Here is a 71,142-nt window from a genome sequence, read left to right as displayed (position 1 = left end):
CGACAGTTAGCAACTAGAACCAGTCTGCCAGGGGTAGTCCCTCTTCCCAGCCTGGCAGTGGAAGAAGCCACCTTTGGGAAAGGGAGGGGATAGAAATGGGAATTGCGGCAAAGTGTGTTCCCCCCTTACAAAGGAAGTAAGGACAGGGGTCAGGCTCCTATAAATACCAATGGGGAGGGGTGGAGCCAATGGGTGGGTTTCTTCTGATCTCTGGGTAAATAACTGAGAAGTTGGGAATGGTAGAAAGTCAGCAACATATTATGCTGCCCTTTGTCCTGTCCCAACCCAATTAAAATCTGGTAGCATGTGCAATGGGCCTGAGCAAGCACGGTGTAAATGTTAGTTTAAGGTACTAAAGGACTGAACCTCAGAGCTTTGTATCGGCTAGGCAAGTGCTCTACCACTTGCCACATCTCTAACTCCTTTTTTATTTTTAGGCTGAAACAGGGTCTCTCTAAGTTGCACAAGCTAGCCTCAAATTTGTGATCCTCCTACCTCAGCCTTCCGAGCAGCTGGAATTAAAGGCACATGCCATCATAACTGGCTATTAATACTAGTAAGAATGGTTATGGCTGCTGGAGAGATGGCTCAGCAGCTAAGAGCACTTGCTGCTCTTACAGAAGATAAGTCTGGTTCCCAGCGAATACATGGCAGCTCACAACTGTCTGTAACTCTACTTCCAGGGATTCAGCGCCCTCTTCTGGCCTCTTTGGGTACCAGGCACACACATGGTGCACATACATACATGCAAGCAAAATACTCATACACAAAAACTAAATCTTAAAAAAAAAAAAAAAGATTGGGTCTGGGCATTTATGGGGGCCTGAAGAAAAACATAGACTTGTTCCTTGAGAAGCACACACAGGCACATATGTACTAGGTCTGCAGGATCATTCAGAGGAATTGTAAGGAATTTGTGAACCCCAGTTAGAAGCCATGAATGTCAGAGAGAGACACTCAGGTGTTCAGGACCAGCTGTATAATCTTCAAGGCCAAGTGAAAATGAAAACACAGGGACCCTTGTTCAAAAATTAAGAGAGATTGGAACTGGGCCAGGTGGAGCATGAAGGGGGGGCATGGTGGTGTACACCTTCAATCCCAGCACTAGGAAGGCAAATGCAGGCAAATCTCTGTGAATTCCAGGCTAGCCTGGTCTACATAGCAAGTTCCAGGCCACAGCTGGGGCTACAGTGAGACCATGTGTTGTTGTTGTTTTTTTAAAGAGAGGTAGAAGGAAAGAAAAGAAAGTGAGAAAGCAAGATATTGGGGATATCGATCAAGGGTTAAGCAGCTGCCTTGCATGACAAATGTACAAAGCTCTGAATTTTCTACTTCAGTCCACAGAAAAAGATTATGGATTTTAATACAGGGGCAGAGCATCAAAGTGACTTGGCAAGTTTAGATAAACTGTGCCATTGCTTTGAGTAAGCACAATTGCCAAAGATCAGAATTTAATAAATTTGAAATAATCTCCCCCCGGGACTCTTTTTTTCCCACACTAACTTCAAATAAATGAGTACCTACCGTGGGCAAGATTGTAGGGACTAAAATACTTGAGCATACCAGGCAAGATGGCCCACTCCTGTAATCCTAGCACCTGGGAGGTAAGGGCAGGAGGATCACTACAAGTTCTAGGCCAAACTGATCTACAGTGTGAGTTCTAGGTCAGTCAGAGATACATAGTGAGACCCTGTCTTCAAAACAAACAAAAAAACTCCCACAAAACACAGCTGGGCATGGTGGTGCACTCCTTTAATCCTAGCACTTGCAAGGCAGAGGCAGGTGGATCTCTGTGAGATCAAGTCCAGCCTGGTCTACATAGTGACTTCCAGGCCAACTGGGGCTACCAGGAGATCCTGTCCCCAAAAGACAGAAAACAAACAATAACAAAACAGCAAAACAAACAAAGGACAGGTGTATTGACAGAGATAAGCACAGTTTGCTATGTGAACCCAGAGAGGCCACAGTGCCTACAGGGCCAGAGCCTGGGATCTGCACAGCTAGGCTGAGAGGGGGGAAGTGTTTGTGGAGAAAGAGCAGAACCTGCACTCTGTGGGCACACACAGAGTAACACTGGAGACTGCATCCTGATAGTCTTTCAGAGATGCCTGTAAAATACTTGAAATACTGCTGGTGCTGCACTGGGGCCCTTCTGGAGCAACTCACTGCCTAGGCAACTGGGGAAAAGCTGGGTGCCCCTTAATTTGTCTGAGGTCCTGGAAAAATAATAAAAGGTAAAAAGAACTACTTTATAGAGTCCCATAGTTAGCCTCCAAGGCTAGTGTTTGGCAATTCTAACAGGTCTAGGAGGAATGTGAGAAGTGGGACATCTGGGCTACAGGAAATTCATTCTGAAATTAGCTAAGACCCTGCCCATCCCTGGTTGAGTTTCCAAATGGTCTCTTTCCTCATTTTCAGGGATTTATTGGCTTCTCCTCCGCCCCCCTCTATGGTTTTGGAGCTATAACCCAGGGCCTAATGCATGTTATACAAGTGCCCGAGTTCTACTGTGGAGCCATGACACCTGGTCCTATTGGTTTATTGTATTTTTTGAGACAGAGTCTTGCTTTGTAGCCTAAGCTGGAACTCAAGACCCTCCTGTCTCAGCTTCCTCAAGTAGCTGGGATTACAGGTATGTGCTGCCATGCTCAGCAGTGGAAGGTATTACAAAAGTCTATGTAAGGGCAGTCTTTCTGAACCTGGGAGAGCTGTAAGCCCCCACAGCTGAGCATGCCCCACCACAGGTGAGCGAGGGAAGGAATCTTACCCTGGAAAAATGTCAAGATTCAGTGGCAGCCCTGGACCCTAATATTACAGTCTCCTGGGTTTAGATTTAATTTTAAATCACGTGAATGTGTGCATCTGTGTATAGGAATGGACACATAAGTGCAGGTGTCCCCAGATGCCAGGAGAGGGCATCTGATCCCCTGGTGCTGGAGTTATAGGTAGTTGTGAGCTGCCTGACATGGGTGCTAAGGACTGAACTCAGGTCCTCGGCAAGAGCAGCACATGTCTTAACCACTGAACCATCTCTCAGTCTCCTATCCTGGGTTTAAATACCATTTCTACCACTGCTGCACCCTTGGCCCAAGCATCTGCACGTGGAACTGCTGTGTGTGAGTTATTGCCAGCCAAAGGACAAGTAACAGAAAACAACGGCAACCACGAGGAAAAAAAAAAAAAAAAACAACAGCTCTACTTTTAGCCCTTAGGTCTCAGAAATGGAAGGAGGCATGGGCGTGGGATGAGCTGAGAAAGGGCTGTTTGGAAATCTTGTATTTGTTCTTGGTCCTTGTGGTTTAAAAGTCCTCCAGGGTTTTGTGTATTGAAACTAAACTTGATCTCTATTGGAAGGTGTTAAGATACTGGAATTTAATCCATGGTGTTTAGATACCTTTGGGGAGTGAGCAGGATGAAATCATTAGGATGGAGCCTCCTTGACTGAGTCTTGGGGATTTTATAGAGAGGGTGTATCTTATCTCCTGCCATATGATGATGCCCTGTGATCCCTCTGGACTGTGCCACCAAGAAAATCATCACCAGATGTGGCTCCTACACCTTACACCTCCTGAAGTGTAAGCCAAAATAAACCCCTTTTCTTTCTAAAATAGCCTGCCTTAGGTATTTCATTATAGTCACCAAAAGAGACTCATATACCTGACAAAGAGGCAGCAAAACCTTGGAAATAAGAGTTCAATGCATGATTGAGCTGTTTCTCCAGCTACAGCTAAGGAGTGTAGAACACTTACTTCATAGGATAATGTATATAAAATTGCTTGGTAAGATGGAGGTAAGGGTGTTGACAGCTACTCAAGCCCTTTAGATGGCTTTCACATATTCCTTCCTTGGCCTGCCTCTTGAGTACATGAGTTTGAAGGCCTCTAGACAGTTCCTCTTCTCTTGCACACACAATTATAAATACCAATGACATCAGTCACCTGCTGGGCCCTCCCTCCCATTCCCATCTCCAGCCCAGACCTTCTAACCCTCCAGACCTGTGCCACAAGCCCCCACTGGTCTCCCCCATCAGTACCTCAGAAATCTGCAAACATGAATGGTCCACCAGGGCACTCTACTGGGCCAAGGCTACTGGGTCGCCTGCACTCTAAATCTCAGTTGGAAAGTTCCACCATCTACCCTACCAGGAACCTGGATGCAGTTCTTAACTCCTCCCTCTCCTTTCCACTCCTACCCTGCATCCAACCAATCACTTAAGTTTTTATTTGTAGGTTCTGTAACTATAACCCCAATACTGTTCCTTCTTGAGCTTCTGTCAGGACATTTGACTCTCCCAAGCTCTGCAACAACTTCTGCCCCAGTCAGCCTGGACTCCTCAACCCCTTCTGTGGGTCAAGCACTAAAGATCAGTTTTTCCTTCAAAAGCCTTTCTACCACCATTAGTTTAGTATTTTTAGTACCCTCACTTAGTAATATACATTTCCCTATGCACTGTACCTGTGCGTGGGAGGGGGGAGCACTTTTAGAAAATTTTTCTTATTTTTAATTATGTGTTTCGCTGTGTGTCTATGGCCACATGTGTTTGTGGGTGCCTGCTGAGGCCAGAAAAGGGTGTCAGATTCCCTGGAGCTAGAGTTACAGGCAGTTGTGACCTGCCTGGTACAGGGGAACCAAACTCAGGTCCCCTGGAAGAGAGGAAGTGCTCTTAACCACTAAGCTATCTCTTCACCCTAACCAGAGTCTTAAGCTTGCTAGGCAAGTTCTGTACCACTGAGCTACACCTCCAGCCCTATAAAATCCTTATCATTTGTTTTCCTTGATGCACAGTCAGGGGCTGTGTCTTGCTTGCCCGTTTCAAGCAGGCAATCAGAACTGCACAATCTGAGCTGAAATACCTGCTGAAAACACTGGGCTTGGAGAAACAGTCCTGCTCATGTCATACTTCCTCAAACAGTGGCTTACTTTCACAAAACGTCTGCTCTGCTCAGTTCATTTTAGAGTGGCAACCCATGGTAAAGGCACTTGGAAAACATGCCAAAAATTCTGACAGTAGTCTAAACAGAATCTTTAGATCCCAGAGGCTGGTGAGGGGCAGGCAGGTGGAGTATTAGCTGAGCTTCTGGACCATTCCTATTTTGGAGTCAGTCTAAGAGATGGGGATAGAGTTTGGATGAGGCACAGCTCACTTCATAAAAATGAGTTTTCAATGGCAGAGGTGACCCAGCCTAATAAAGGACTTGCTGGGAACAGCTGGCATGGAAAAGCAGTGGGGCTTTCTCTAACACATATAGGACCCCAGCACATTCACAACCTCACATGTCCACTTTAGGTGTGGGCACAATCAATATCAATGCTCCCTTCTCACAGGCCCACAGTGTCACTGTGCACACCTATACAAAAGGGAGATGGAGGTCTTAAACCCTGGACAGTGTGCCCTGTTCTGCCAATGCCAATAGTTCATAATTTCTCTGATTCTCATTGACTTAGAATAGCTTCAGTGTTTTAATAAATCTGACTTCACTTCCTTTGATTATGAATACTTAGGAGGAAAAGGACGTGTTTACATGGTTTGAAGGAAGTACTAACATTTTCTGTCAACTCACAAGAAACACAACCCAGTCCCCAACCAGAAAAGTAATACACTTTGTAACAATTTGAAAAATACACAAAACTGAGAAAAGTAATCCTAACACTTCAAACTGTCTTTCACCAGGCATTTTTCTGTGTATAGACATTTAAAATCCTAAGGTTTTTCTCTTAGTATTTATTCTATTATCTTTTGTTAGTACGGTAATTTTGTTTTTTACTAAATTATCACATTTTGTTTTGTTGAGATAGTGTCTTGCTATATATATGGGCTGGAGTTCCCTGTGCAGCCTAGGCTGGTCTCAAATTCCAGACCTGTCTCCATAGTGCCAAGATTACAGACACACATCACACTTGCCTTTATTTTTTAAGACTTTTATTTGTGCGTGCGTGTGTGTGCATGTGTGTGTACCACACATGTGCAGGTGCCCAGAGCAGCCAGAAGAGGGCAGCATCAGATCCCCCAGAGCTGGAGTTACAGTGGTGAGATACCTGATGTGGTGCTGGGAACCCAACTCAGATCCTCTGCAGGAACAGCACTCTTAACCACTAAGCCATCTCTCTAGGCCCTCATAATTGCCTTTTAACCTCTAAGATTTTTGTTGGAGAATATGCTAAAAGAGTAAAAAGAAAATTTAAATCATTTGAAATTACTACTCAAAGGTGATGAAGCTCTCTTTTCAATCTCTTTTCTAGGGATATAGTTTTATCAAAAAGGATTGTCATTTGGATCAGCAGCATGGCTGACAGCTCATTTATTGCCTCCCTGAGTCAGTGTGTACCACCAGGTCTACCTGATAAGCCTCACATTAGACAGCAATACTGTTTCCAACTGTTCCACAATAAATATCCTTTATATGGTGGTATTTTGTGTTGCATCTTCTTTTTTTAAAAAATGTGGTTTTTCTACAAGTTCATCCAATTAACTAGAAAGCTGCAGAAAGGATGCAGAGTGAAAAATAATGTGTGCCCACCACTTGTCTCCATTTTCATTCTAAATACATCTGTTCTCCAAACACGGGTCTGAGGTACGGTTATTCTAAAATGCCTAGATAAAACACAGCACTGACTCCTTTAAGGCTTTTTTTTTTGTTTGTTTGTTTAAGATTTTATGTGTATGAGTGTTTGCCTGCATGTATGTATGTGCACTATGTGTGCCTGGTGCACATGCAGGCCAGAAGAGGGCAGAAAATCCCCTGAACTGGAGTTACAGATGGTTGGATGCTGGGAGTGGAACACACAGGTCCTCTCTAAAAGCAGCAAGTGCTCTTAATCACTGAGCCATCTTTCTAGCCATGGACTCTAACTCTGGGATGATGAAATCCAAAGGCTTTTCAATTACTCTGAGCAACAACTCATAATTTCAAAAGTCAGGTGTGGTTGCCATGTCTGAAATCAAGCATTCAGGAAGGTAAGACAGGAGGACTCCCTCAAGTTTGAGGACATAGACACACACATACAGAGAAATATAATTTCTAAATTCTAAATTTGCTTTATCACAGCCAAATACTTTCCACTGCTAAGAAGCTAGATACATGAACAAAGGTGTATGCCAATCCAAGAAACAAAAGCACATAAAATATCAAATTGGGCCAGTGAGCAAAGCTATGGACATCCTTCCATGTTTAAAGAAAACACAGAAAAGATTAGGGGTGTAGTTGGGTGGGAACACTTGTCTGGCATGCACAAGGCCCTGGTTCTATCCTCAGCAACCTATCCTCTGGCAGGATCTTCCAAAGCAGGCCAGAAATACTTCAGTGCTGGTGTGAGAACTGACAGAACCTCCCAGGCAGGAAGGGTGGGGCACAACCTCTGAGCTATGATTATTTCCCAGCTCCGAGCGCAGCCTGGCACAGGTGTTTTGTATTGATTTTTCTGTAACCCTAGAAATAAAATAACTAATCAGAAGGGAAGTCTATGTAGGAAATCAATTTGCTGTCCCTCTGAGACCTGCTTTAATAGAAAAGAAGTGTGGCATGCCCGAGGATTTGCGTATTTACTTGGAAAATATCCCTTGTGTGTTGTTATGATTTACAAATCACATCATCACTCTCTCATTTGGTAATACTTTTATGTTATTGAAAAGGCAGGTATGAGGTGCATGTATTGGCTCACACCTGTAATCCCAGCTGTCAGGATGCTGAAGCAGGACGACACTGAGTTCAAGACCAGCTTGGGCTACACAAGGAGACTCTGTCTCAAAACAAAACAAAAAAAAGGGAGGGGGGCAAGGTTGAGCAGAGTGTATCCCCAGCACCATTAAACAAACAGACAAAATTTAAATTTCATAAATGAGGAAACTGACACCCAAGAATAAACTGACTTTGGGGCTGGAGAGATGGTTCAGCAGTTAAGAGCATTGGCTGCTCTTGTAGAGGACCAGGGTTCAGTAACAAGAACCCATGTGGTGGCTAACAACTCCAGTTCCAGGGGATCCAAAGCCCTCTTCTGTCCTCCACTGGCACTGCACGTACATGGTACATTTACATACATATAGGCAAAACACTCCTATACATAAAATACAAATAAAATTAACTTTTAAAAAAGTAAATTTTAAAAGGATAAACTGACTTCTTGGGCAAATAGAACTTACCAAGCTTCCCTTCAAAATTGGAATTGATTTTCCATTCATTATCCCTTCATTTCCATAGTTAACACAGCTAAGCCATGACACAATGACAGTGCCTGGTCTTTCTGAGACACTTCCGATCTCCAGTTTGGTCAAAAGGAATCTCTGACACAGACATCCTGGTCTCCTGCTTTACACTGAAGCCATGAGGCCTCATGGAGATCAAGCAGGTCTGAGACAAAGGTAGGTCTAAGCCTGGGCTGCTGCCTCATCCCAGCTTTTTACTTCCCGAAATGGCTCCGCAGCACGATGGTCACTACTGCAGAAACATTCAAACCTGGCTGGCACAGTCCAGCCCCAGCACTTGTCATCCTTGCCGTTATCAGCACAAGCCAACACTCCTGCCACCGTCCTTGCTGGTGACTGCAAGAAACTATCCCAACGAATGACAGAGGAGATCAAGAGCAAATAAGCAACATAAGCAGGTCCCTTCCCGATCTGTGACTCACCTAGAGCAAGGAAGACATGTACAGGTGGATCTTACAAAGCATCAGAACAAGACAGCACTCAGAGACTTGGATCGGTCAGTGTTGAAAGCTATATACCTTCAACTGTGCTGCCATTAAACCATGGTCATCAATGATAAGAGTCCCCAAAGCTGTCCTCCACCACTGCCTCGAGGCATGGCACAGCTAAGGTTCTATACCTAGCCAAGTGGAGCTACCCAGACAGCAAATGTGATGCTCATTTGAAAGACACAGCCTCAGAGACACTAAAGCCAACATAGCAGAGGCTAGCCTTGGTGGCGCATGGAGACCCTGTCTCTAAAAGCCATCAAGGAAGCAGAAGCTGCCATCTGCTGGAAAGAGCGTATGTTGGGAGCTGGGAAGGTAAACTGATCCCCAGTGATAATAGGCTTCAAGGCCTCACAGTGAATCTGTGGACGTGGCTACATCAGAGTCACACTGCTCCAAGTGGTTAAAGCTCAAAGCCAGTGGCGGCCTTCTGTGGCCTGCAGTAACCGCCAGCACTGCTTAGATGACAAGTACAGATCAAAGGTCACATAAGTCGCTCCAGAGGAAGAAAGCAAGGTTATCTGCATCAGCAGAATTCCTCCCATGTACCAGAGACCAGGAGCTGGCTGATGGCCAATCTGAATGAGGCAGGGTAGGCAGGAATGAAGTGCCCTTGGGTAAACATTAGAAAGCCTAGATCCTGCTCTCCAGTCTGCCTCTGACCAGCTGCATTACACTGGGTGAGCAAGCCTCCCAGTCCGAACTCAAGATTCTTTCCTAAACAGTGGGGTACATCTACACCCCCATGGTACCTTCGACTTCAATCTCAGTATTTTATAGATTCCATGAAATTAACTAAAGAGAGCTGACAATTAACTTGGGAGCTGGCAAGATGGCTCAGTAGATAAAGGTGCTTGCTGCCAAGGCCGAGGGCACGAGTTCCATTCCTGGGACTGACATGGTAGAGCTGTCCTCTTACCACCACTCAAACACTGTGGCATGTGTGTCCCCTTCCGAAAATAAATCAATGTAGTAGAAAATATTTTCTAAAATAAAAAAACAAACGAGGCTCTTTGGTTGGAAATTTAAAGTATGGAGTAGCCTAACTCTATTAAAAAAAAAAAATCTAGGGCTGGAAAGATGGCTCAGCAGTTAAGAGCACTGGCTGCTCTTGTGGAGGACCCGAGTTCAAATCCCAGCACCCACATGGCAGCTAACAACTGTCATGACTCCAGTTCCAGGGGATCCAATGCCCTCTCTGGCCTCTGTGGGCACTGCACAACATGGGTGCACTTACATACATGCAGATATAACATTCATACATATAATTTCTTTTTAATTTAAATCCTATTGGGGGGAGGGGCCGAGAGGGAGGGCTGAGTATGGAGCCTAGGGCCTTGCACATGCTAGGCAAGCATTCTTCCCTAAGCTTCATCCCCAGCTCAACTTTCAGAAATACTTTCAGTTCAAAATGAAAGTAAAGGACTAGAAATATAGCTCAGAGGTAGATACCTCACCTACCAAATGTGATGTGAGGCCCTAGGTTCACTCCCCAGGATCGGGGGTAGGGGGTATTTGGACACATATTACGAAAACAAAAAAAGGAACGCAGAAATCTGGTAATTCCAAAACTCGGGAGGGAGAGGCGGGAGGATCATTAAGTTCAAGGCCAGCCTGGGCAACTTTGACCTTGTGTCAAAATAAAAAAGAAAGCAGGAGAGACACTTCAACTTGAAACTGTCTTTGGTCTTAAGAATAGCCAAGTAATGAGTTCAGAGAGTTCGGGAGGAATAGAAAAGTACAAACTGCAAAACAGGAAATCATTTTTGGCTGGCTGTCAAAAAGCTGTGGGCTGGTAAAAAAAAAAAACCTATTTTAAGTTTCTTAAAATTAACAGGGTATATGTAAGACCCTGGGTTCAACCCAGTACCACAAAACTAATACAGCTCCTACATTAGTGAATTATTCAGATGCTATTAAAACATAAAGCTACTGCCCCCTGGCCCAAGCTTTTAACCAGTAGACCTCTTTTGTCTTATTTCTGAGAGTGTTTGACTGGGGAGCCATGTTTGCTGTTTTGTCTTGGACCTTACCCTCAACTTGCTCATCACTGTAATCTTTTTTGTATTTTTCAAAAAGAGATGGGGTCTCACTGTGATGCCTGGGCTATCAACTCCCAAGCTCAAGTGACCCTCCTTCCTCAGCCCCAAGGGGAGCAGGACTAGCTATATGTACCCATGCCTCATCAGCATAACAAACAAAGGTCAGACATGGCCTTGCATAGTCCTATGCATACCGACTACCTCTCTCCAAACAACCCATGAGCTCTTGAACGTGCAGGGACCCCAGTTTCACATCTTTTGATTCCTCCAGTGCTTTGCCTTCAGTAGGCACTCAGATGCTTACTGAATGATCAAGAAAAGTACTTACCAGACTCTTCAGATGTCTCAAACCACAGGGCACGGTTTATACATCCAACCTAAGTTTAGACAACAACCTCACTTTTAAAAGGCATTATCTAGAGACAGAAGAGCTTAGAAAATTGAGCTTTTTTAAACACTGGAGCCAGATTTCCATAGAAAGCAGAAAAATAATTTATTCCAAAAGGTGGTAGAGGTAAGAATTTCATTCTGAAAATACAGTTTGGTGTAAATCTGAGCTAGCTCTTCTCTCTGAGTGTGCTTTCTTCCCTGTCCTGTCGAGTGTTATCTTGCAGCAATTTTAAAGCACATCGCTGACTCTCGTGTTGTGAGCTGACAAGAACAATCTTCAAAGCCTCAGGTTCCAAGGCAAGAGTAACAGAGTTCTCAGAACAGCACCTTTTCTCTCAGAAGAGTGTAGACATGTTTTAGAGTCAGCTAAGTAGGCACGTCATTCATCAAAGTGTAAAAAAGGTGAAGGAAAAAAATCCTGGTACCGCAGCATTAAGATCTTCAAGTGTAAGGCAGTTCATGCCCAAAGTAGGCTGTCGAAGAAGGTGGTCTGAGTGTGGAGGTGGCTTTGTATCTAGAAGGCATTTTCTTTGTGACCTGCAAAACAAAACAGTTTTGGTAACTCAAGGTCCTCTAACTTCTAAGTCCTCATCCCTTCTAGAAAGAGAACAGAAAGTAGCCTGGTGACACAGGTGGGAAACCCCAGCTGCTCAGGAGGCTGAGGCATGAGGATCACAGGTCTAAGGCCCTAGCCAGGTGTGGTGACACAAGCCTTTAATCCCAGCACTCAGGAAACAAAGGCAGGTAGATCTCCATGAGTTTGAGGGCAGCTTGGTCTACTATAGTGAGTTCCAGGCCAAGCAGAGCTACATAGTGAGACCTTGTCTCAAAACAAAAACAAAACTAGCAAACAAAAACAAATTGAAGGCCTGGCTATAGATAAGACAAGCCTGGGAAAATTAGATTCTGCCTTAAAATAAAGTATAAAAAAGAAGTAGGGATATAGTTAGTGTCAAGAAAGTTAATCAAAAGCCAGGTATAGTGTCTGGCACATGCCTGCAATCTTAGTACCTAGGAGACTGAGGCAGGAGGATGGAGAGTGTAGGGCCAACCTGGGCAACGCAGTGAAATCTGCCTCATCCCCACATGAAAGAAAGTTAACCAGGCCAGTATTTTAAAACAAGGAGGTGTTCAATAAATGCTCAGATGAAGAATGGACTCACTACAGACAGGTTTGGGCAGATTTTACAGTAAGTCAAATGACCAAGGACCTTACTGCACAAATGGCAATGTGACTGTGTTACAAAAAGCAGGAAGAAGGAAGCTGACTAACATGATGGAGCTGGAATTTATAAGTTCCTATGCTCCTTACTTCCCCTCTCACAGCAAGGCAGCTGGTCACCAATACGGCCACCCTCTGCTCTTCCCTTGCAGGCTCCTGGCCTTGTTCAGGACTCCTGGCAGCCTTTCAGGCGGCTCCCCGTTCGAACTACAAGTATAGGTACCAATTAGCAACTTCTTTTTTCAGGAGCTTAACCTTACAACGTGACACCACATGGAAATGGCAAATATTTAAAGCAGGCATCTCCACACACTGAGTTGTTCACAGTACTGGTATAAGGGTCTTTACGTAAAGCTTATGCTGTACTGGGGTTGCAGCTCAGTGGTAGAGAGCTTGCCTAGCATGTGCCTAGTCATGCATTCTATTCACAACTCAGCCAAAGAAAAGTGAACTGTTACAGTGTCTACATGTTACTTCTGAAATTTAAAAAAGGAATATAAAATGAAAATTAAGTATTCTAGGCAATTTGCACACAGGCTTGAGCAAAGGACAACATACAACTTGTCCAAGTGTGAAAACTGCCAGGGGTTAAATGTAGAGAGCGTAGGAGGTGTCTGTGCTTGGGGGCCTCGTATTTGCTAAATTCAGACAAAACATGGATTGTGGCATGCAGGTATAACAAAGCTGGTGGTCAAACACATGCAGGGAGATCTGGCTCTGCAAGGGCTTTCCAAATCAGTGGGCACAGAGGGGAGAATATGAGCTCAGTGTGGCGAAACTACACCATAGGTTTCCCAGACCTGTGGTCTAAGAGGACCCAGAAGAGGACAAGGGCCTGCTGCTAGGTCTTACTGGCTTAAAGGAGGGAGCAGCCCAACCACCTTCATGGAAAGCAGCTATTTTTTTGATTTGTGGTTTTGTTTGTTTGTTTGTTTTTTGTCTTTTTGAAACAGGGTCTCTGTAGCCCCTGCTGGTCTGGAACTCACTATGTAGACCGGGCTGGCCTTGAATTCACAGAGATCCGCCGGCCTCGGATGCACCACCACACCCAGCCAGAAAGCAGCTATTAATGGTGGAGTCCCACTGCAGGATACTACAAACACACACATTCAACCCAAGATGGAAATAGAGGCAGACCTGGGACTGCAGCTCAATGATGGAGTACATGCTTAGCATGTTCAGGGTCCTGGGTTCAATCCCAAGCACCACAAACACGCAAAAAGAAAGTGGAATAATTCAAGGACTGTTTTACAATGCACTAGGAAAATAACATCAGGCCAAGGGTGGCAATTACCAGAGCCAAGCCTCATAAAACCTTGGGAACATTTGATGTTCCCAGCTCACACTGACACAACAGCTGTTCTGCAGACCTCTGCCCCACCTGAATGAGAATGTGAATGTTTCTGTGTGAATCTTTTATGAAGGGCATACTGATAAGCTTCCTTACTCTTTGGGCTGTTTTAAAAAAATACTTTATTTTTAATTATGTCTGTGTGTGGGTACATACATGTGTTAGTATAGGTGCCCTGGGGCCCCAGAAGAGGGCATCAGATTCCCTGGAGCTGGAGTTGCAGGCAGTTGTGAGCTGCCCAATGTAGGTGCTAAGAACAAACTCAGGTCCTGTGCAAGAGCAGTATGCACTCCTGACCATTGGGCCATCTTTCTAGCCCTTCTTTTGGTCTTTTTTGACAAAGAATCGCAAAGGGGGAAAAACAGTCTTCACTTTTGAAAGCACACACACAAATAGGGGATGATTTTCACTCAACCGTCATGGTAACAGTTTAACTGCAGTTAAGTGTTGTGCGACAAGGCTTGGCCCAGTGGCTTGATTGGAGTCCATTGGAAGTACATAATTCCTCAGATTGGAAATAGCTGGCTAAGGGCAGAACTGGAGAAGTCAATCACACATCCACATTCTCATTTTGTAAACAAAGGAATCACTAAGGTTACCAACAATAAACTGAGAATGGCAATGGGCTGAGGGACCAGAGAGTGAAGAAAACGTAAAAATACTAAGCTGGAGTCTGGCCTGATGGCACATGCCTTTCAACCTAGCACTGGGGAGGCAAAGGCAGGCAGATCTCTGTGAGATTGAGGCCAGCCTGGACTACATAGTAAGTTCCAGCTGGGGCTACAGGGAGATCCTGTCACAACAAAATAAAACAAACGAAAAGAAAGGAAGGGGGGGATGTGAAGCTCTCATTCTCTCTCTAATTTTAATTTTTATCTTTTTTTATTGTTTCAGATAAATATTCCAACTAATTCTTTCTTCCTATAACCTGGAAATATATGTCTTATAGATTAACTAACTACAAAGGGTAAGCCAAGTAAAGGTATACATATTTAACAATTTAGGGCAATGTCCTAAATGAATGGTAAGAACTGAAGAACTAAATGTCTTTAAAGACTAAAGAAAAAAGTTGCTTTGAAACAGAGTGGCCAAAAAGAAAGCAGAAGGATTTGAGCCCTGAAAGAGAAACATCGGACACATTAAGAGAAGGCCAGTGCTGAGGCAGCTCGTCCCACGCACAGCAGTGTTTGCTGGTCTGCTGAGTTATACAGTAGTAGTGAGAGGCAGGAAGGACTAAGGGAGATAATTAGGCCAGACCATGAAAATGGCAGGCCTGGACCCAGCAGCTCAGGAGCAGAGGAGTGGGAGGAAAAGATGAAAAGGAGGCTCCTGGGCAGACCAGGACAGCCTTAGGGCTGAGGTGGAGAGCTGGACATACTGAGATTGAATGTTCTTGTTCCTAACTTTCCTGGTTCTGTGTCTCAAGGGACCTTGGATGGCCCTGACAAAAGCTGTGTACTTACATTTTACACTGCATTTCAAGGAGCATTTTGCCATTAAAATCAGAGATCTCAGGTTAAGAAAACAACCAAGTAGAGCCCACTACAGCCTGAAACTACTCAAGAGTTGCGAAGCAAGCGGCAGTCTGTCTCAAGAAGAGCCCCATGGTATTCTGCAGAGAACCCATGGCAGAAATGTGGAGACCAGGGGAGGAGCCACTGCCATGACATATGGAGTTGGTGCCTGCAGAGTGAGAAACATCAAATCACTAAGGGGATGCAAAGGAAGGGGGGGGCTGTCCAGGCATGGCAGGAGCAGCTGAGTTTAAACAAGAGAAAACTATGACACTGGAACCCCAAATAAGGACATGGCTGAGTCAAAACAGTAGCAGAAAGGTCTATAAAAAGGAAAGACTTTCAACCACACAATACCTTGTAGTGTCTACCTTTCCCCAGGTATGACTGAACTGTGCCTTCCCAACAGATCGCAAACCTCTTCAGAGCCGCAGCCTCTTGGAAATCCATCCTTCATACCATACAGAGCATGCAAATATTTTTGGAATGCATAGATATCACCAGAAAAATAAAACAAAATGTTTATGATGCATAACATGGTACTGTAGCTGGGTGTGGTGTTACATAATTGTAATCCCAGCATCACGAGGCTGAAGTAGGGGGATCAGAAGTTCAAGGACAGCCTGGGCTACACTAGACTTGGCTCTAACTCAAAACAAGAACAAAAAGGGATTGCAGCTCAGGGGTGGAGCACTTGCCTAGTACGTGTGAGGTAAAATCCTGAGTCCAATCCTCAGAGTAACAACAAAAAAACAGAACTAAAGTGGCTTTGTCAATAACAGCAAAAGATGGGGGATAACCTATGGTAATTATTTGTTTTCTTCCATGGTTTTGTCTCAAAACTCCCTTCCCAAGGTGGGTCACAGAAAACTCTAATCTTGTCTTTCCACCTTGGAATTGGCCATAAAGAAATTCTCTGAGGACCCTGCATGATAATAAATCCCAACACTTCATGCTACAGGTGGTTTTGCCCCAAATCCAGCAGGGAGGAATACTGTGGAGAGATCCCAACCCCCAAGACAAACCTTGCTGGGATTTCCCATGCAGACTATTAGCATTACAAATACAATGAAATCTTCATAAAACCCCAGAGGAAAAGGTCTTGGGAGATCCCACAGAAGTCCAACCCACAGAGATTCCTGGAGGGTGGGACCATTCTGACATCTGCCTCGAGTGATGCATCGGTTTGTCTGTATCCTTTCTAAAATCCATTATAATAAACCAGGAAACAGGTTTTCCCAGGTTCTGGAAGCTACCCAAACCCAGCCTGTGGAGGTGATTGTTGGAATCCCAGTTTATAGCTGATGGGTCAAAAGCACAGGTCAAACAAACTGGGGTTTGCAAGTGGCACTGAAAGTGGGGAGCAGGCAGCCTTGGGCACTGAGCTCTCAACTTGTGGGGTCTGATACTATCTCCAGGTAGACATTATCAGAACTAATTGTGTTAAAGGACACTCAAGTGTTATCTACTATAGAATTGCTCACTCGCTTGCTTGCTTCAATGTATGGGGACCTGCTCCACCCTCTCTGTGGTGTCAAAAGTTACCTGTGCTATGAAAGAAATAGCAGAGTAAACTAAGTCAAAGTTGGTTTTCCTTCTATGCCCCAATATCTCAATGTCTGTAGGAGATAAAGAAGGTATCTACAAACTAGTACCCAATAATCTCTAGCATGTTTGGTGAAAACAGACACAGAGCAGCATAAGAATATCTTTCTGTAGCAGTAGTGTGTGTGTAAGATATGTGTGTGTGTGTGAGCTGGACAAGGTAGTGCATGCCTTTAGTCTCAGCATTCAGGAGGCGGTGGGGGGGGAGTTCCAGGCCAGCCAGGGCTGCATAGTGAGACCCTGTTTCAAACAAACACACACACACACAAACAAACAAAAGGTATATATGGGTACGCAAACATAAATGTGTGAACAAAAGTTCCCAGAAAAATCCTACATCTTGAACTGAACTTCCTGCAAGGCTGACCAACTGGTTAGCACTTCAGTGACTGTGAAGAGTTTGGAATGTTGCCAATCCAGAACCTATACACAATTATCTTGGGCCTAGTTTAGTCATAAATAGTCACTCCTTGCCCACCTTTCTGACCTTAACATCTAGTGCCTAATAGAATGTATCAGATTAACAAAGAAACAGTTTATTCCCACCAATGAAAAGGTCATAAAGTTCTGAAGGAAAAGGCCTGGCAAGCACACCAGCTCACAGGCTGACTGCTGTGGAAGGTCACAGGTATAATCACCTGGGTGCCGCACTGTGGAGCATTTCTTCCTCAAGGCCAGTGATACTTCAGGTACCAGATGGTTTCATTCTTCAATTGTGGTCCAAAGAGAGGGTTGAGCTGGGCCAGAATTGCAATCAGCCAACTAAACAGTTGATGGGGAGAGGAACAAAAGCAAAAGTTTGAATCAGCCGGAACATCATCATTTTCATACACCCGTTAGTAAAAGTTGACTCTGTTCCTTTCAGACCACGCCTTCACTATGTCATGCTCCTAGGAGACATCCAGTAAGAAAACATCTCCCCAGTCCTACTTTGCCTTCATTTTGAGACAATCCACAAAGCAGCCGAGCTAGGTCATTACCTTGCCCAGTACCTGAGATGTCACAAATCCAGGATACCTTTACCATCAAGTCTTTCAACCTCCCCACCGTTTATCACCATTGCAACTTCAGGCAGGTTTTTGTTTTGTTTGCTTGTTTGGTTTTGTTTTGTGACACGGTCTCCCTGTAGCCATAGTGGACCTAAAACTCATTATATAACTAACCAGGCTAGCCTCAATCTCACAGAGATCCACCCGCCTCTGCCTCTCCAAGTACAAAGATTAAAGACTTGCACCACTGTGCCTGGCCAAAAAAAGATTTTCTTTTATACAGTCTGCAAATGTTACAGCCCACAACTTAAGTGGCACATCTAATTTTAGGGGTACAGCCAAGGTTTGATTTCAGCCTATCAGCTTCCACATAGACCACTACTTAGGCTCTTCTCTAACCACCATCACCACTAAAATATGCTAAAACATTCTGTGGTTTCCCAACAAAGCAGGATCAGTAAACACTGAACTTCTGCTGCTTACTTCAGAATCTAAATAACAAGGTAAACCTCTGTATTCCGACCCAAACCTCTCAATTACAGATCAATTAAAGAGGAAGTACGACTAATTAAGAGGAAGGGTCTCATCTCAGAAGCTAAAATAGCAGTTATCATTAAAATTTTCTTCTGTTCAGAAAGTTCTGAACAAATTGAGTTTTTATATCTGATAAGGTAATTCACATGCACAATGAAACTTGAGAACCACTGAGCATTAAGACCAAAGCAAAGAACAAAAAGAAAGGTGGTACCCATGGGTCTGTCTATCTGACCATTCTGTTTTACTTATGAACAAATATTTAATGAGCAATTACTAGGTTCCAGGCCTCGGGAGCACAACGGTGAAGATGGAATGTCACCAACCTCATAAAGCCTACACAATGTCAGATAATAACTGCTATAAAGGGAAGGAAAAAGGGAAAGTCACAGAAAATGGTGAGGGGGGATAGCCAGGAAAGGAGATAATGTTCAAGGAGACCAGAATGAGGCAGAAATCAGCCACCTTGCCTTTAGGTCCTATTCAAAACAAAGGAGTCCCTTAGTTCTCTGCAAAGAGGAGGATTAGGGTGGAGATGTAGTATCCTGAAGAACAAGCCCTGGGAGGATGAATTTTAGTGGCATAATCTCATGCTACACTGTTGCATGGGCTCTGGGAGTTGCTAAGGAAAGGAAGACAGAGGGTTATGGAAGTCTTTTAAATTCTCCTGTAGGAGAGGAACCCGACTAGGCCTTTATTGGGTTGGGGTCGCCTCCATTTGTCACCATTTTTGGAACCCTTCCAATCACAGGCTCAAAAGGCTGATTCTGATCACCAACAGAGAAGCAGCCAGCAAGCACAGCCTCAGAAGCTGGTGCCTACAGACATGAGGGATCTGCCTTCCCTATCCCACAAAAGGTGATTTTGTGACAGGAAACATTATACCTGAGGTAACTAGGACAAAACAGATACCTCAGCTGACTCACTTTACAAACAAAAACTTAATTCAGAGGACATTCTCATATCTGTCCTTAGGACTACAGTATTAAACACAAACACAAACACCAAGGGAGGTTTAATACAGAGAGAGAGAGGAGAGAGAGAGAGAGAGAGAGAGAGAGAGAGAGAGAGAGAGAGAGAGAACAGCACAGGCAGGCACACTGAAGAAAAGCTCTGTGGCTAAAGGTACAGAGCTGAGAGTCATGGAAAATTCCACCCAAACAGAGGATTTCCCTAAGCCCAGCAGGCAAGAGAGCTGCCTAGAGGAACGGAGTTGCGTGTGTTTGGTAAGAGACAGAGCTCACTGGCCAACGCTTAGAAACATCAAATTAAAAAATAAGTTAGGGCCCACACTGTCCTGTTTCCTTTCTTCATCAAGAGTGTATAACATGCAATAAAAACCCCATCTTCCAGCACTCTGGGGTGTGGAGCAGTTACCAACCTCAGCTGCACGGAGCTCTCTGAAAATCCTTAAAGCTGGACAGAAAGACAGAGAAAATTAAAGGGCTGTGGGGAGAGAAAGGCTCCCTTGACTAGTGTCTGGTTGAAGTCTCTCACTATTAGCACCATTCGCAAATTTTGCTGTGACTGCCTACATAGACAATATTCCTTTATCACAGAGATATTGCAAGTGAGAAAATTAAAATAGGCATGAAGTCCGCTTAGGATTGAAGCCTGTTTGACCTTTGTGTTTGGCCTTCCTCCTTTCCTAGCTGTGGACCTGTAACTTCCAGAGATTCACCAAAGCTACTACTAAGAGATTTTTTGTTTTTGTTTTTGACAGGGTCTCCCTAGTCCCAGCCCAGAGATCCTCCTGCGGGCTGGGATTAAAGGCATGCACTACTATGGCTGGTATAAGATTATGAGGTTTGTTTATAGTCAAAATATGTCTTAACTCTCCTGTATCTAAGAATGCTTCTATCATCATGACCTACAACTTAGTCTTAGCCTGTGCTCCTACCTACCCACTGTGCCTAAAGAACCATCCTATTTACTAAAAAAAGTTCCTGAGGAACCCTTTAAACAATAGCACTTCAGAAGACCAAAATCATGTATACTGTTAAGACACTCCCTTCCCACCTTCTTCCCCTCCCAACCTGAGGGTCAGGAACCCCTCAGGAAGCTATGGAGTATGTCTGTCTGCAGCTCATACTCTCCTATGCTGTCACCTGATGCTGTCCGTCCTTTAGCTCTCACACTATACAGTTAAAGAACCCAAGGCAGAGGCAAGCTAAATGACTTGCCTATGGCCACAATACTAACTGGGTAGCAACAGGCAGTAGCAGACCCAGAAACCAGGCCAAATTAATATTGCTATGGCGAAAACTGACCTTTTGAGATGTTTGAATGGAGAACACCTTAGAGGGCATGAATTTAGCTAAGTCTAAATTGTTTATGAATTACAGAAGTGAGGATCCATGTGCTGGATACTGACTAAGCTCCTTATAAGCCTTTGGTGCCCATGGTAGAGAATAAATATCCAGAAGCAAGAATGAGGACCACTGTGTTCTCTCAGGTCAGTTTTCGGAAACTTCCAGAATTTAATTTTAACATATCCTCCCCTCCCATTGTGTATTTGTGTTTCGGTTTTTTTTGTTTTTGTTTTTGTTTTGAGATGGAGTCTCATCATCTTGCATGCTGGTTTCAAACTCCTGGACTCCAGTCTCCTCAGGATAAACTCACTCACCCACCCATCCATCTATCCATTTGTGGTAATGGAATAATTTTTGTTTTGTTTTTACAACAGTGTAAAGGATAGCTTGAACCCAGGGACTTGAACATGCTAGGAAAGTGCTGAGCTACATTCCCAGCCCTTGACACTATTTTCACATAGTGAGTTCCAGGACAGCTGGAGCTACAGGGAGACCCTGTCTCAATTTAAAAAAAAAAAAAAAAAAAAAAAAAAAAAAAAACTCATTTAAAACAACAACAAACCAGTTTCAAGAAAATTCTGTGAGAAACAGTCTAGGCTATTTGATTTGAAATTTCAGAGGAATTTTCCCTCTAATCAGTGGAACTCTGTGCCTGCCCTTCTGACTACCTACAGACTTAAAGTTTCCCTTTAAAGCTGATATATACACAGAGCACTGGAAAGAAGAAGAAGGAAAAAAACCTACAATGAATTGATGGAAGTGGGTGGAGGAAGCGCTCATATTCCAGTGGATCTATTACTTGTTGTGTAAAGAAAAGGAACTATCTGTACCCTTTGTGTTTGCCCAAACTGTTCCACATGTCTTCACAGCCCAAAGGCCAGCCTAATAATCATCAGCTGAGAAGCTTCAAGCTCTTGAGGCAGCCACAGAAAAAAGCACAGATAGAGAGCTACAGAGCTGGGGTGATCAGAGGGCAAGTCCAAGTTTCTTTTTTGTTCGGTTGTACCCAGGATTGAAACCAGGGCCTCAGAGATGCTAGACATGCTAGATGTCAGGCAAGCACTCTACCACTGAGGTACAGGTGCTAGGCAAGCACTCTACTACCAGGGTACCTTCCTAGCTTTTTTTTCCCTTCTACTTTTTATTTAGAGACAAAGTCTCCCTAAGTAATCCCAGGGCTGTCCATTCACTCCATAGCCCAGACAGGCCTTGAACTTGTGATCTTCCTGGTTCTATAGTGTTAAGAATGAAACCACCAGGGCTGGAGAGCTGGCTCAGCAGTTAAGAGCACTGGCTGCTCTTGCAGAGGACACAGGTTCAGTTCCCAGCACCCACATGGCAGCTAACAACCATCCATAAGTCCAGTTCCAGGGGATCTGATGCCTTCTTCTGACTTCTTTGTGCACTGCATGGCACTGGTGCACTTACATGCAGGCAAAATATTCATATACATAAAAATCAATTTTTTTTAAAAGAATGAAACCGTCAAGTGTGGTGGTACATGCCTTTAGTCCCTGCACTCTGGACACAAAGGCAGGAGGATCTCTGTGAGTTCAAGGTCAGCCTGGTCTACATAGTGAGTTCCAGGCCAGCTAGGGCTACAGAGAGACCGTCTCAAAAAGACTGAAAGAGAGAGAGAGAATGTTTGAAGTCCTTGGTTTAAGTCCGAGAAAAACAAAACAAAATAAGGATGGATGGAAGGAAGGCAGGAAGGAAGGCAGCAAGGCAGGCAGGAAGGAAGGAAGGAAGGAAGGAAGGAAGGAAGGAAGGAAGGAGAGAAACCACCAAGCAGGTGAAAGGTGCCTCACCTATTCCACATCACTCACTGGGTCATGTCCATGTCAGACCCTCCCTGAAGACGCTGGGATGTTGACTGAAAAGCCTGAGCCACTGGGATGGCAGAGTTGTGTGCTGCTGCCTTCACCCAATACTCTCAGCCCCTGAGATCTCAGTTGGCAGAATTTTCCAGCATGGAGCAGGCTCTGGCCACAGAAACAGCTCTGCTCAGCTGTCTCAAACCCTGCTTTGTTCTTTTTCCACATTCAGTGGGAAGAACAGGGAACTGGGGGTGAACCACACTGTGAAGGTCTTGGAATGGGGAATCTAGCTAGAGAGGACAGGAGTGACCTCTGCCGGTGGGCACCTTCAGGAACAGCAGAAACACAGGTGAGTGCCTTGCCCTTGCCGGGAGTCATTGCGCTGACTCTCACCTTATCTAATGACACAAATGTCATTTAGAAGCTATAAGAAAATGGGAGGTTTTGTATTAGACAAAGTGGGATTTTTTTTTTTTTTTTACAAAGTGGGATCTTAATTCTATGTACAGCAAACATAGCAGAATGGCTCTAGGCAAGTGACCTTACAACCCCAAGCCTGTTTCCCCATTTGTAAAATGGAGATGATAATCCTTGCTGCAAGGTGTTAGGAACTAAAGAGATAATAAGGGCTCTGTGCGGTGGATAGCAAGGGAAAGATCAGCAAACATTCCACCCTCTTTTTCTTTATTTATGAGACAGCTAAAAATGTATCCAAACCACAGAATGAGCTACAAGGATTTACTTTTCTTTGCAAACAGTTTTTCAGAGGGCATGTGGCACTGAGCCATTATTACCTTCACATAAGCTCACCGGCCCTCCACAGTGGGCAGATCTGTAAGATATATATCCCAAGTTCCCACCCTCTAATGTACACACCCCACACAAGCCCTGGGACAAGGAAAGCTACACACAACAGCCACTCCTGAAGCATCAGGTCATACAGCAGGCTCAGAGAATGGGAGATGACCTTGAATAGACCTGAGGTAATCAGGACAACTCTGAAGAGCAATAGGGCTCTACCAGTCAAAGACATGAGTGTCTGATGAACTCACCACCCTTCAATAGTGGCTGGGATGCACCACTGAAGTCCCTCCCCTTAAAGGGAACTCCATTTTCTGCTTTCTCAGTAGAGGGAGCTGCAGGGACATTGTAGGCAAGGGCTAGAGGTCCCGGGGTGGGTGTGGTAGCAATGGCTGGGTGTGGTAGCAATGGCTGGGTGTGGTAGCACTGGGTGAAGCTTGCCCTGACAAAGGTCTCTCTGATCTGGTGGCTGCGGCTTGACAATAACTTTTTTGCAGCTCCCACAACAGGGAACCGGAGTCCCTGGCACAGGGACACGCCCTGCCCTCCTGCCTGCAATCCTGAGGTTGGCCTAAAGCCTGTCTAGAGCTCTAAGGCAATTCAGACCCGGCATGACCAATGAACTCTGTCACCTGGAATGCTGAACCATACCCTCCCCAATGAGGTCTGAATCCCACCCAAGGCTGTTCTCCCTCCTACAGCTGGGGATGGAATCTAGGGCTTCCCACACGCTACACAAAGGCTCTACCATTTAGCTACAACACCATGGGGTGATTACTAAAGGGTGAAAAGGGGCCAACAAGATGGCTCAGCAGGATAAAGGCGCTTGCCATCAAGACTGGTGTCCTCAGTTCATTCCCCAGGACCTACATTGTAAAAGGAAAAACCCAATTTGCATAAGTTGTCCTCTGACCTCTACATACAACCTCTACCTAACACTAAATAAATATAAAAAAACAAAATTAAAGAGTGAAAAGAACTAGACACAACGAGATGCTGCTGCTGGCTTTGAAGATAGAGGGCCACAGAGAATTTAGGTAGCCTCCGTGATGTGACAGTGGCTAACTAACAAGCCAGCAAGAAAAGAGAGGCCTCAGTCCCATAACCACAAAGAACTAAGTTCTGGCACAGCCATGATGGCTTGGCAGAGAATCTCAAGTTCCAGATGAGAAGACACAAACATGTTTTCTGTTCATTGGCTGTCAATCTTATCTCTGGGGCCCTTTCACCACCATGGGAATATGCCCTATTTTGCCATTTTAAACTTGAAAATATCTTTCCTTTCTTCCTCTAATACTTGAAGACTCATTTTCTAAACTAGGCCCTCCAAATCCAAGTACCTAACAATCCTTCCTTTTATTGTATGAGCTAAGGATTAAAAACGGCCTCGCTCCACCACTGGGCCAATTGCAGCTCCAACATCCTCTTATGTGCATACTATATAGAAGATTCTAATAACTTTTCCATATAGCAGGCAACAGTAACAGCCTAGGCCAGGCACTGTGGTTTCCTCTCCCCTATTAAAAAAAAAAACCTATGAGAGAAATCAAACAATTATCAGATTAAAAATTGAAGTGATGGCAAGTCCCTAGAGGGGAAAGTGAACTTGACTACAGGTTGCTCTCCAGGTCTGGAAGGCAGGCACCAAACAGATGAACACTAAACAATGCCGGGGCCCACCTAGAGTAAAGAGTGTAAGAAACCACAAATACCACTCCAAAGAGCAGCAGCCCCAAAGGGTTTTATCTTGAGTCAAGAATAAATCAGACAAAATTCAGAGAAATGCTAGAAAATGAAGCTCACAACTGCCTTTAACTATAGCTCCAGGAGATCTGACACCTCCTTCTGGCCTCCACAGGTACCCACACACAAGTAGCATACATACATACAGACATACACACATAAATAAAAAAAGTCAACACTCAGGAAGCAGAGGCAGGTAGATCCCTGTGAGATAGAGGTAAGCCTGGTCTACATAGCAAGTGCCAGGTTAGCTGGAGCTACAGGGAGATCCTGTCTCTACCCACCCCAATTTTTTTTTTTTTTTTTTTTAATTAAAAGGAGAGGAAAATCAAGCAGTGTCAGGAAATAAGCAAGGGCGGGGAAAGAAGAAATTTCAACTGAAGATTTCCCAAATTTGGTGAAAAACATTAAATTATGCTCCGAAAAAAACTCAAGTGAATTTCAATCCAGATAAATCCAATGGAAACTATACCTTCCCATAATATAGTTAAACTGCTGAAAACTGAAAATAAAATCTGAACGAAGACCAAGGAAAATGAATATTTAACTAAGTATTCAAATTACAGCCAAGTTCCCAAGGGAAACATCAGAGAACAATGTAACAGCACCTTGAAAGTTTGTTTGAAAAAAGCTTTTAATCCTAGCACTAAGGAGGGTCAGGTTGGAGTTTTGAGCCAGTCCAACCACAAAGGGAGACCTTGTCTGAAGGGAAAAAAAGAAAGCAATGTCCAGATTAGTGAAAGCTAAGAGAACTCAGTGCCAGCAGACCTGTGGTACGAGCACCGAAGGAAGCACTTGAGGTTGAAGCCATCCGAGATAGAAACCCAACTCTACAAAAGCGACTAGAGAGCTCTAGAAATGGGAGGGGTGAACACAAAAGAATTTTTCCCCTTAATATTCCTAAAATAACATGACTCTTTAGAAGAAAGACTGAAATAGTAGCACGGATTTGTCTTTCCTTTCTTTCTTTCTTTCTTTCTTTCTTTCTTTCTTTCTTTCTTTCTTTCTTTCTTTCTTTCTCTTTTTTTCTTTTAGACAATATTTTGCTATAGTTATCCAAGGCTGGCCTTGAACTCTCAAATCTCCTGCCTTAGCCACCCAAGTGCTAGGATTGCTAGAATTAAAGGATGGGCCACTGGAGCCAGCTAGGATTACAGAGTTTCTAGTAGGTTTTACATAGGTGTAAAATATATGACAAAAGCCTCGCAAGACTGGGAAATAAGAGTAAGTTTATGTTGTTGCAGGTGAGTACATTTTACTGGAAGCGATTCAATACTGATTCTAAGTAGAGCATAAGAAATTAATACTGCACATAACCATCTCTAGATCAATACTACAAAAGGTGTAGCTATGGGCCTGGAGAGATGGCTCAAAGATTAAGAACACCTGACACTCTTCTGGAGGACCCAGGCTTGGTTTCCAGAATCCACTGCCTATAACCCCAGCTCCAGGGGATCTGATGTCCTCTTTTGGCCTCTGCAGGCACTGCACTCATGTACATAACCATGTACACCTACACACACACACACACACACACACACACACACACAATTAAAATAAAAAATAATAGACAAAGTGTCACTGTGTAGCCCTGGCTGGCTTAAAACTGAGATTAAAAGACGTGTACTACCTTGCCTTTAAATGGTAGTTGTCTTTGCCTTTTAAGTGCCAAATGAATAACTCATATAGACTTAATGTGATTACTGATATGATAGTGGTTTGGGTTATTTAATGTTTCAATTGTTTCATTGAATATTTTCATTCTATGTTCTTATCCTGTCTTATTTTGGTTTAATTGAACATTAATGTTTTAACATTTTTCTCTAAGAACATAAAGGCATGGTATTGAGTATGGTTAGTGTCACAGGACTAGACAGAGGTCACTGACAGAAGGGATTTCCAGAAAGAAATACATACAAAGATGGCCAAAAAATTTTGAATAAAAATGCCAAAACTATTTAATGAAACTAAATCTTCAGAAATTGATAAAGCAGGGTATGGTGGTTCATGTCTGTAATCTCAGCACCCAGACATAAAGGCAGGAGGATCAGGAGTTCACAGCCTGCTTGGGCTACTTAGTCAGACCCCATCTCAAAAAGGAAAAACAGAGCCAGGTTGTTTTCGATGGTGATATGTGGTGATGCTTGCCTTTAATCCCAGCACTTGGGAGGCAGAAGCAGGTGGATCTCTGTAAGATTGAAGACAGGCTGGCCTACATAGTGAGTTCCAAGCTAGCACAGGGAGACTAGTCTAAAAAAAAAAAGAGGCTGGAAAGATCGCTCAACGGTTAAGAGCAATGACTGCTTTTGTAAAGAGGACTGGGTTTGGGGTTCCCAGAACCCACATGGCTAACAACCATCTGTAACTCCAGTTCCAGGGGAATCTGACACCCTCTTCTGACCTTCTTGGGCATTGCATGACATGGGTGTACTTACATACATACAGGCAATACACTTACACACATAAAATAAAAATAGTAAATAAAATATTTTTTAAAAAGGGCTGGGGATATATAGTGGTAAAGCACTTGCCTTGCTTGCATAACAGAGGCCTAGGTTCAATCTCCAGTTAGAGAGAGAGGAAGGGGTGAGGGAGGGAGGAAGGAAGAAGAAACAAAAACAGCAACAAAATGGTCCAGGGCTGAGGGGTCTGGTTGAGTAAGTGGTAATGTGCTCAGAATGGGCAAGGTGCTAGACTCAATCCCTAGCACAAAAAAAAAAAAAAAAAAAAAGAAATAAAAACAAGAAAAACGAAATTGATGCAGTCACATACCTCTCTTCTGGAACTTTCCACTGCTTCAAGATGAAGCTGGCTCCTCCCTCCATTCCTCCAAATTCTCTCAAACAGAAAGCTACTTTTGGGCAATGAGGTTAGAGACAGCTTTGAATCCCCTATGCTGCCTTTCAGGCAATTCTCAGCCACCTTGTGCAAAGTGGATTTCTTCATCAGGAAGCATGCAGCTGGTTTTACCACCTTCTCAAGCCCCCACTTTCCCAGTCCTGCCTCCTGACCTCTAGGTGACCCTGGATCATAGAAACCCCCAAACTTTACCCACATGGCATTTCCTAGGCACACACACGGCTAAGTTCAAGTTATAAGTCAGGCATAGTAAATCATCAAGCTAGAACACCACATTATAATAAAAGTTATGTAATCGCTCTTGAAAGAATTAGGACAAATACCACTACTTTTGGATTGTAGTTGATTGTAAATGACTAGATCTATCACCAGCGAAGGCCCAGGCAAGAGGGATTATTGTGCAACATCTCAACGCTGGCACAGCCCAGGTTTGGCTCTACCCCTCTTCTTTCTTCTTTCCCTTCTATTCCTTGAGGTCGGGGTTTCTTAACCTTAGCACTACTACCATTTGGGGCCAGGAACTTATTCACAGGGGCAAGGTGGGGCTGTCCTGAACAGCAGCATCCCTGACCTCAACCCAACGGAAGCCAATAGTAGCACCATTACAGACCCCCACGGGCACAGCCACCAACTGCAATGTGCTGTGTTATGTGACTCACTAGTCACATAAACTATAAGATAAATAATGAGAGGATCAGGGAGGTTTAAATGGAATAGGGTATTTGGTAATATAAAGGAATTCAATTGGGAGTAGAGTAATGATATTGTGGTTATATGTGAAAATAGTGATTATCTTCGAGACAACATTACAATATTTACAGATAAACTACATTTGCTTCAAAATAATCTTGAGGTAAAGTGGGAAAAGTGAGAGAACACAGTAGGTTTAAAAAGTCAAATCAGGCACATGCCTTTAATCCCAGCACTTGGGAGGCAGAGGCAGGTGGATCTTTGTGAGTTCAAGGCCAGCCTGGTCTACATAGTGAGTTAGGACAGCTGTTTTTTTTTTTTTTTTTTTTTAAAAAAAAAAAAAAAAAAAAAAAAAAAAAAAAAAAAAAAATCAAATCAAAAGTACTAGGGAGTCAGGCATGATGGTGTATGCCTTTAGGAGGTAGACTGGCAGATTCCTGTGAGATGAAGGCTAGAGTGGTGTATATAATGAGTCCTAGGTCAGCTGGGACTACAGGGAGACTCTGTTTAAAAAAAAAAAAAAAAAAAAAACACCCCAAAGTACTGGGGCTATAAATGTAGTTCAGTTGGTACCATGCTTGCCTAGTGTGCACAAAGCCCTGGGTTCAATCCCCAGGGCCACATAAACTGGGTGTGGCAGTGTACAAGTATAATCTCAGCACTCAAAAGGTAGAGGCAGGAGGATCAGAAATTCAAGGTGCAGGCTGGAGAAATGGCTCTGTGGTTAAGCATTGGCTGTTCTTGCAGAAGAGCCAGGTTCAAATCGCAGAACCCACATAGTGGCTAACAATCATCTGTAACTCCAGTTCCAGGAGATCTAATGCCCTCTTCTGACCTCTGTGGACATTGCCCCAAGATAGTTGTATTTACATACATGCAGGCATAACACTCATATATAAAATGAAAGTAAATTTTAAAAATTAAAATAAAAAAGAAATTCAAGGTGATCCTCCCCTGTGGAGTTGGTGGCCAGCCTGGGACACAAGAGACCCTGTCTAAAAACAACTAAAACTGAAACCAAAGTGTTGCTGGTTAGAGAAGTGTGGCCACCCACCTGGATATCCAGCTGTTCAAGAGGCAGGAAAGGAGATCTGCTTGAGCCTAGCGGTGTGAGGTCAGTCTGGCCTACACAGCAAGACCCTGCCTCTAAAAAATTAAAATATAACTCCCAAAATGTCAAAAAAAAAAGGAATCTGTTCCACCAAGAAGCATCCCTGAAGCACTAGCAAGTACTTGGCCACTTGGCTGGAAACCAAAGCAGAGTACACAGGGCCCTGGGGACTCACATCCTGTACCTAAATTGGCTCTAGAGCCAAGACCCACAGCGCCAGAGAGGAAGGCTCAGCTGTGAATGTGTGAATTTCTGCACAAGTGAGGTATTCCCATGAGCTGCGCTGGTCCCTGTGTGCTGGGCAGCATTAAACTGTATAAGGATAAGCAAAGGATTACAACTGGAGAGGTATTGTGGATGAGAAGCCTGGAACAGGGTGAGTAGAGGGAGTAGCCCTCTCCAGCTCTCTATTTTTATTTCATGTGTGTGTGTGTGTGTGTGTGTGTGTGTAGGCCAGAGGTTGATGTCGATGCCAGATGTCTTCCTTGATGGCTTCTCCACCTTAACTTTTTGAGACAGGGTCTCTCACTAGACTGGGAGGCCAGTGAATCCCCAGGATCTGCCTATCTCAATCCCCCCATCTTCCAGTGTTGGGGTTATAGGGCCCTGAACTCAGGTTCGCATGCTTACATAGCAAGCACTTTATTCAGAGTCATCTCCTCAACCCAATTTTTGGCTTTTTAAGGCAGAGTTTCTTAGTCCCAGCACTTGGGAGGCAGAGGTAGGTGGATCTCTGTGAGATCGTGGCCAGCCTGGTCTTCATAGTGAGTTCCAGGCCAGCTGGGGCTGCAGGGAGACCCTGTCTAAAAAAGATTTAAGGAAAAAAAAAAAAAAAAAAGACAGGGTTTCTAGGGCTGGAGAGATGGCTCAGTGGTTAAGAATACTGGCTGTTCTTGCAGAAGATCCAGGTTCAAATCCCAGCACCCACATGGTGACTAACAACTGTCCAGAACTCCAGTTCTAGGGGCTCCAATACCATCTTCTGACCTCTGTGGGTATTGCATGGCATGGGTGCAGTTACATACATACATACATACATACATACATACATACATACATACAGGCAATACACTCATATACACAAAATTTAAAAAATTAAAAAAAAAAAAGACAGAGTTTCATATAGCCCAGATTGGCTTCAAACTCACCATGTATCCAAGGATGACCCTGAACTTCTGATCCTCTGGCATTCACCTCCTAAATGCTGAGACTACAGGTATGTGCCAACCTGCCCAGTGGGCTCTTAATTTATTTGACTGTTTCTCTTGATTAAGAGGCAAAGGGCTGTGTGTTCTGTTCACACTGCTATGTATGTAGTGCCCAGAACCTCAGTCTGCTACATAATAGATACTAAATAAATAAATGTTGACTTATTCCTAGGAAGGAATAAGCCCCAGCAAAATACATGCTAAAAATAAATGAGTATACAGTGGTACACACCCATACACTCATAAACCCCAACACAGAGAGGCTAAGAAAGGAAGATTGTGCTTTTGAGGCCTGCCTGGGCTACAGAGCAAGTTCTAATCTAAATAAATAAATACAATAAGGTAGGATAAAATACATGTTATGATGTGATGGCGCACCTATAATTTCAGCACATTGAGGCTAAGACAGAGAATTGCAATGTCTAGTCAAAAACAAAACAAAAACAAAACACATGCTACCACAACCCTATATACAATCTGTGCTTACAAATACACAGTTCTGGGGCTGGAGAGATGGCTCAGCGGTTAAGAATGCTGGCTGCTCTTGCAGAGGACCCTGGTTCAGTTCCTAGCACCTACATGGTGGCTAACAACCGACTGTAACCCCAGTTCCAGAGGATCTGATGCCCTCTTCTCTCTTCTGTGGGCATTTCACAACATGGGTGCACTTACATGCAGGCAATGTATCATACGCATAAAATAAAAAATAAAATATTAAAAAAAAACAAATACACAGTTCTTTGAATTAAAATATTTATACTACTTCCATTTTTATTACTGTTTTAACTTTTCACATATATCATACAAATTCAGCCTAGAACTCAGGCCTCCTGATTCCTAGTCAGTCCTCCTATAACACTGTTGTCAAGATGTCAATAAGTCAAGTGCCAAAGATAGTACATTTTCCAAGAAGCAACTATACCTTTACAGTACAACAATTTTGTGACTCTAGGAAAGCTCTACCATAATTCAGTAGTTAACCTGAGGATGGGGCTGGAGAGATAGCTCAGTCGTTAAGAGCACTGTCTGTTACTCTAGTTCCAAGGAATCTGACACCCTCTTCTGGCTTCAGTGGGCATTGTCATCCCAGGACCTGGGTAGCAGAGGTAGGACGATCAGGAGTTCAAGGTCATCCTTGTCTACACAGTAAGTTGTAGGTAAGCCCAAAGTTTAAAAAAAGCAATAACTTAAGGGGGCTAAGGTGTAGTTCAGGCCCAGAGTGTAGGATGATTAATTAATCGAATTATATGTTTAATAAACAGGGTTATTCTAGAAGATAATCTGATTTTTTCCAGCAAGTTCTGATCCCAAGAATCAACCTTAAATTGGACAAACTAGCAAGGGAAATGAAGGGAAAAAAGCCTAAACAGACAGCAACCTGAAAGTATTGGAAGGCATTTCAAGACCTGGCTTTGTTTAGGAATGTGAAGTTAATCTGGGTGTCCCGTACTTCCAATGGAGCATCATTGCCAAGAAAACATACTGGCAAATAACAGCGAAGTTTTCTTTTGAATTCTTAACTTACTACTAAATCCCATTCCTCTGTGGAATAGGATACATGGAATATTTGGGGTCTGAAGTGCATGTAGAGTTCTTGCTAAACAGGATATATTACTAGATTTCAAAGAAAGAAATAAAAAAAGTGGCTTCATAGTCAATGCTCTCAGCTCCCCTAAAATGATCTGAGAAGCATCTACTGTAAGGAACACCACTAGCTACCTGCACCAATACGCCAATGACTGCACCAATCCAGCCAGCATTAACATTGACTTGGGGACAAACACAGAAATGGGAAAAAGTATAGACAGCAAGAGCCAAAGGCTCCACAGACTGTAGTCAGCTGAGTTATTAGGACTCAATGCAAAACAATCTCCAAACAAATCCAATTATTCAACGTACACTTCAAAGGAAAATGTAAGACCTTGTGTGGTAGTGCATACCTTTGATCCCAGCACTCAGGAAGCAGAGCCAAATGGAGCTCTGTGAGATTGAGGCCAGCCTGGTCTGCACAGCAAGTTCTATGATATCTGGGCTACAGGAAGATCCTGTCTCAAATAATCAGATACATACAGATTAGAGATGCATGTGCCAACATCTCAGTGTTAGTAGCAAAAACAATGAGTCTTTCTACAAGGGACAATATATTCTAAAATGAAATAGAGATCTTTTTTAAAGGTTAAAAACTCATTCAATTTTATGTCTTACAGGCCTTATACTGAGTTCAATATTGTATAACTGTATTATGTGAACTGTGAACCTAGAAACTTACAGCCACTTGTGAAAGAGATGTACACTTGCTCTGGAGTGTGTCACTGAATATGTTAAAGCTGTAGTGAAATGCTTCTTCTAATCACGTAGTTACTAAAAAATTTTTTTTAATTGTTAATTTAAAAAGAAAAAAAACATGAAAAAGTAAAGATATGAGATTGGTTGGAAAGGACTTTTGTTTATTTTGAAGAAAATATGAAAATATCACCTTTCAAAGATGATGGAAAACCAGAAAGTCACAAAATTTGGTCCATTTATTTGCTTTCAAGTCACTCCTATGCAGTAATTTCTTCCTTTTTAAGATATCATCACCAAGTATACTGCTCACCCTGCAAAGGTCAGGCAACCAAAACCAAAGGCCTCCTCAATCACAGGTCCACTCCTTGGCACCCAGACTGATAAAGAGCTCCTCTGCTCAGATTTCTGTGGGCCAGTACACTATCATCCTGATTAAAAATATGAATTTTTGATGACACATGAATTTGCTCTGTACTCTTTGGATCTAATTCATCCAAGTATAAGAATTCCAGCCACATGGTCCTTGTCAGACTTCCACTCTAGAAACGAGGCCATTATCTGAAACAGCCCCTTTCACTATCTAGCCAGAAGAAAAAAAACAGATGAACCAAATAAATTTGAGCAAGGCCCACATTGGAGCCTTAGTGTTGACGCAAACATCGCCATTGTTATATAGAACGACTTATAAAATGTATTACAACTTAACCTGGAAACCTGAAGTCAAACTTAGAAATAACTGAGTCATCACAAAGCCAAGACTCAGGGTCATGAACTCTGACAGGATGGACTTTGTTCTATGTTAAGAACTGGAAACTTTCACAAACTTTGTTCAAAAACCTCTGTGCAGAAGCCCCAGGATACTGGACATTCCTGGATTCAGAGGCACAGACAGTGCTGGCTTTTCATCTCAGAAAGGAATGGAATCGCTGATCCTGCTCATGGGTGCACTAAACAATACTGCAGCCAACACCTTTGTTTCCATGTCACTGAAGTCTCAGGAAGAAAACTCAGTAAGAAAAGAGAATCACATGTTCTACACTCTAGCTGGACGCGGTGGTTCATACCTGTAATCCCAGCATTTGGGAGCATCTTACTTTCATTTCTGTTGCTGTGATAAAACACCCTGAAAAAAGCAACTTAGGGGAGAAAGAGTTTATTTTAGCTCACAGTTCCAGGTTATGGTTGGTCACTGTGGGTTAAGTCAAGGCAGCAGGGGCTTAAAGCAGCTAGCCACAGCCACAGTCAAGAACAGAGAGAGGTACATGCATGCTTACTACTCAGCTCGCTCCCCACACTCTTCTATGATCCAGAACAGAGAATAGTGCTGCTCACATTCAGGGTGGATCTTCTCGCCTCAACATTTAAGAAAATCTCTCACAGGCCTACCAACAGGTCAACCTGATCTAAACAATTCCTCATTAGGACTTACTTCCCAGGTGATTCTAGATTAAATCAAGGACAAAACTAAGCATCAGAGGGAGGCTGAGGCAGGAGGATTGCTGTGAATGTGAGGCCAACCTAGACTCACAGGTTCCAGACTACCCAGGCTACAATGTGAGGTCTTGTCTTTTTGGTCTTTTTTGTTGTTGTTGTTATTTTGTCTTTTTTTTTTTTTCAGAGCTGAGGACTGAACCCAGGGCCTTGCGCTTGTTAGGCAAGCACTCTACCACTGAGCTAAATCCCCAACCCCGAGGTCTTGTCTTTTAAAATAAAAGCATGGTGCAAACCTTTAATTCCAGCACTTGGAAGGCAAAGGCAGACAGAGTTCCAGGCCAGCCTGGTCTACATAGTGAGACATTGTCTCTAAAAAACAAAACAGCAAACAAAAACAAAATGCCAACCAAAACCAAAAACCAACAACAAAGTAATTCCCGAAACAGTAAGTTTACGGTGTGTGCTTTATGCCTGAATTTACAGTAGCAGTCTATGGCCTTGAGAACTCTGAAATAGTTTATTCACTCTGAGAACTGATTAAGACTTGGGTTTGCTTCTTTGCTCTGGGATTTGGCTTACTCTGCATTCTTCAGGAGAGGAGAGTACGGACACACGTGGGAAACGTCTTCAACACAGCTCAGTGCAACACTGTTATTTCTATATTCACCATGATAAACAGCATCCCAAGTACACGTGCTGAGGAAAAACAGTTTCCTTACATACCCCCAATCAGTTTTCAGTCAATAGTTCATATACTCATTCAGACCTTGATACAACTTATAATGAAGTTTTAAAAACTATCCTTTAATTAATTGTAGTTCTAGGTCCGCTTCTAGTCATCAGATCAAAGTCTTAAGAATGACTTTATTTGGGGATGGAGGGCTCAGTGTGTGCAAGGCCCAGGGTTCAGTCCTAATACCATGCCTCAAAAAGTTAAAAGAAAAAAAAGGCATTATTACTTTCTTGTGAGATATGTTAGTGGAATGAGTAGACCTAGATGCGTCACAATAGTAAAATATAGTATAATTGTAATTTCCAGCTAATTATAAGCTTTCCATGTGTGCCAATTAAACTACATTTGTATTTGTATTTGTATTCTCTCCTGAAAATGTAAAATGCTGAGCATACAGTATTTTTTTTTTACATTAGAAAAAAAAAAAACTTTTTAAAAAAAAATCAAGTGATTGCCTCGGGATATCCTGACACCCTTCAACACCCTTCAAGCTACAGCCTTGACATAGGTACCCAGACATGGGCTGACTCTGCCATTCTAACAGTGCCTGTAGCACATGGCAGGGCACTCCTTCAGAAAACAAAATCCCACAAGTGTGTAAAAAACAAAGCCTATTTTATAAAACTCTAAATTCATTCAAAGTGTTAAAAGATGTTCATGCTCCCCTCCGAAGTAGTTTACAACTAAAAAAAATCAAAACTATTTTCTCAGTCACCGTACAAGTTGCTGCTTCCTTTCCTTTGGATCAGCCTCTGCCTATCCAAACCCTCCACACCTCCCCGCAGTACTGCTTAACACCACCCCCTCCCTTCCCCAGCACCACGCCCTGACTGTCCAGCAGAGCCATCCTGGCTCTCCAGTCCTGAGTCAGGCAAGGCGACTGGAGAAAGGAATGCACAGGCAACACCTGAGGGACAGGAGGCTTTGGAGCATACACTGTTTATAAATATCACACTACTATAAGATCCAACGACACAAATGTGTAAATTAACGTTATGAACATTGAGAATAACTGCTTTTAAGAAAAAAACTACTTACAATAGACAAGATACTTACAAGAGATAGCAGCAAACCGAACAAGTCACCAGCATGGTGATAATAACTCTAAAAACAAACAAAAAAGCAAACATCATTAGATACTAATGCACTGTGCATACAGACCTTGCAAGATGGCTTACATCCCTCTCTGTGCTCCCAAACTGCCATGGACTGCACACCAAGACACCCGACCTACATGGCCCAAACATCCAGCACACTGTGGTCCCTCTAGAATGTACTTGGTACAAGATTAAGTTTTTTGGTTTTTTTGTGGTTCTTTTTGAGACAAGGTCTCCTTATAGCCCTAGCTGGCCTGGAGCTCACTATGTAGACCAGGGTGGCCTTGAACTCACAGAGATTCACCTGCCTCTGCCTCCCAGGACTAAAGACATGTATGTGCCTCCACACCCACAAGTTTAAGTTCTTAATTAAACAACTGTGTCTAAAGGCAGGTGTTAATGCCACAGCTGGGATCTGAAATGGAAAAATGTATAATGACAATTAGTTTTGACAGCAACTACTTTACTTAACAGTATTCTCAGCAATGAATTAACAGTATAATAAAACTATGCTTGCTGACCATGGTGGCACACACCTTTAATCCCAGTACTTCGGAGAGGCAGAGGCAGCACTCTGTGAAATCGAGGCTACATGGTAAGTTCTAGGCCTGCTGGGGCTACAAGAAGACCTTGTGTCAAAAAGAGAAAAAAAAAAAAAAAAAGAGATGGAGTCTGAGTGCAGACCCAGAGCACGTAAGTGAGGATTTGCAGCAGGGGAAACAGCAAGCACAGACGTGAGCTGAGAGGAGATCTGGGGTTCAGAGGAAGGAGGCCTGGGTGGCTGAAGAACAAGCAAGAAGAACCTGGCAGGATATGAGGGCAAAGATGTAGCACACAGTCTATGCAAGGCCTCTGCCCCAAACAGAGGGTATCTGGAGAGATCTGATGAAGAGAACTGGTGAAATCCGGCTTAACTTCTACCAAGCTCTCTCAACTAGATTGAAATAGGCTGGGGGAAGAGAAACAAGAGAAAAGGTAGGCCAAACAATTATGTTTGTGGGGGGGGGGGGGATTAGTAATCTAAGTAGAAAAGGCTGGCAGCAACTCAAGTAACAAGTGTTGGTCAGACTCTAGATGTAGGTTAAAGGCAAAGAAGTATCTGTGAGGATTTGTGTTATAAAGCTTAACAGTTGCACAAAGTGAAGCCCTGTAAAATCACTTGTAACCAAAGCCCCCCACTCCCCGACAGCCGACTGTGGTGGCGCATGTCTGTAATCCTAGCACTCAGGAGGCCAAGGCAGGGGGATGGCAAGTTTGAAGTCAGCCTGGGCTACAAAGAGATGGGCAAATGAACAGAGAGAAGGCAGGAAGGAAGGCCAACCCCCGACTTCTTCCTCTCAACCCTTTATTCCTGAAGGCAGGTATCTTATTATCCCCAAAACATATGTTCATGAGTCTCAGTTCCAAGTTACTGTTCATCTCCTGTACTTGAGCCCCAGCTTAGAATCCCTTCCCTGTCTTTCCTTTTCCCCAAAAGATACCTCAGAACACTGAAACAACTGAGGTGCCTTTGTATTACCTGCTGGATATTGGTGTTCTTACATGAAACCTTGCTCCTTAAAACAACTGCTTCTTAGGAGTTGCACACTTCAGGATGTAAGAACAAAGAGTCACAGTGACTGCAGTTTATTTTCAAGTATCTCAGAAAATTTTTATACATACATACACACTCACATGCATTCTTAAAACAAATATATGAATCTATTATGGCATATGGTCTAAGTGCATGACTTTAAAAATTACATTTACTGCCAGGTGGGATAGTACATGTCTAGTCCCAGTGCTCTGGAAGCAGAGGCAGGCAGATCTCTATGAGTTCAAGGCTAGCCTGATCTACATAAGTTGCAAGACAACCAGGACTACCATAGTGAGACCCTGTCTCCCCAAACCAAAAATAAAATAAAATTGCATTTATGTGTGGGGGGGGGGCATACTAAGGGAGATCAGAGGACCAACTCCTGGGAATCATTTTTCTCCATCCACCATGTGGGTCCTGGGGAATTGAACTTAGGTGGTCAGGCATGGTGGCAAGTGCCTTTACCCACTGAGCCATTTGGACAGCCTTTGGTGTTGACTTTCTACATTCTGAATGTTTGAAAATGTTGATGAAGATTTGGAATTGACTGAACTATGGGGACACTAATCCCTAGGTCTTTCCTGTTCACTCCTCCACACCTGGTAAGGAGGCCACTGTGAAAAAGCTTGAAGCTTTTAGAGAAACTGCAGATTCCTAGAGAAAAGAGGGAAGTCTAAAGATAGGAATGATCAGGAAAAGTAGCCTCAGACACAGGCTGGAATTTTGTCCCATCCCTATCCAGTTGCAAGAAGGACCTGAAGAAGAGCAAGGCTTGCTTCCTCCAGCACATCCAGAAGGGGCACCATTGGTCCTGATAACCCAATTTCCCACTGCAGTTGTGCAGGGGTCTCTCAGGAAAGGATGCAAAGCCAAAGGCCTCTTTGCCTTGCGCCCCCCCTTACCTATTCCTTTACTTAGTTCCTTAATAAAAATTATGTTTCAGATATTTTAAGTATATTTTATTTATTTTTATTTTACACATGTGAGCGTTTTGCCTGCGTCAAGGTAGGTGTACCACATGCATGCAATGCCTGCAGAGGCCAGAAGAGGACGTCAGATCCCCTGGAACTGCAATTAAGAATGATTGTTAGCTGCCATGTGGGTGCTGGGAACTGAATGCTGGTCCTCTGGAAGAACAGCCAGTACTCTTTACCTCTGGGCGTTTTATCCAGCCCCCTAAATAAACATTTCTTAAGCCCTCAAATCAGAAATGCTTTCCTGTATAAAGCATAGTGACTGGGGATACAGCTTAGTGGTAGAGCACTTGCCTAGAAAGTAGGAGGCTCTAGTTCAATTCCCAGCACTCTCCTTCAGTCCCCTGCCCACACACACAAAGAAAAAACCTTCAACATAGTTCATGAAGCAGTTCAGGTCTTTCATATATTTCAATTTTTTTGTTTGTTTGCAACTTTTTCTGGAGGAAAGGAAACTAGACTTCATTAGCCCTAACATTTCCATTTCACAATAAGGAAATTAAAACATGGAAAGGCTAACTAAATCTTTCCAAGGTCACAGAGATCATCCACCTTGGAGCAGTTTCTCAAAATGTAACCCTGTAACTCCTAGGAGGCACCATTTCAAGACCTGCTCAATCCAGCCAAGAGCAGGAAACACAAGGATTGCAGTGTTGTGCGTGGGACCCAGATAATGTGTCAGTGCAGGTCCAATACCAGAATCATTACACTGGGGCTAGAACCTGAATACAAACAGCCAGAGTTCCTTCCTTACTGCACTTAACAGGAATGGCACCAGACCCCACAGATGGGGAAAGCAGAGTCTTAAAGAAGTGGTTGGTGATGTCAGTACATTAACAAAGGCTTTTTTATGGGGATGAAGGGAAAAGGCCGACAGTGGTGGACTGAGACAAGGTAGGGAGGAACACAACTGAGGCACTTTGTGTCTTTAACTCCAGGAGGAGAAAAAAAATCTAAGTAAGTTGGGTTAATACAAATTGTTTTAATAACCCTGGAATTCTGACACTACATCAACTGCTATAAACTGGATATATGACCCTGGATAACTGTTATGGGGAGGTGGTGCTTACACATGATAGAAATTCACCTACCATTCCCTTATTTATTTATTTGGTCTTTTTGAGACAGGGTCTCCCATAGCCCAGTTGGCGTGGCACTCGTTCTATAGACCAGGATGACCTCGATCTCACAGAGATCCACCTGCCTCTGCCTTCCAAGTGCTGGGATTAAAGCAAGTGTCACCATAACCAGCCCACTCCCTTTTTTAAAAAGTGGGTCATTTTCAGGCTAACAGAAAGAATATTTATTTTATCAAGTCATTTATAAAATACAGCAAAAGGGGCTAACATCACAAAATAGAGTAACATTTCCTTTAATCAGAATTCCCACCACGGACACTGTCTACTTTGTATTCAAGTGCAATGGGACCAGCACTATGCAGCCACTTAATTAGTGTCCAACATCAAAGCAAGAGTCAGCTTTCTGACAAGCTGTGAATTCAGAACAAGTGTCACCTTCACATGATAGAATAAAAATCAAAAGAGGAACTATAAAGAGGACGTTTCAAGGTTCCTCTGAAAAGATCTGTTTTACACAGCAATATAAAAGTTGACTTCCAAAACAAAGAGAGCTGCATCTAACAAAATCTTGGACCAGGGGAGGGGGAAAAGAAATCTTTCTTAGCCAACCACTGCAAATTACTTGTTTACAGGCAAGGGCAGGAGCGCGCTCCGGGAAAGGTATGACGCAGGGGTTTCTAAACAAAACCCTGGGCTCCGGGTGATTAACTCGTTCAGATCAGGCCCTCACCCACTCCCGGGCTGGGCCCACTAGATGCAAGGGCTGAGCTCAACACTCTAGAAAGCTGTTTGGGTTCGCCACTGCGACAACGCAAGGGGCGGAGAGGATTTCGGGCTCCTCCGACCTTTTCTCTGAAGTTTGGGCAATCGCAGCCTCCAGTGCGCAGCGGGAGAGCGGCTCCGGATGCACCCTAACTTCTGAGTCGTGGTGCACTCCTCCCGCTGCACCCTCCCCACGCAGGTCCACCATCACAAAAAGCAGTCCCAAAAACTCATTTCCGGAACGGTACGCCAGAGGTGACCCACGCTCGCGACGGGAACACTGACGGGCTCCCGGGATCGGCCGCGGCCTGTGATACTCTCCTCTGATCCTCCCCGAGCGGTCCTCCCCAACGTGATCATCCCCGCGCGATCATCCCCTCTGATCCTCCCCGCACCGTGGTCCTCCCGGCACCGTGATCCTCCCCGTGCCGTCCTCCCCGAGGCGGCCCGGCTCACTTACCCCCGATTAGGACCCTTAGGGATGAACCAGGGCACGAGGAGACCCACGAAGCCCCAGAACACGCTCATCACGATCAGAGGCACGGTGAGGCCGTGGTACGCCATGCCGGTGGCCGTGTTCGCCGCCTCTCTCAGGACACACCCGGAAGTGTCAACACCGGGCCACGTGACCTGCGCGCGCAAAGCCCCGCCCCCTGCGCCCCGCGTGACTCTCCAGCCTGACTCCGCCCTCACCTAGTCTGTCTCAGGGCTGTGGCTTTTTGGTGCTTGGGCATGGGTCCTCTGAGAGGTGAAGAGCCAGTTCACCTGGGGCTCAAGGTTTCTGGTAAGAATTTAAGCCCATTTATGCGAAGTGTTCTTTACAGCTTTATCTGCATCTTAATGCGCAGACGTAAAGAGCTATTAACAGTAGTAAATTACTGTTAGTGGATTCCTGTGCCAGGCTCTCAGCTTTCCGGAAATTCATCTATATAGTCCATGAGCTGCTCGGAATTGTTATCCCTGATACAACTGAAGAAACTGAGGCCCAGAGAGGAGGGTATGGATCTTAGCCACAGTCACATAATGAGTGGAAAGCCTCTGATGACTCGATTTTCAAGACCATGGCTGTTGACTGTTGGCTCTACAGTACGTGTTGTGCACCGTGCCAGGTTCTGGGGTTACAGAAGTATACCAGACACCCCTCAGAGAAGTCACATTCTGGGGAGGAGATGCACCTGCAAATAGGCCACAGTACAGAGTGACAGCAGAAGATCGCCAGGCTCTGCTTTGCACACCTGCCTGTTTCCAGTCAAGCTTCAAGAGACGGGATTAGCCAGAAATATAAAGAGTTTTGAATGTTTGCCAGAATTGTCATATGTAAATTATAGTATGCTAGATGGTTATAGGAAGAAAAGAGGAAAATAATTATTTCTTTTTTAAAATCTGTTTTGAGACAGGGTCTCCCTGTAGCCCCAGCTGGCCTGGAACGCACTTTGTAGACCAGGCTGGCCTTGAACTCACAGAGATCCGCCTGCCTCTACTTCCCAAGTGCTGGGAAGAATTCTTTTTTTTTTTCTTTTTTTTAAAATTCTTTTCTTTCTTCCTTTCTTAGTTTTGTTGTTTTTTGAGGTAGGGTCTGACTATGTAGCCCTGGCTGGCCTGGAACTCACCTTGTAGACCTGACTAGACTCCAACTCACAGAGATCTGCCTGCTTCTGCTGGGACTAAAAGTATGTGCCACCATGCCTGGCTAAGGAAAAAAATTCTTAGACTTTTTTTTTTCTTCCTTTTTCCTTGAGAAAGGGTCTTGCTATGTAGAACAGGCTGATCTCCAGTTCACAATCCTCCTGCCTCTAATTGCCAGGTGCTGGGATTACAGATGTACCACTGCATCCAGCTGAGATTGATTGTTGAAAAAGCTCACAGACAAAGCAAGATGGAAAGCAGATGTGTCCCCTGAATCAGTGTGTTGTACCATGATGGACCATAGTTTCTGGCAATAGCCACACCTCCTGAGTTCTTCATCAATGGATTCCTGAATTAATGGAACATCTGTATCAGCTTTTCAAACATGATTCTAAGACTTCAACTGTTCACCAATACAGTAAACTGGATGGCCTTCTTGTTTTCACTTTTTAACATATTAATTTTACTTTATGTGTATGAGTGTATTGTCTGCATGTATGTAAGGGCATCCATGTTGTGCAATGCCCATGGAGGTCAGAAGAGGGCATTGGATCCCCTGGAACTGAAGTTATGGATGGTTGTTCGTAGCCCTATGGATGCTACGAACTGAACCCAAGTCCTCTGCAAGAGTAACCAGTGCTCTAGAGTAACCTCCGAGCCATCTCTCCAGCCCTTTTTTTTCTTTTCCTTGAGGAATTATTTATTTTTAATCAGTTCATCTTTGTTGTACTGATAATGTTTCCTCCAAAACTTTGCCCAACAGAATTTTATTATCTTTAAATTCTAGGCTGAGGGGCTGGAGAGATGGCTCAGTGGTTAAGAGCACTGACTGCTCTTGTAGAGGACCTGGGATTGGTTCCCAGCACCCACTGGCAACTAACAACTGCTCATAACTCCAGTTCCAGGGGATCTATCACCCTCTTCTGTCCTCCTCTGGCATTGCACGACATGGGTGCACTTGCATACATGCAGGCATAACACTCATACACATAAATTTTTTAAAAAGATGAAAAAACTTTATCATCTAGACCATTTTTAAGTAATTATGTTCATGGTATTGTTCAAACAATCTCTAGAACTCCCTCTGTAGCCCAGGCTAGGCTCAAACTCTGTGATCCTCCTGCCACAGCCTCTCAGGTGCTAGGATTACAGGCATGCGCTACCACACCTGGCCCTTCTAGAATATTTTCATATCCATTAAACAACTGGCTTCCATTACCTACCACCATCACCACCAGCTGTTGGCAACCACAGTTCTACTTTGTTTCCATGCATTTGACTGTTCTAGAACTGTCTATAAGAAGACCCACACAGCATTTGTCCTTCTGTGATGGGCTTTTTCCACTTAGTATAAAGTCTTCAACATTTTGTCCGTTTTGTATGTGTATCAGGATAAGGTAGGGTTTTAGTAAGCAGTCTAGGCTGCCCTAGAACTGGCTATGTGGTCTGGGGTGGCCCCTAGAACTGGCTATGTCCTCAGCACCTAGGTAAAATGCTGGAGGTAGAGGCAAATTCCTCTAATCCCAGGACAGGGGAGGCAGGGACAGGAAGACCCATAGAGCTCAATGGCCAGTCAGTACAACCGAATTGTTAAGTTCCAAGTTCAGTGGCAGACCCTGTCTAAAAAAAATAAGGTGAACAGGCTAGAGAGATGGGTCAGCGGTTAAGAACACTGGCTGCTCTTGCAGAGGATCGCAGCACCTACGGGGTGGCTAACAACCATGTATAACTCCAGTTTTAGGGGATCCAATGCCCACTTTTGGCATTGTCAGGCATTAAACTCAAATTAAAAAAATTTTTTTTGAGACAGGGTCTCCCAGTAGCCCCAGCTGGCCTGGAACTCACTTTGTAGACCAGGCTGGCCTTGAACTCACAGAGATCCACTTGCCTATACCTCCCAAGTGCTGGAATTAAAGATGTGTGCCACCACGTCCACCAAATGAAAATTTTTTTGAGTTATAAAAAAATAAGGTGGAAGACATTCAGCATTCATCTCTGGCTTCCACGTGCACACACATGTGCATACACATATGAACACTTAAATACATAAAAATGAATTTTAAAATCCTTTAAAAAGCAGCAGTAGCAGCAGATGTCAGGAAATTCTGGGATGCAGCTCTCCAGTCCCATTCTGTCTGCTTTGTTTGAATCGTTCACTGCCATCCTCTATGCAGTGGGAAAAGTCCTTATAGTTTGGGTATTTGTGTACTGGTATTGACCAGTAGCTCCCTCTATCAGTCTGCCAAGACCACATTTTCTAAATGAAAACCTGGGATTCAGTGATCTAGGAATGAGCAAATCCCTTCCACCCTCACAGTGCTTTAATTCTTCAGGAAATAAATAGCACTGTGGCTATAAGACCTGTCCACTCACCCAGCAGTCAGTGGGACCTCTCTTTTCTAACGATGAGTCTGGAAAACACTGAATTTTCTTCCCTTGCTTCATCCAGAACAGTGTATTGCAACTGACTGAAATGCAGAAGCATTGGGAGAATTCTGTTGTTTTCTATTAAACCAAATATTGGGAAATTTTGCAAAAATGTAGCACAATGTCATTCTGCTTGCTGTACTTTATGAAAAGATAATTTTTTCCATAAAAAATGTTATTTATGGTAACATGTTCTGGGCTTTCTAAAGATTTTTTTTATTTGCTTTGTTTTATATTTGTGCTGGGGATGAAGCCTAGAGCCTTGTGCACACCAAGTATGTGATTTATCAGTGAACTACATTCCAATCTTCATTGCTTCTTATGTGTGTGTGTGTGTGTGTGTGTGTGTGTGTGTGTGTGTGTGTGTGCTGGGAATCTAGCCTTGAGCCTCATGCGTGGTAGGCAAGCTTTCTATGACTGAACGGTATGTCCATTCCCACACTGATGTTATTATTGTGTGTGTGATGTGTGTGTGGTATGTGTGGGTATGCACATGTGTGTATGCATGCCCATGCACACTCATGTGCATGCAGAGACCAGAGGAAATGTCAAGTGTCTTCCTCTACTGCTCTCTGCCTTATTTCCTTATGACAGGGTCTCTCACTTAATCTGAAGCTCCAATAATTTTCCTAGGCTAGCTGTCCAGTAAGCTCCGAAGATCCATCTGTCTCTGCCTTCCAATGCTTGGGTTACATTTTTTTTTTTGGTCTTTTTTGAGACAGGGTCTCCCTGTAGCCCCAGCTGTCCTGGAACTCACTATGTAGGCCAGGCTGTCTTTGACCTCACAGAGATCCGCCTGCCTCTGCCTCCCGAGTGCTGGGATTAAAGGCGTGCGCCACCATGCCCGGCGGGTTACATATTTTTAAATGGATTTAAAATAAAGATGTCAAGCCAGTGAGATGACTTGCTTGACCCACAAGCCTGTTGACCTAGCTCAATCCCTAGAATCTATGTAAAGTGGAGGGAGAGAACTGACTTCACAAGTTGTCCTCAGATCTCCACATGTGCACCATGGCATGTGCATGCCTATAGTCATATACATACACCACATACACACAATATATGTAATAATTAATAAAACTTTTAATCAGAGTGAACGAAGACACAAGTAACACCAGATAGATACTGTCAGAAGTTCATAGCCTCAGCTGATAATACTGAACTTTTAGTGGAGTTCTACTTGGCTCCTGGAAGATTCCATTATTTGCCTACCCAACTGTCATTCAAAGCTCTCTGGCTGAACATCTCTCAGTGGACTGAGAGATAGAAAAGCAGGCACTCGCAAGCAGTCATCTGTGATTTAAACAGTTTGAAGTTGGGGTTGGAGGGATGGCTCCTTGGTTAAGAGCACTGGCTGCTCTTGCAGAGGACCCAGGTTCAGTCCTGTAACTTCAGTTTCAGAAGATCTGTGGCATCGCATGCATGTGATGCACTTACATACATGCAGGCAAAACACATACCTATAAAATTAAAATAAATTAAAAAAAAATAAGTTTGCAGTCTTCCCAAAATAGCACTGAGGGACTCGCTCAGAGAAATGGGTATCTCTAAGTCTGGTGAAAAGGCCAGTTTCCTAAACTGTTGAATTCATTCATTCCAGAACATAGATAATACCCAAGGCACAAAGCTTGATAGACAAGTCCACCCGTTCAGCACTTTCCAGCCCTCCTCTCCTGCAGCAGCCAACACCACTGCTGCCCCTCATTCCTCTTCATTCAAGAACCAGGATTTATCTGCAGTCTCTTAAGAAAAACTTTTATCCCTTGCTCCTGTGAACGAATGCATGGCCATCTTCTCTAAAAGACAATTGATTTCCTGAGCACTCTGCTTTATGTACAGCATCTTGAATAATCATCCTGGCACTTCTATGTGGCAGATACTAGTTTTAAATCCATTTTATAGACAAAACTGAGGCCTAGAGAGGGTAAACAATTTACACAAGGTCACACAGGTAGAACCAAGCTAGGATCAGCCTTGGTTTGAGACTGAGGTTTTACTGTTGTTAATCATGTTAGAAATAGGTCTGGGGTCCCAAGAAAGCAACCATATAATCCAAAATATTTCTGCAAATTAAAACCATTTGATTTCCACAGAAGAGTGCAGAGCTGCTCCCAGCCAGCGAGTGAGCACACCAGCAGGGATCCCACTAGGTTGATATTCCTAAGCAAGGGGACTCGCTGTCTCATCCTGGTTTGTTTGTTCGTTTGTTTTGTTTTATGGCTTGTTTGTTTGCTCTTTTTGAGACAGGGTCTCCCTGTAGCCCCAGCTGGCCAGCTACTAGCTATGTAGACCAGGCTGGACTCCATCTCACAGAGAGCCGATTGCCTCTGCCTCTAGAGTACTGGGATTAAAAGCATGTGCTACCACTCCTGGCTCTGTGCCTCGTTCTGAATGGTCTAGAGCTTGGCCTCACCTATGCAGTTGGCTAATTCAAAACGGCACAAGCTGATAAGCAAAATGCAGCTGTTGAGAGCGGAATGCAACCTTGAACACAAACTTTAATCTTGGAAAAAAGGCTCACTGGGGAGGGAATTTTGCTAGATGGTGTTTTTACACATTTCTTTAAAAAAGGAACTTTCTTTGTCTCATTTAACCCTTTGGTAGAAAAATAGTACATCTCATTTACATTTCCCACAGTCAGGTGCTATTATTCAATTGACTCATTAGTCTGGTACAATTTTTTTAAAATAATCTGGTGTGATTTGGATGCTTGAGGGGGTATAGCTTTCAAAGCTCTTATGTACTTATTGTGTTGGAATTTTTTGCTAAAAACTGATTCCTAGGAGATATAAATTTACTGATAAGAGTGACCAGCTATGGGGATATAGTATATGTGTGACTTTTCTTGGGAGGACATGAACAAATGTCATTCACTTCAGATAGGACACCAATGACAGACCGAAGAAATGATTCCACCCGGGTCTACCTTAATGAACCAGTGAGTGTACTGGGGTTACTTACAGGAGCACAGGTGACAAACACAGGCGCATCCCTGAACTCCCTGCATAGCTTGTGAGCAGCTCAGAGGAAGGAGTCTCTTCTTACCAGCAGTTATCACTGTGTATATAACCTTGGGAAGGGGCCTTGTGAATCTTGTAACTTTCAGAAGCTCCCTGGGCTTTTTGGTTTCCTTTTGTGTCTCAGTCTGGAGGAGATAGTCATGCAGCACTCAGTGAGGGGTCTGTGATGGATTTGGGGGAGATTAAAAATATTTATTTGTATATGTATGTGTATTTTCCTGAGTTTATATATACTACATGAATGCAGCAGCCCACAGAGGACAGAAGACATCAGATCCCCTAGAACTGGAGTTACAGATAGTTGTGAGGCACCTTGTAGGTGCTGGGAACCAAACCTGGGTCCTCTGCAAGAGCAGTTAGCATTCTTTAAAAATGTTTGTTTTTATTTTATGTATGAGTACTTTGCCTGCATGTATGTAGAAGGTGTTGGATCTTGTAGAACTGGAGATATAGACCGTTGTTAGCTGCCATGTGGGTGATGGGAACTAAACCTAAGGTCTCTGCAAGAGCAGCCACTGCTCTCAGATTGTTTATAATATACACCAACCAACCCACCAACTCAGGTGTATCCTGCTCACACAAGCTGCATTTTACTTATCAGCTGTGCTGTTTTGAGTTAGCCAACCACTTAAGAATGTGAAGCCAAGCTCTGACCATTCAGAATGAGGCAGAGTGGGGCTTGGTAGTCCACGCCTTTAATCCTAGCACTTGGGAGGCAGAGGGAGGCTGCAAACTCAACCATGGACTGAGCAGCTATTGGGCTTTCTGCATCTCCATTGTGAAGACAGCCAATTGCACTACCCAGACCATACAACTTAAGCCAATCTAATACATCCCCTTTGAATATATATTCATTCTATAGGTTCTGTTCATCAAGACCTCTAATACCAGCTATACATTTAGTATGGTACGAAATCTAATTTTTATACAACTTTTGGAGTTCTAAAACGTCAAATTGAAAATGAAGATGAGACTCAAGTCAGAAAATAAGACAACAGTGAAGCTGCTCATTATCCTCATAGACTTGGTTCAGCGGGTGCACCTGTGGTGTGGTAGGCACCCACCCTATTGCATAGGCTGTGTGCATATTCAATATACACTAATTAAGTTTGCACGGATTTAAGAATTACTCAAAGTTCATGTGAGACAGCTCCCTCAGGACTGTATTCAAGAGAGTGGGGATGACTATCGGCAAGCACGTGATTGCTAAAGTCAAGCAAATTTGTTGATACTTCAATTTTCGCAATCTTTTTAAAAAATATTTTTAATTATTTTATATTTTTGTGTGTATGAGAGTATTGCCCTGTTGTGTGATGCCCACAGAGATCAGAAGAGGGCATTGGATTCCTCTGGAACTGGAATTACAGACAGTTGTTAGCGGCTATGTGGGTGCTGGGAACTGAAGCTGGGTCCTCTGTAAGAGCAGCCAGTGCTCTTAACTGTGGAGCTTTCTCTCCAGTCCAGCCCTTAACTGCTGAGCCATCTCTCCAGACCCCAATTTTCACAGTCTTAAAGATAAGCATTATTGCCTAGAATCCCAACATTCTGGAAACAAAAGGATTGTGCTTTGAGGCCAGCCAGGGTTACACAATGAGAATTTAAGAAAAAAACTCCCCAGCACTGGGGAGGCAGAGGCAGGCAGATCTCTGTGAGTTCAAGGCCAGCCTAGTCTACATAGAAAGTTCTAGGCCTGTTGGGGCTACAGGGAGACCCTGTCTCAAAAGACCAAAAACAAAAATAAACAAAAACAAACAAAAAAACCTATCACTGCCAAAGATTTCCCCGAGAGAGAGAGAGAGAGAGAGAGAGAGAGAGAGAGAGGGAGAGAGAGAGTTGATGTTCTCAGTTCTTGAAAAGAGAATCAGACTGCGGGCTAGGAGTGGAGCTGAGTGGTACAGTACTTGTCTGGCATGTGCAAGGCCCTGGGTTCCATCCCCAGCATGCAAAGAAAAAAGGCTGTTAAAAGATGATGTTCCAGGGGTAGGAGAGGATTTTAGATGTGATCCTGGAACTCTATCTTGAAGTTGGCCTAGAGACTAAAACTCACATGCTAATGGGAGTCAGGCAAGATAAGGACACATAGGAGGGAGGGAAGGGTCAGCTTTACTGTCCTGAGCATAAGGGAACAAGAGCACCCTGCAGCCAGGTCAAAGAGGTGTTCTCTGGAGTCTTACATTTTAAATGGTGGAGGCTTGTAAATACTATAAAAATAGAAGGACAAACAAAATTGGTGTCAGATCTTCCAGAAGCTGCTAGGTTTCTGTGTTAGCCCAGAAGAGGGGCATTTCAGTTAGAAATACTATTTAGAAAGTCTAGACCTTGGGAAGGGAGCCTGGCCACAGAGCTTCAAGAGTCTTGGTTATCTAGTTAAGAGGGGAGCTGGGAAACAGCAGTCAGGAGGCCTGAGGGCAATCTGTCAGGCCTAGTGTGCATGCCAACAGGATACCAAGCAGGCAGAGCCCTGCCTTTTCCCCTCCCCTGGCACAAGGGTTCGGGTAGGGATAGGGCTGTCCTAACCCAAGCACTGCTACGTGTGCTGCTCCACAGATCAACATCTAAGAGCATGGCAGAGGGATGATAACGGTCAGTTATAAACTAATGTAAACATCATTTGAAACTAGGAAACACTTCCAATTTTTATTCATAAATTATCAAAACTGCAAAAGGAGATTTACAGAGTGCCAGATCAGCAACAAAACAAGTAGACAATGAAATCAGCCAGAGACCCTGTGCCAAGTTCCGAAGACGCCTACAGCAAGCAGGGCTTCTGACAAAGGGCAGGTTGTAATCACTCCTGCATTTTCTCTAGAAGTTCTGCTTTATATTTGCCCTCCTCTTTCCCAACCTGCCAGGACTTAGCTTTGCATTCAAGAATTTTTTTCCTGTCTTTGTCCAGTTTCAGCCTGGTGATAACCACCTGTGAGGAGCAACAAAACAAACAGATTTATAAGTGGAAGGAACTTAGAACCGCTGCCATCGTGAGCAATGAATAGCAGCTTAGGTTCCTCCTGTTCACTGGCCTACAGCCCTCTAATTCCTGAAGCTCTCACTAGACCGTTTGTAGTTCAGTGATGTGTTAATGGGGATGGGAAATTTGCTTATTACCCTGGGCTGCCAAGATGTGCTGCTTATAAAAAATCTGCGTTTTCACCAGCTACTGGGTAATACAGGATCTATGAAAATAGGCCCACCACTCTACTTAAGGATCTGAAACTTAGGGAGAGAAGACACTACAGCACAATATGAAACTAGAGTATGAAACTAGAGTGCAAACGTGGGACAGCATGTGTCATACCTGGGGGGCTGTGGGGGAGGATGGCACAAGGCCCGGGGAGAGGTCTCTTCCCTTTTCTCTCGGGACTTTGTCTAGTGGAAAGAGATGCTTGGAATGCACGAAGCCCTCTTGCTACCAGCTTGATGACAGAGCCCTCATCAAAGATGGCAAAACAGAAGAGCCTCTAAACTCCTGATGCTACTGAGCCACTGGATCCACATGCCTGCCTGGCCTACCTGTAAGTCCTCTTACCTCAGCCACCCGTGCAGAGTGTCCCAACATGCCAACAGCCCTCAGTCAGGGGCCCTACCTTGCTGGGGTGAATGCCCACGTGGACGGTTGTGCCATTGGCCTTCTCCCGGTGTACCCGCTCAGTGTGGATGACATATTTCTTTCTGTACACCTGGACCACCTTGCCAATTTGCTGACCTTTGTAGTGCCCTTGAACCACCTAGGTCAGCACAACAGGATACTGTCAGGAACACATGGGCTAAACACAAACTTCTGATAAAAACCCTTTGATAGTCCAAAGCTAGCTATTTTCATGCTATGCATCTGTCTTATGGTTGAACATGTGGAAATTCTTTACCTATATTTGACGAACAACAAAAATCTTCCTTGACATGGGACAGTCATTACAAAAGTCATCTTGAGCCGGGTGTGGTGGCGCACACCTTTAACCCCAGCACTTGGGAGGCAGAGGCAGGCGGATGTCTGTGAGTTCAAGGCCAGCCTGGTCTACATAGTGAGTTCCAGGACAGCTGGGTCTACAGGGAGACCTTGTCTCAAAAAGACAAAAAAAAAAAAAAAAAAAAAAAAAAAAAAAAAGTCATCTTGAGATTAAAAATACAGAGCAGGCAAGATGGTTCAGCAGGTAAAGGTGTTTGACATCAAACCTAAGGACCCGAATTCAGTCCCGGAGACTGACGTGGTAGAGACTCGAGTCTTACAAGTTGTCCTCTGACTTCCATATGTGCACCGTGGCATACATGCATGTGCGCATGCGCACACACACACACACACACACACACACACACACAGAGAGAGAGAGAGAGAGAGAGAGAGAGAGAGAGAGAGAGAGAGAGAGAGAGAGAGAGAGAGAGAGAGAGAGAGAGAGAGAGAGAGAGAGAGAGAGAGAGAGAGAGAGAGAGAGAGAGAGAGAGAGAGAGAGAGAGAGAGAGAGAGAGAGAGAGAGAGAGAGAGAGAGAGAGAGAGAGAGAGAGAGAGAGAGAGAGAGAGAGAGAGAGAGAGAGAGAGAGAGAGAGAGAGAGAGAGAGAGAGAGAGAGAGACACACACACAGAGAGAGAGAGAGAGAGAGAGAGAGAGAGAGAGAGAGAGAGAGAGAGAGAGAAACAAATGAAATATAATCACTCTCAAGGTTTTTCCCCCAGTGTGGAGATTGAGCCAAGGATATTGCACGTTAGGCAGGCTCTAACACTGAATCACATCCCAACTCTCAACATCTAAATAGAAAATGATGTTAAACTGTACCAAGAACATCATACAACCATTTAAAATTCATATTAAAACTATATTATGATCAGGAGCATTGGTGGTATGTCCTTAGTATGCAAAAAGCCTTGGGTTTATCTCTACCAACCTAAAAAAAGAAAAAACTAATATAAAACCATTAGAACTGGAATGTAGCTCAGCTGGCAGAGTGCTTGCCTAGCACACAAGAAGTCCTGCACCCCCAGTACTGCAAAGGCTAAGCATGTAACTACATGCCTGGAATCCCAGCACCTAAGAAGTAGAGGGTAGGAGGATCAGAAGAAGTTAAAGGTCATCCTCAGCTACATAGCAAGTTCAAGACCAGTCTGGGTTACATGAAGCCTTGTCTCAAAAAGCGAAACAAAGCAAAATGTAGGAAAAATGCTTCAGAGGGGGTAAAAAGGGGGTACAAAGCTAATATTCTCTCTATTCTGTAACATAATGTATACACGAGTCATACATACAGTATATAATGCAGTGGGGTAGAAATACTGATAAGGGCTGCAGTTAGGAGAAAGTAAGATGACCGATGACTGTTTAGACACTTTTCTATTTTTATTTGTTTTTCTATTTTATTTATTATTTTTATGTGTATGAGTGTATTGCCTGCATGTAAGTACACCTATGTTGTGCAATGCCCAGGGAGGTTAGAAGAGGGTGTCAGATCCCCTGGAGTTACAGACAGTTGCTAGCTGTCATGTGGATGCTGGGGAATGAACCCAGGCCCTCTTCAAGAGCAGCCAGTGTTCTTAACCACTGAGCCATCTCTCCAGCCCTCTCCCCCCAGCTTTTCTATTTTTAAATTTCAAGATTCTACAATACTAATAAATTCAAATCTCATGGACTAGTTTCCCATACTGAAAATCTATTAAAAAACCCAATGAGATTATGATTTTCCTGAAGGTCTATTAAACAACACGTACAATACAACTAGTATTAGCAAGAATAGAGATAGTTGGGAGTGTTGCTCAGTGGAAGTGTATGTATCTGGCATACACAATATGGGTTCACCCCTAGTAATGCAAAAGGAAAACAGAGGAAAAAAATCACACCACATATAGAGAAATAATATTCCCAAATGACTACCTAGATTGTTCAGCTAATTTTCTAAGTCAATTTACAGGTTGAAGAGAGGACAGCCATGCCTCACTGAAAAACCCAGTCTTGTTTACAAGACCAAAGAATCTTAGGACACACTTGGAAAAAGTCTGTGAGAAAGCTAGTTAACCACCATGAAGGTGGAAGATGTTAATAAAACAAGGGGCTGTCGAGATGGCCCAGCAGTTAAGAGCACTGGGTGCTCTTGCAGAGAACTGGGTTTGGTTCCCTGAACCCACGTGAAGGCTAACAACTGTCTGAAACTCCAGTTCCAGGGGAATCCAACACTCATACACATTAAAATAAATTTTATTTTATTGTATTGCCTGCATATGTATAAGTGCACCCATGTTGTGCAATGCCCATGGTGGTCAGAAGAGGGTGTCGAATTCCCCAGGAACTGTAGTTATGGAAGGTTTAGCCGCCATGTGGGTACTGGGAATTGAACCCAAGTCCTTTGCAAGAGCAGTCGGTATGGTGCTCTTAACGGAGCCATCTCTCCAGCCCCCTAAAAAAATATTTTTAAACATTAAAAATAAAAATTAAAAAAAAAAACCAAAACAAGTCCAAAAGAGTGGTCAGGATAGAAAGGTGGACAAGCTGTAGAAGAAGCAAGGAAGCCTTGGAAGGCCAAGGGAAAGAGGCAAAGTGAGTGCAAGACAGCCTGGCCTCTGCGACCAGGCAGCTGGTGGAGCCCTTCCAGAGGCATGAGGTAAACAGGCTTTAGGAAACTCATTTAGTGTGGACCATGGTGAATTTGAGGTGTCTGGCGATATTCTGGTGGTGCAGTCACTGCATTGCTGGATGGCTCATGGGCCAGCAACAGTCAATGGCAGAGTCCCAACTGGAAGCTGAATTTCACTCAGGGAGCTGGTGGCATGAGAGGGCAGAAGGAACTGAGAGAAGTCCCCAGCACTTGAGAGTCAGAAGCAGGAGGATGGAGAAAAAAAACCAAAGCTGGGTATAGTGGCACAAACCTGACTGTAAACTCACAGCTCACAGACTGAGGCAAGAGGGTTGCAATTTAGAAGCTAGTTCAGTAAATGAATACATACACTGAGAAGTGCTTAAAAGACAGACATTGAAATGGCCAGAGATAATAGCAAACCAGACTGTGGTGTTACAGTAGCCTGGCCCTCCCCCTCCCCTGAAGCCTAAGGCTGTAGAACTGTCAAGTACAGAATAAAGCATCCAAGAAACATAACCAGGCAGCCACCGCAGTGGTTAGAGCCCTCACGGTAAAGTGGGGAGCTCTTCGTAGCACAGTGATGACCCCAAGGAGAATACGAAGGAAAAAGTCATTTTTATTATTGATTTTAATTTTCTCTTTTTTTGAGATAGGGCCTCACTCTACAGCCCAGGCTGGCCTGGAACTCACAGCAATTCTCCTGCCTTAGCCTCCTGATGTTGGGATTACAGGCATATACCACCTCTTACAAGTACTTACCAACTGAGCCATCTCCCCAGCCCCAAGAATGGCAGTTTTAACAAACTCAACTGAGGGCATTCTATTTTTCCGGTGGAGATATAAGGCTTTCAGGGTCAGAGACCTGGATCTCTGGCCCTCTGGCTTAAATACTCCTTTTCTTTTCTTTTCTTTTCTTTCTTTTTTTTTTTTTTTTTTTTTTTTGAGACAGGATCTCGTGAAACCCAGGCTGGCCTCAAACTTGATATGTAGATGAGGAGGACTTTGAACTTCTGATCTTTCAGCCTCCGCATCATCACACCTGGTTTATATGTTGCTGGGAGTTCCTGGAGATTAAACCTAGGACTTCGTGTGTGCTAGGAAAGCACTCTATCAAATGAGCTACATCCTTAGCCCCGTTTTCTGTATTATTTAACCTGAGGTTCACTTTCTTCATTTCTAAAAGGAAACACAATTCATATCTCATACACATTATGTCTGTCTTCCTTCAACTCATCTTTCTTATTCATCTAGTTAATCATTTTTCATCTATTTAGCAAGTGTTGACTGAACCCTGCTATGTGCAGGGCTAGGTACTACAGTCAGGCAACAAACAAGATAGTACTCTGGTGCCATCAAGCTTAGTTGGATGGGCAATAAACAGTGACAAGTAAATACAAATATGTAATCACGAACTGGAATTTACTAAGCTGATAAAAACGGCTTCTTAGCACAATTAGGACGACAAGTGTTGGGATTACAGACAGACGACTCCACTCTGCAGAGAACGTCAAAGGTGAGAGCCGAAGTTGGAATGCCTTGAGTTACACTGGAAAGAGATTCAAGACCTACATTGGAGGGAAAGTCAGCAAGACTTGGAAGGAAGATTAAGGGGAAGGGGCAGGTAAGAAGGGTCACTAAAGAAAACTTAAAGGTTCATGACATAGAGGACTGGTCAGACAGGTAACTTATTGAGGTACAGAGGCTGGGAGGAAATCAGATTTTGAAAACAGTGGGAATGTCTGGCCATGTGTCTCAGTAGCAAAGTGCTTGCCTAGCAGGCTCAAGGCCCAAGGTTTGATCACTAGCACCAGAGTTCAAAACAAAACACCAGCCTAAGTTATACAGTGAGACCCAGTCTCAAAATTAATTTGTGGAGGGGGGTGGAGAGATTTGCCATCATAATACACACATTTAAATGCTGAGAAAAGAATACCACCTATTTTTGTATCTATATAGGTAGAGGATGCTGAACAAGAATTACTAGACCAGGCCTAGGCCTTGATGAACTCCAGGAGTTAGGGATCAGAGAGGAGAAACAACCAGAAAAGGAGTCTGAGAAGTTGGAAGCAAACTGAAGACATCAGCTTTCGACTACAGTGGTGCCACATATGCAAACTGCCTCTGAGAAGTCAAGTCTGATGAGACCTAGATGTGCCCACTGGATTTAGCCACAGAGGTTACTGGTAACCTCAGTCTAAACCGGCTTTTCCAGCAGAACTGGGGTTGAGACAGGAGGGCATCACAATTGAACAGGAGGCACAGGGTAACAGCCCTTTGGGGAAGCTTGGCTATGGAATGGGGAACAGAGCAGCAGCTGGAAGGAAATGTGGGGAGAAGGAAGAAAATTTGAAAAACTTCCAGCTTGGTTGCAAAATAGAAGAATCTCCAAGGTTGCAATGGCCCGAAGGTACTTGGCTTTCTCCTCTAAAGGTGGCACTAATTTTTTTCTGGTAGATATTTTCTTGTGGCTCAGGCCTTTAATGCCAACATTTGGGAGGCTGAGGCAGAAGGATCTCTGTGAGTTTGAGGCCAGCCTAGTCTAAATAGCAAGTTCCAGGCCAGCCAGGACTATATAGGGAGACCCTGTCTCTAAAACAAAACAAAAACAACAACAAAAAACAATAACAAAAACCACTACCACCAAACAAAAAACAAGACATTTTTTCTTTTTTTATATATATATATTTTATTGAGTTTTTAAATTTTAGGTGTATGGGTTTTGCCTGCATGTAAGTGCACCTGTGTTGTGCAGTACCCATGGAAGTCAGAAGAGGGTGTCGGATCCCCTGGAACTGGAGACAGTTGTTAGCTGTCGTGTAAGTGCTGGGAATTGAACCTGAGTCCTGAGGTGTTCTTAACCTCTGTGCCATCTCTCCAGCCCCCAACACCACGACATTTCTTATCAGGCAGCCTTTTGTTATTTTGCCTACCTCACCCCATAGGCATTTGTAATTTCCCCATCCTAGAACATGTTCAATGGGAAGACTCCAAGAGAAGACAAAATGAACCACTCCATCACACCTTAACAGCTCACTCCACTTAACACCCACCATATGCTCAAGCTAACTTACCCCTCAATCTTCAGATGTCTACAATACACAAACCCCTTCACTATCTGTCTTAGTTAGCTTCTCTATTGCTGTTAAAAAACACTCTAATCAATATCAACTTGGGGAGGAAAGGGTTTATTTGGCTTATATCTCCCAGGTCACAGTCCATCACTGAGGAAGCCCAAGGTAGAAACTCAGGGCAGGAACCTGGAGAGAGGAGCTGAAGCACAGACCATGGAGGAAGACTGCTTACTGACTTGCTCCCCTGGCCTGTGTTCAACCTCCCCAGGGGTGGCACCACCCACAGTGGGCTGGGCTCTCCCACATTACTCAACAATCAAGAAAATACTTTACAGATCCAGCCACAGGCCAGTCCAATGGAGTGTCAAGTTGACAACTAAAGCTATCCAGCACACTATCTCACTTTACTCTCTTAAAAAATAAATGGTTCTTAACTGGGGACAGGACATCTAGCAGTAGCCGGAGATAGTTTTGGTGGGTGCTATGGTGGCAAAGGAGACTCCATGCTACCAGCACCTACTAGGCAGAGGCCAGGGATGCTGTTAAACTTTCTGCAATGCACAAGAGAGTCCCCAACAATGATCCCACCCAACTTATTGGTGGTGGCAAGGCTAAGAAGCCCTGTGCAAACGTGAGCTCCACAGAGCAGAGACTGTGTCTTGTCACTGCTAGTGTCCAGAGCACTGCTAAGTGCATAGGATTCCTTCCAGGAATGAATCTAATCTCAGCCTATTTTGTTAGCCCCTGCCCTGTCACATTCCAAGCTCCAGTGCAGGGAACACAGGGCTGGTACTTCTCGGCCTGTGTGATGGTTTTTCATCATTTCTGCACATTTGGCTTGCTGCCGCCGCCCCATTTTTCCTGCCTCATCTACTACCATTACATGGCCCACTCCCACAGATCCCAGTCCACCAATCTCAATAAACTCGGAGATACTGCGACTATTCTCACTTTCCTCTCAAAGGCTGGCTCAAGAAGTCACCACCCCAAGTAATACCTGGCAAATGAAAAGGTCAATGGCTAAGTTTAAAAGATTCTTGCTTCCTTGGCATACTGTTTTTCTCACTTTTAAGAGGTGAATGCTCTGAGGCAGGGTGGGCACGGTGATGGCTCTGGCCCAGCACAGCGGCTGTCACATGTCCTCATGGGTCTCCAGGGTATGCAAAACTGTGACTCTCCCAGGGTCAAGTGCAGAAGATGGTTTCATGCTAAGAGGGTGACTGTGCTCCTGGGTAACTAGAACCTGGAGGAAGCCTGGATGTACCTGGACCTCGTCGTCCTTCCGGATGGGCATGGAGCGCACGTTGTATTTCTGCCGCAACTCCTTAGAGAGGGGGGAAGACATGATGTTGCTGCGCACGTTGGAGGGTGTACTGAAGTGGCGCTTGCTGTTTTTGCTGCGGTTCGATGTCACGAAGGGGTTAAACTTCATGGTGACAGTCTGCAAAGAGGGGCGGCGGTGGCAGGGAAGGAATGCTTAATGTGGTCCAGGACACGCCTCCCCACCGGGTGCAAGGGCTCCCGGGGCGAGGTGACCTCCCAGGTGACGTGAGCGGTGTGAGTGCTGCACGGGGTGAGCCGATGTCGGGGTGCTGCGTGTCCCCGCGGCCGCTACGGAAGGGTTCCACGGGGCGATGGTCTTGAAGGTTCGAGAGGACAACCGCCACTTACCAGCTCGACTCAGGCTCCTGCGCTGTGTGCGCAGGGCCGGATATGAGGTTGTACTGTGACGTAAGCGCAGAAAGTTGTGAATGCGAGCGGAATTCCTGCCTTGGGAAAACAGAGCGGCGCCCCTTGAGCTTGGCTGGGTTGGGAGCCTCTATCTTTCTGCTTGTGCAGCGGGACAGGGCGTCATGCAGGAACCCCTAAAAGAGAGGATGTCTGCAGACAAAGGCCTGCAACAGAGACTTACTGATGCTGACTTTTTGGTGTTGGGTTTTGTGTTGAGGATTAAGCACAGAGCTGGACCTTTTCAAGCCTGACCTGGTGGTGGCACATGCCTGTAATTGCAGTATTGGGGAGGTGGAGCCCGGAGGATCAAAAGTTGAAGGCAGGCCTCGGCTACATGAGACTATCTCAAAAACAAACGCTTAAAAACCCAGACCCATTCGTTTGGGTAGTTAGATAGGCATTAGCAGGCTTGGAGGCCACTGAGGATGGAAACAGCCCCCACTGCTTCTACCCTGATGATCAGCTTGGCTTCCCACTTCCTGTTTCCCTGGTAACACAAATTTTCAGACAGCAAAGCACTACAACTGCCCTTTAAAATTTAAAATACCAAGCAGGGCATGGTGGCACACGCCTTTAATCTCAGCTCGGGGAGTGGGGGGGGGCAGTTCGCAGGGGCAGAGGCAAACGGATCTCTATGGCAAGTCTCCTCTACATAGTTTCAGGCCAGCTGGGGCTACAGGGAAACCCTGTCTCAAACATGAAATGAAACGGAAGATCTTAAGACACTGGCCAAAACGGCAGCCTTGCTTGACACTGGGCATCCTCGTCCTTTGGACAGCCCCATCCCCAGCTGCTGGCAGAACTCCATTGCCCAGTCTGCCTGCTTCCTTGGATCGTTTCTTGGACGCTTTTCCATCTCTCTCTGCCAGAAGTGGCTGATACTTACAGCTTGCCTGCACTGCTGTTGTCTCTCAAACTCCCAGTTCCATTTAAAAAAATTCACTTATCAATGAGATTAAAAACCATTCCCTATTCCTCAGTAACACTTGTTACTGAGCCACATGCAGTCCTAATCCCTTGCAGATGTCCTTTTAACCATATCAATAGTTTCTGATGTTTCTCATCCAAACTTTCCTTTTCTGCCCCTGTTGCCCTCCCCTAAGAGGTGTATAGAAGCCACACGGGTATATAGTGCACAGTTATTCTCAGTATCCAGGAGGATTGGTTGCAGAACCCTCATCCACGGATGTGTATGTCCATTCCATCAAATGTTCATAAGGCTTGCATGGAACCTGTGTCTATCCTCCTGTATACTTAATAATCTCCAGGTTACTTATAATATCTAGTACAATGCAAAACTATGTAAGTCATTCTTATACTGCATTGCCCAGAAAATGGGAAAAAATGTACATATTCAATAGAGTTGAACACCTTTTTCTAAGTATTTTCCATCTGTGGCTGGTTGAATCTGTGTGGAACCTGCCCATTTGGAAGGCAACTTGTATATTGTCCAAGTTTTTTAAATACCATGACACTCTTTCCAAATGCCATCTGACTGGCTTCTTCAGAATTACCAAGAAATTAAAAATGCAAAATTGTGCCTTACCACAATTTCTAGATAACCACATGATAGAAGGTTTATTGAATTATAAATTATTATTGTTTATTGAGTTATATTGAAATGAAAATTAAACTTTTTGGTGCTGGGGATTGAAGCCAGGGCTCCAACATATTAAGCATACACTGTACCACTGAATTATGATTTCCCTGTCCCTGAAATCTGAACTTTTTTTGATACAGGGTATCCCTATAGACCCAGTTAGCCTTGAATTCACTATGTAGACCAGGCTGGCTTCCATCTCACAGAGATCCACCTGCCTCTGCCTCACAAGAGCCAGGATTAAAGGTGTGTGCCACCACACAGGCTCAAATCTGAATTCCAAAAAAGCATTCTATCCCCTTGAAAAGATTTTGAGGGGTACCAACATTTGGGGATAGTTTTGGTTGTGAGCCTGAGCCTTTAACGGCTGTGCCAGCTCTCCAGCCCCGGGGATAGTTTTGAACCCCCACCTCCCCTTCGTTTGTTTAGCTCTTGCATGGTAAAATCATACCAGGTCCCAAGTGCCTCTTCCTATTGCTAGACCTTGGGAACTGCATGTTTTGGAGTCTTAGTTTTCTGATCTGTAAAATGAGTATGATCTTGTCAGATTGTCAAGAGGATTAAATGAGTTTAGTAGAATGTTCAGAACAGTGTCTGGCACACAGCATTCCGTTATAATCACATTATTCCTAAGGCAGAGGCCTATGTGTGGGGCTAGCTCCAGGATAATCCTAAGAATGGCCCATGTATTTATCAATCTTCACATTCAGACTTTTAATGCTGGGGACAGGACCCAGCTCTTCAAGCACATTAGGCAAGAGCTGTAACATTGAGCTATATATACCCTCAGTGCCCAGACTCCTATCTTTAATTGCAAAGATGCAAACCGTTAGTTTTCTGTGTGCCATGAAAACACGTGCGATGCATCACGCCCGAGGAGAGTGCAGGATGTGCTACCTCTATGATTTTTAACTGCTTGAGAGCTTTGGAAAGACTCTGCAGCTGCCTCTGGGGCCCCGTCCCAAAGTCCCGCCCACCCCTGCCGCGTCCCGCCCACCTTAGGGTCCCGGCCCCGCCCCTCCCAGGTCGGGCGCTAGCTCGGCTCTTCTCCTGCCGAGGATTGCTGGGAGCGCGGGCGCCACCTGCAGGTTCGTCTGATTGAAACACGCTGCACATCCTCCGTGTATCAAGTCTTTCCTGGTCCTGGCTGGCGCTGTGAAGGAGACATGCCATGTGGACTGAGCACTGTAGTGGCGGGGAAGGAGGGAAAAGATATCAAGCCTCCGGTGTTTTCAGGTTAGGAACCCAAGGTGCTTATTCTGTATAAAGTAGTATTCGTTCATTCTCTTTGGCCCTCCCATTCATCCATTCATATTACGTCTGCTGAACACCTCTCTGCCAGATGCTGTATGAAACTGTCATGCTCACTCAAGAGATGGGGGATCCTAAGAGACAGAAACAACGATCTCTTGTCCAAAGTCAAAAAGCCAGCTTCGGGCTGGTCCCATGCACACTCCTCGTTTTTTAGAGTTGGTAACATGGTGATGAAATTGTTAAACATCAGTAGTTACTAGAACTCTGAACTATTGTAGGATCCTGTTTAGGATTTTATTTTAGAGACCTTTGCAATCAGTGTTGGAAACTTCTGGAGGCAAGTTCCACGGGTTGTCTGCAGTAAAGCTTTTGAGACAATAGTGACTAAAGTGTTATCAATTGTCTGTGTGCCCAGGCTTCAGAAAGGGGGCAGTCACTTTCAGTGACAACACAGAGGCAGGTGCCCAGAAGGGTCAGAGCAGTCCTTCAGGGGATTTCATTCATTCATTCAATCGCTCACTCACTGGCTTCTCTGTTTCCTGGCTCCTCTATTATCTGCTCATTAAACCATTCTCTTACCCATTTTCTTGCATATTCATTCACTTATTAACTTATCTGGTGTCTCCATGAAGCTATGTACAAAGCCATACCAGAGATTTGGGGAGCCCCCAATGCAGGTATAACCCCAGGTCCCTCATGGGTTTCTTTAAATATTTGATTTATTTTTATTTTATGTGTATGAATGTATTGCCTGCATGTGTGTAAGTGCACCAGGGTTGTGCAATACCCACAGAGGTCAGAAGAGTGTCCAGATCCCCTGGAACTGGAGTTATAGACAGTTGTTAATCACTGTGGGGATGCTGGGAACTGAACCCAGGTCCTCTGCAAGAGCAGCCAGTGCTCTTAACCACTGAGCCATCTCTCCAGCCCCCCTCACAGGCTGTTTTAAAAGAAAAAGCAAAAAAGCAAAACCAAATGTCCTGGTGCACATTTTTGATCCCAGCACTTTGGAGGTAAGAGGCCGGTGGATCTCTGTGAGCCCGAGGCCAGCCTAATCTACAGAAAGTTCCAGGCCAGCTGGGGCTACAGTTTTTTTTTTTTTTTTTTTTAAAAAAAAAAAAAAAAAAAAAAAAAAAAAAAAGATAAAGTTCCTGGCCAGCCAGGGCTATAGGGATATAGGGAGACCCTGTCTCAAACACCCATGACCCAAAGAAAAAGAAGAAAAAATAAAAAGAAAAATGTTCCTCTTGCTCTCATCCTCCTCCCTCCACTTCTGGCTTTCTCTTGTGACAGCTTCAGTGGCCAGTCCATACATTCACAACCCTGAACTCAAGCAGATGTGCAATTCCAACTTTACCACCAGCTAGCTGTGTGACCAGGATGCTAAGCCTCTCTGTTCCCTCCTGGCATGCAGAGGATGCCCAATCTTACCAATGATGAGTTAGAAAAAAAAAATGTGACCTTATCGCCGGAGAACTGGCAAGAAACAGCCTCCAGGAGGGAAAAGGGTCTTCAGTGAGTGCTCTTCCATGTGTCCTCTCTTACATTCCTGGATTCTGTATCTGTCTGCTCAAATGAACCTTCTGGAATTAAGTGCCAGGATTTTTGTTGTTTTAATGGTGGGGCTAAACCTAGGGCCTCATGCGTAAAGCACACACTCTAACAATGAGCTACATCTTCAGCCTGAAAACAAGTTTTAGAATTTTTTTTTGATTTTGGGCTGGCTTTGCAGCATTTATACTAAAATTGGAAAGATACACAGAAACGTTATGGCCGCTGTGCAAGGATGACACAGAAACTCATGAAGCATTCCATATTAAAATTATTATGTGTGTATGGCACATATGTAGAGGTCAGAGAACAACTCTATGGAGACTGTCCTTCCATCTTTACATGGATTTTGGGGTTGAACTCAGGTCATCAGGTAGCTGTTGAGCCATCTCCATGGCCTTTTTAAAAAAACATTACGTGTGTGTGTGTGTGTGTGTGTGTGTGTGTGTGTGGGTGTATGTGTACATGCACACACATGCTACAGCACACATGGGAGGTTAGAGGACAACTTGTGGGAGTCAGTTCTCTCCTTCCACCATGTGGGTCATCAGACTTGGCATCAAGTGCCTTTACCTACTGAGATATCTCCCTAGGCCCCTCTCAACCAGTTTCTTCTTCCTCCTCCTCCTCCTCCTCCTCCTCCTCCTCCTCTTTTTTTGAGGCAGGATATCCCAGTAGCCCCAGCTAGCCTGGAACTCACTATGTAGACCAAGCTGGCCTCCATCTCATAGGGATCCGCCTGCCTCTACCTACTGAATGTTGGGATTAAAGGCATGTCCCGCTACACCTAATTTTGAGCCCTACTACTTTACCTCACTTCTTCCCAGGCCTCATCCCAGACTTGATACCCATCTCTCCAAGCACTCCAACTTCTCTCCTGGTGACACACCTTCACCACTGCCTTCTGGGAGCAGCATTTCTACCCAGGTTCCCCCACCTCCAACTTGTCATTCAGCCCTCTATGGATGTGCTCTGCAGTCCTTCATATAAAGCTGTTCTCCATGAAGTCGTTGTGATCCACATTTGAGTAGCAATGATCAGAAAAGTTTGCTGAATGGAGAAATTACAAAAAGAACATTTGTTCTTTTAATGCTGTATGTCAATTTAAAATTCATCTGTCAATCTTTTGACCTTGGAAGCAGGGAGTTTCTACGAAGAAAATTTACTTGGAGTTTTCTACTTTCCAGATAAAAACCAAATTTTGACACAAACCTATCTAACAATTGCAGGATTTGGTTTCTTTAGGTGGAGTGAGAACTTTGGCACTTGCAATGGAAGACAGACTCCTCCCCAAGAGCTCATACTGTCAAGCCTTTAATGTGGTCATATTCGTGTCTAATTCAGGGACATTTGGGGAAAGGGATGACAGTTTACCTTTGCCAGTATTTCCAAAGCATTCAACTTAGTTTTACTTAGTTCCCTCTTCAATCTCACTTAATTGGTAACTAATATCTTATTAAAAGACACAGCAGTAGGTAAACAAGTACAGGCACACACACAGCTGATGACTAAGAGGCACAAAAACCTTGCCCTGGTTTTGGGAATCAGAGTCACTGAAATGTCAATGGGTTGGAAGAGACAGGTCCTGGGGAGAATAAGTGAGGAATTTCATGCAGGCTGATCCCTTCCCTGGCATGGTTTTGATGGACTGATTACCCTTTGTGTGTTTATCCATATTAGTCTAACCTATTGAGGCTTCAAAGGCCTGAAGTAAAGAAGATCCATGGAGTCCACCTTCTTTATTATTTTTATGCGTATGACTGTATTGTCTGCACGTATTTAAGTTCACCCATGTGAACCCATGTGCAATGCCTGTGGAGGTCAGAAGACATAGTTGAATTCCCCTGGAACTGGAGTTATGGACAGTTATTAGCTGCCATGTGGGTGCTTGGAATTGAACACAAGTCCTCTGCAAGAGCAGCCTGTGCTACCCCCATTTTGACCAAAGGGTACTAAGACATGGAGAAGTTAAGGATCTAGACCAAGGACACACAGCTAGAATGTAGCTGGTCCAGTTACATCCTTCAGGACTTTTAACAATCAAGGAACAGCTTAATCCAAGGAGTCTTTACTTTCTAATTTTTATTTTAGGTGTATGACTGTTATCCCTGCATGTTATGTAAGTGCACCGGTGTTATGCAGTGCCCAGAGAGAGAAGAGAGCATTGGATCCCCTGTAACTGGCGTTATGGACAGTTGTTAGCTGCCATTTGGGTGCTGGGATTTGAACCTGGGTCTTCTGCAACAACAGCCAGTGCTCTTAACCACTGAGCCATCTCTCTCCAGCCCAAGGAGTCTTCATTTTCTAATCATGCTCATAGTTCCCTCCCCTTCCTCCATGCTGATTTATCATTTTCCAGCAGCAGCAGCAGCAGAATGCTTAACATAAAACATAAATGCAATTAAAATTTTTATGTATATGAGTGTTTTGTGTGTATGTGTGCCAAGTGCACCTGTGTCACGCAATGCCCGACATGGCCAAAAGTGATTAGGACCCTGGAACTGGAGTTATGGTCAGTTGTTAGCCTCCATGTGGATGCTAGGAACCAAACTGGGGTCCTCTGCAAGAGCAGCTAGTGTTCTTAACCACTGAGCCATCGCTCCAGCCCCCTACTCTTTTTTGGGGGGCCAGGGTTCCCCTGTAGCCCCAGCTGGCCTGGAACTATGTAGTCCAGGCTGACCTCTATCTCACAGAGATTCACCTGCCTCTGCCTTCTGGCTGCTGGGATTAAAGGCGTACACCACCATGCCTGGCACAACTGCACATATTTGACTATGAAAGAGAGGAGCTAATGGGTTGGGGATGTAGCTCTGTGGTAAAGCACTTGGCCAGGATGGGCAAAGGCTTGGGTTTGATCCCCAGCAGAGGCAGCACCACCACCATCAACAACAATAATACAAAACCTAGTGTTAAAATAGCATTGGAGGCCCATGAAGGGAAAGCTGTTTCCTTCTGGATGAAAGAATAGAATCCACTATGTTTGGAGACATGCCATTGTCTCCTTCAAGAGTTAATCCAGTTGTGCCAATCCATCAACCACCTGGCCAAGTGAGTACCCCTTAGGAAGGATAATTCACCTTAAGCCATGCTAAAGAGATAAGAGGAATAAATAACCCATTAGTGAAATAATGTACTTTTCCTTCCTAGAAAACCTGCCCCCAGTGCAGTCGCTAGGGAGCCACCATGAGGTTCTGTTAGGTCAGCCTGTGTTTCTGATTCTTAACTCAGAAAGGTGCAACTTTCTCTTTTTCTTCTATCTCCTTTTGGATGCTGGCCAAAGCCTAATCATGCTCAAAAGGGCATGGTTGTCTCTCTTCCTCTCCTCCGTCTCCCTCCTCCCAGTAGCTGATGAGATTTACAGTGCCTGCCCTGAAGTTGTTCCTTTAAACCCTAATAAAACACCTTTGAATTTCCATCAGAGTCCATTCTCAAAGTATTTTATTGAAGAGACTAAGAACCTCAAGAGGGGACCCTAATTCCTCCAGTAACATATGGCATCCCATGTGGAGCTCCCTAAAATTTCTAGTAACACCAGTGCTTAACAGCAAACAGGAGACAAAATTCTTTTGTTTTTAGCAAACGCTTCTGCACAGCTAGAGCCCTACAGGTGAGGGAACTGTCATTCTGCAGAGTGGAGCTGCCTTACCTGTCAACCTTTAGTAACACCAGGATACCTTCCTCACGGGAATCAATAGATGGACTTGAGGTGCCGATGGTTAAACTTGATCACAACAAGCCCTCCTTTCTAGAACCTTCCCCAGTCCTCTACAGACATGATCTGGCCAGGACAACGCCATCTAGAATCTTGAAGGCCAGTGGTTTATAACAGTTAAGTAGCCTGCATGAGACTCTCAGTTCTCAGAGGAACTGCTTTTTAACATTTCCAACCTCTGTCCTGTAGCATTAAATTTCACTCTCTGTCCCATCCTAGCCTTCAAAACTACCCAGCCACAACCAAGGCAGTCACACAGCAGTATTTCTGAAAATCAGCCTTTTAATAATCTATTTGGACCCAGTGAGTGGGGGAAAACTTGAATCCAATGAGTGGGGAAAAACTTTCCCCTTGAGATTGTGTTTACAAGAGTAACAAGGCAGAGGTGTCTCTTCCATGGGAAACTGACATCCCCTATGCCCTCATAAAAGTGGGATTTCAACTCATGTGCATGCCACTTATTCCCCGCCCTGCCCCACCCTGCCCCACCCCCCACAGGTGCAGATACTCACACACCAAAGAGACTGCTTTCTGTAACCAGGGAACAGAATGTTTTACAAAAAAAAGGGGGGAAGGGTCAGGGGAGGCGTGAAGAAAATAAATCTATCCAAGTGGCCAGATACCAGAAATACCCAGAGGCAGCTTACATACACAACAGCAGTTAACTTATATGTAAAAGGGGAAGCTTTGCTAATTGGAATTCAGAGGCAAAAATTATAGATGGCAGAGACTCTATCCATAGAGACCATTAAAAAAAAAAAATCTTCCTACTGGAAACTCCCCTTCATTACAAAAGTATGCAAACAATCTTGATGTAAATGAAGCCCAGGCATGCAGCTCTCCCTGGGACAAGACAGCAGAGCTAAAATTCTCTGGGTGGAATTCAGGCCCGGACCACTACCCCTCCCTTTCAGGACAAAAAAAGGATGGATGAGTGGGAGCAGCAGGGAAGGGATCTACCTCTAGAGCAAGTGGAGACACTGGAGGGACCCCAGCCCCGGGGGCAGGGAAAGAGTTGGTGTGTGGTCTGCCCATAGGGGAGTTCAATGGCAAGCCGGTCACACACTGGCTGCCTGAGGTCCAAATGCTAGCACAGGCCCCTTGGGAGCCTGGAAGGTGGAGGTGCAAACAGGGGAAGGGCTGGTCTGCTTCGTTTCCCCAGCTAAGGCCTTGGGACCAACGGTGGCTGTCTGGAAGAGGTCAAGACATAATCACTGGCATTTTTCCGTTTGGATGGAACTGCACGACTATGCCTTATGTGCTCTTCCAAGGAGTATTTCCCAGTTGCACAGCCCCACCCCTTGCCTCTGCAGAGTGTAACAGTGATGGTGGGGGCACTTGGCAGTGGGAACCAGCCCCTTCACCAAGAAATGCTGTTGCCACATAGCACAGCCACTGAGGCACATTGGTAGGGGATTCAGAAGAACAAAGAATGGGGCACCTGTGACCTGCCTCATGACTGGCGGGTGGATTTTAGTATCTACCACGTAATTGGGCGCCTGCTTTTTAGAATAAGGTGGGAGTGGGGATAAGGGATAAGATCTGGGCTCTAGGTTGGACATGAAGGGACTGGCAGAAGCGAATTCCAGCTACAATCCCAAATCTAGGGGCTTGCCTGGGAAGTACCATGCTACATTGAAAGTGCCAGGTGGCAGTACCTTTGGGCAGTCTGGTCCCAAGGCTAAAAACTCAGGTTGGCTATCTTGGGAGAAAACAAGCAATTCTGTGTCCTAATGGTGGGTTGCTGTAAGATTGTCAAGGCCTAGCTGGGATCTGGTTTATGGGGACTCTGGGCTATTCCCTAAGAGAGAAAGGGCTGCAACCCCCTTCCCTACCCCAGGAGGAGTCCCCAACATCCTTGGAATACCTTGCCTTGCCTGACTCTGGTCTTGGAGCAACTCAGGGAAAGGAACACCACAACTTCAGGCAGTGTTAATTTATCTAAAATACGGGGAAGAGGTAGCTTTGGAACCTCAAGCCACCATGACCCGCCCTTCTCCCCGCACACATTGGGACAGAGAGAGGCAGAAGGAGACAGGCGCTGGAGGCAGGGCTAGCGGGGTCCCAGGTCCTCAGCACTGGACTGGATAAGATGTCAGTGCATTTTGCCCAGCTGGATCTTCTTCCAGGCTTCCGAGGCGGTGAAGATGCAGGAGTCCAAAATGCCGGCGACAGTGAAGGTCCCACCAATGATGGCACAGATCTGGAAAAGGGTGAGAAGGGAGTGTGTCAGAGGTCACACAGCAGTGCTGGAGGAAGCACTAGGCTGGAGCCCTTTCCTGCATTATGAAAGGATGAGCTCTCCCTGTGCAGCAGACATGCTGCCCCATGACACCTATTTTTTTTTTTTTTTGGCCAACTTGTCACCAACAGTACTCAGGACTCAAAGAAAACCACTTACTGGATGATGAATTTAATAACAAAAAAAGCAATCACCACCAACATCAGTTCCTTTTTCAGATGAACTCTGTATGAGGAAGGAGATTATTAGACCCATTTCACAGGTGAGGGAAATGAGGCTCTGCTGGGTCACTTCCCAGAGCTCACCAAGTAAGTAGCTGTGACTTGAACTCAGGTATGTCTTGACCTTGGAGCCTGAGTGTGAACCTCCACTAGTTTCACAACTATTTATATATATATTTTCCAAATAAAGTGATGGAGGATCTGATGTCCCCTGACCCAAGGTTATATACATGCAGGTCACATGGGACTGGATTCTGATTCTAACAGATCCAGTGTCTGCCTGTGATAGACCTGCAGTCAGCTAAACCAGTCACACTAGGCCTGGAACTCAAAAGAACACTCCCATTCTCTGCAGTTCATACTTTTTCTGTGGACTGGTAGTAAGCAAATATTCATACCCTAAACAGCAAGATTGCAACCACAGAAAGCACTAAAAGGACAGAGAGGCCTGTGTGGCTATCAGAAAGCTTACATCAGGATGACATTTCTAGTGATATTTCTGACTTTTAGGCCCAGACAATTAATTCTTCCTCTGGTTGCAGACAAGCAGGTTGTCGCCAAGCACTGTCTAATGTTCCCTGAGGTAAAAATCATCCCTGCTGAGAACAGCTGTAAGAGGAGAAGGATGAATGAGGCTGTCTATCCATACATCAGAACCACAGCAGACAGTACTTAGCAAGGTCCAGAATGGCCGATGACCTCAAAGAGCCTCCAGGTAAACAACAGGATGCTGGTGCTATCCTTTATCTACTGCAAAGCTAAGGAGGTCCTGAGTCACTTGACCAATGCCACAGCAAAAGGCTGAACTGGAGTTCAAAATGTTGGACTCTGTGCTTTGTTTTTTTATTTTTGTTTTGGGTCTCATATAGCTCAGGCTGGCCTCAAATTCATTATATAGCTGAGGATGACCTTGAACTTAAAAAATTTTTGGATTTATTTTGAGGGCTTTTCCTGCATGTATGTAAGTGCCTCCAAGCTGTGCAATGCCTCACAGAGGCCAGGAGGGGGTACTGGATCCCCTGGAACTAGAGTTACAGATAGTTGTTAGCCAGGATAGTTGGGTGCTGGGAACCAAACCTCTGCAAGGTTTGCAAGACCAGTCAGTGCTCTTAACTGCCCTGCCATCTCTCCAGCCTCGACCTTGAACTTTTGATCCTCCTTTTTCTATCTCTCAAGTGCTAGGATTACAGGCATGTACCTCCCCTACCCCAGTTGAGTCTTCGTTCCTAACATGGTGACACCCTCCTGCTTCTAAGAAATGCCCGATCAAACTTAATTACATATAGTCCTTGACCTATGATGGTTTGCTTAGGATTGT

General features: G+C 44.4%; 3 protein-coding genes and 1 non-coding gene across 4 annotated transcripts in view; 1 reads left to right on the top strand and 3 right to left on the bottom strand.

Annotated features, from left to right (window-relative positions):
- Positions 1-11,198: 11,198 nt before the first annotated feature.
- Atp6v0e1 (ATPase H+ transporting V0 subunit e1) lies at positions 11,199-41,442 on the bottom strand. Its single transcript, XM_008850772.3, has 4 exons — positions 41,278-41,442; positions 36,386-36,433; positions 17,451-17,574; positions 11,199-11,657 (listed from the first exon to the last, which is right to left on the bottom strand). Exons 1-3 carry the CDS (start codon positions 41,379-41,381, stop codon positions 17,481-17,483), a joined length of 246 nt encoding a protein of 81 aa, XP_008848994.1. The 5' UTR covers positions 41,382-41,442; the 3' UTR covers positions 11,199-11,657; positions 17,451-17,480.
- Positions 41,443-50,531: 9,089 nt separating this feature from the next.
- Positions 50,532-59,203, bottom strand: Rpl26l1 (ribosomal protein L26 like 1). Its single transcript, XM_029554886.1, has 4 exons — positions 59,185-59,203; positions 58,778-58,954; positions 51,475-51,615; positions 50,532-50,807 (listed from the first exon to the last, which is right to left on the bottom strand). The coding sequence occupies exons 2-4, from the start codon at positions 58,943-58,945 to the stop codon at positions 50,679-50,681; spliced, it is 438 nt and encodes a 145-aa protein (XP_029410746.1). The 5' UTR covers positions 58,946-58,954; positions 59,185-59,203; the 3' UTR covers positions 50,532-50,678.
- A 4,612-nt stretch (positions 59,204-63,815) lies between these two features.
- Positions 63,816-63,919, top strand: LOC115067303. Its single transcript, XR_003846732.1, has one exon. It is a non-coding gene; the product is annotated as a U6 spliceosomal RNA (small nuclear RNA).
- A 3,151-nt stretch (positions 63,920-67,070) lies between these two features.
- Ergic1 (endoplasmic reticulum-golgi intermediate compartment 1) overlaps positions 67,071-71,142 on the bottom strand; it is a 117,129-nt gene continuing 113,057 nt past the window's right edge. The window contains exon 10 of the mRNA XM_017802640.2: positions 67,071-69,564. Coding sequence (XP_017658129.1) covers positions 69,457-69,564 — 108 coding nt within the window. The 3' untranslated portion in view covers positions 67,071-69,456. The remainder of the gene's footprint in view (positions 69,565-71,142) is intronic.

This window comes from Nannospalax galili, unplaced genomic scaffold, assembly GCF_000622305.1.
Source record: "Nannospalax galili isolate Female #2095 unplaced genomic scaffold, S.galili_v1.0 scaffold104, whole genome shotgun sequence".
In the NCBI taxonomy this organism is placed as follows: Eukaryota; Metazoa; Chordata; class Mammalia; order Rodentia; family Spalacidae; genus Nannospalax; species Nannospalax galili.
Note: the sequence above shows the minus strand (reverse complement) of the source record. Positions and strands in the feature narration are given on the sequence as shown.

Excerpts from the sequence above, each read along its gene's own strand:
- Atp6v0e1 (XM_008850772.3), bottom strand. The coding sequence starts at position 41,381 with ATGGCGTACCACGGCCTCACCGTGCCTCTGATCGTGATGAGCGTGTTC. Across the intron at positions 36,434-41,277 it reads CCTAAGGGTCCTAATCGGGG|AGTTATTATCACCATGCTGG; the intron begins GTAAGTGAGCCG and ends GTTTGTTTTTAG. Across the intron at positions 17,575-36,385 it reads TCGGTTTGCTGCTATCTCTT|TTGGCTGATTGCAATTCTGG; the intron begins GTAAGTATCTTG and ends TCAACTGTTTAG.
- Rpl26l1 (XM_029554886.1), bottom strand. The coding sequence starts at position 58,945 with ATGAAGTTTAACCCCTTCGTGACATCGAACCGCAGCAAAAACAGCAAG. Across the intron at positions 51,616-58,777 it reads GGAAGGACGACGAGGTCCAG|GTGGTTCAAGGGCACTACAA; the intron begins GTACATCCAGGC and ends GTGCTGACCTAG. Across the intron at positions 50,808-51,474 it reads TGGGCATTCACCCCAGCAAG|GTGGTTATCACCAGGCTGAA; the intron begins GTAGGGCCCCTG and ends TGCTCCTCACAG.